Source organism: Pinus tabuliformis, chromosome 4_1 (genome assembly GCF_031772625.1).
Source record: "Pinus tabuliformis cultivar Carrire ecotype Pingquan chromosome 4_1, CPIR1, whole genome shotgun sequence".
NCBI lineage: Eukaryota > Viridiplantae > Streptophyta > Pinopsida > Pinales > Pinaceae > Pinus > Pinus tabuliformis.
The window spans coordinates 877,412,846-877,484,934 of record NC_142303.1 but is presented as its reverse complement, the minus strand read 5'-3'; the positions used below and the strand labels follow the sequence as shown (position 1 = coordinate 877,484,934).

At 37.3% G+C, this 72,089-nt stretch overlaps 1 long non-coding RNA gene and 1 pseudogene across 1 annotated transcript; both read left to right on the top strand.

Moving 5' to 3' along the window:
• Nucleotides 1–24,723: 24,723 nt before the first annotated feature.
• LOC149178990 (uncharacterized) lies at nt 24,724–25,278 on the top strand. Its single transcript, XR_016258888.1, has 2 exons — nt 24,724–24,810; nt 24,981–25,278. It is a non-coding gene; the product is annotated as an uncharacterized LOC149178990 (long non-coding RNA).
• Nucleotides 25,279–48,136: 22,858 nt separating this feature from the next.
• On the top strand, nt 48,137–48,955 carry LOC149178989 (histone-lysine N-methyltransferase, H3 lysine-9 specific SUVH6 pseudogene; annotated as a pseudogene).
• Nucleotides 48,956–72,089: the final 23,134 nt, after the last annotated feature.

Sequence of the window (72,089 nt, the reverse complement as noted above, 5' to 3'; positions counted from 1 at the left end):
TCATGAACAAGTCAAGCAATATGATATCTAGATGGCAAGAAATTAAATTGCAGAAAGGAAACTAATCATACTACTTCAACTCTTCTGATCCTTTACCCTTCAGCTCAATCTACCTTGTGGGAAGCAATCATGAATAAGTTTAAGCAATATGATAACTAAATTGCAAGAAATTAAATTGCAAAAAGGAAACTAATCACACTACTTCAACTCTTCTGATCCTTTACCCTTCAGCTCAATCTACCTTGTGGGAAGCAATCATGAATGAGTTTAAGCAATATGATAACTAAATCACACTACAATAAGTAATATTCTGATGTCTTACTAATAGAGTCACTTGACTATAGAAAGAAACCATAAACTAATGAGTAGTATGATGTCCAAGTAACAGAAAAATAAATAAGCAAATCACAACTTGAAAAAGAACATTGCTGGAATTAAACTTCAGAAAATGAAAGTTAGCAGGAAGGACAAGATGATCTCATATGTCAATAGTTATCAAAAAGATAAAAATTTTCCCAGGCTGCCTAAGAAAACCTGCAGAAAAGCATTGATCAGCTGACAACTATAAAAACGGAAGTGAGCATGTAAATAGTAGTGAATTTAAAAACATCTAAACAGCATGTTATATACAAGCTAATGATTATGAAGACAAAAACATAATGAAATCAAATGAAAACTATACAGAGCTTTAGTGCGCAGGGGCCCTCTGCCACCTCATCCAGTCAACGAACAGTCACAAGAACGAGCTCAACAAAGTAGTCTTCTCATGTATTAAAGCAGCAACAACATATATAAAACAAAGTACAGTGGGGTGCTAATAGAAACAGTTCCAAAAATTACATCGCAAAAGCTTTTTCAGAGCGTTCATCAACGCGTTATTTATAATGAAAAAGTACTGAAACTAACTAACTGAATCCTATGCTATTAACTGTGTTGCCAAGGACACGTAGATCTCCTCAACCGAGATCTAGCGTAACTGTCATCACGTCTATTAAATCTTCGGAGTGGTAGCTGTTGGATTCAGGTTACGGGGATGATCTCCAGTTGTGCCAGTGTCTTCGTGGGCTGAGGACTGTGCCACGTAAACGTTCACGTGCTCAAAACAGAGACGTGCCACTGCTAAATTCCTTGGTTGGCTTTGCCTTTGACCTTTGTTGACCGTGAACTTATATGGATGATTTGGCTGATTTGAAGGGACACGTTCCATGTACCCGTCACCTGTAGCTTGCCCATGTGGCTCATTTCTTCATAGGACATCTGTAGCCTAGCTTTTAACAAAATAGCTGCGGAATCCTGTGCTGGCTGCGGAAACTGACAAGTTTCCGTAGCTGCCTGATCAAAAATCTAAACCAAGCAATAGTCATAAGCATAGTCAGAAAACCATGTAAAAAGCTCTTTTTTGACTATAATGCAATGATTTAACAGCTTGGTGGATGAAGTAAGTGGAAAAAGAAGGCTGAGAGGGTGTATAGGAAGGTGCAGGTTTGAGGCTCGACATACCCCCACTGTGAAGGTGTTGCATGTCCTCATGCAACCAAAATTTAGTTATTTCCCTCTAATTCATATGTTCTGAGGCTTCTGCAAGGACATCTAGCCCTCTTTTCTTCTTCTTTGATGCGAACATCATCCTTGGTTTCCTGACTAGACATTTGAACTTGAAATTAATCAATGCTCTGCTTAAGTTTTTGCACTTTTTCTTCAGCCTCCTGTTTTTCTTTTGCCATAGTCCTAAATGGAGCATAGTGTTATCATGGACAATCTTGTCTACCTTACTCTGCTCTTTGAGTGCTTCATTTTCCTGTTTGATATGCCTATTTAGGACTTCTAATTCAAATACTTCCTGTTTCAAAGACTGAACTTGTGCATCAAGTGGCAAAGTGGTACTCGGTCCTGCAGCTGATTGTTCTAAGGATTCCAGGTAGTTATATACCTCTTGCTGATTAGGATCTACCTCAGGTGTCTTTCTCGGACTAGGCTCAAAATTTGGTGGAGGAGGAAGACTGTTCTCTCTTTCTGGCCGAGAAGGGCTTTCCTAACGTGGAGGACTTGATTCAATGCTTGGCTGAGCTGGAGATTTCTCAAGTGTCTCTTCACCTAAATCAATAAAGTGAGACTGTTTTTCCTGGGTTTTATTCCCTCTCCCTTTTAGCCTAGTGCTCCTCCTTAAGTATGGACTAATACTCTTCTCTTGTGCACTCTGTTTTCCTTTTTTCTTTTTCTTGGCTATAGCATCAGCCTGAAGGTGTACTAATCTTTCTGACAGAGGTTGATAATCCTCTTCTATGGATTGCTCAGGGGATGGATAGACTTCTTCAATGGTTCTTTTGCCTTTTTCTTTCTTTTGTTTATTATTTTTAGCTCTATCTTCTTCTTCTTTTTGTACAGTTTCTTGAATTTCTATTGTAGGGGAGTCTTGGACTGTAATGTTCTTTTCTTTCCTCCTACTTTTCCTTGGAATTTTTGGTGGACTGCGTCCAGAGGCCTCAGACAGCTCTTGGAAGTAGCTCCTTGTCAAGAATTGCTCCCAAGTATCCTTAGTTTTCTTTAACTGGTCCTCAATAAGAATTTTTATGAATCCATGATGGTAAAAATGAGGTTCAATGTTGCCTACGTGTTTCTGAACTGTAAAACTCATCTTTTTCAAACTTAAAAGCAGAAAATGAGGCAATTTAAGAGTGTGACCCTCTATGAAATTCATCATCAGTCACTGTAAACTTTAAGTCTCCAATCTCCGCTGTTTTTCCATCAAAAGACCACGCAAAAGCTATGGTCACCTCCTTGTTATGCCCTTTAAATTTTTGGATAAATCGTAGCCATCTGGCTCGGCTCTCAGTATTTTTCCCATCCGCTGTTTTAAATTCCAACTGAGAGTTCTTCTGCGTGTGAGGGTTCAGAAAAAAAAAAACGGCTCTGTTACAGGGTTTAGGATAGACTGTAGTGACTGCAGTAGGGGTTTTAGGATGTCTGTAGTGACTGCAGTCGGAAATGGAGAACAGGGAATGGAAGTACTCAAATTACCGGAAGAACAGAGGGTGAGCAGCAGTGAACAAGTTTAAAATGTGGATGCATGCGAGGAGTATGGTATTAGTGGAGTGGTAAACGAGTGGAATAACGGGGGGATTCTTTCGAATCGGGTGACTGTGTATGAAATTTTACACATCTCAACAAACGGCTGCAGAAATTACAGCTAAGAAGAGTCGTAACACAATAGGTCACGTCTCAAGAGTACGGGTAATAAATAGAAGTGCAGTCAGTCTTGAGTTTAAACTCGGAATAATCATGAGACCATTGGAAAAATGAATGCAAGGTGTGTGGAGTGATATCGTAGAATAGGAGTGGTAGTGGAGCTATCATATCAAATCATTACACATAGTAGAACTTGTTATGGTTTAATAACTATGCATAATTATGACTTGTATTGTTATTTGATAAAGATTTTTGATCATACCTTTGGAAACTTTGTCATTTCTAGCTCAAGGCTTCTAACCAATTGCTCTTCTTTGATGTCTTGGAGATGCCCCATGTCTTTAGCTCAATTACACCTGCATTTCATGATTATGGCACTAATAGTTGACTGTGAATTTTGAAAACAGAGTGATGCTGACTGCGAAAATTGTTTCTGGCTGCGGAAACTGCTTCTGGCTGCGGAAACGGTTTCTAGCTGCGGAAATTGAGACAACACCCCCTTAACTGCACAAAGATAGTTAGAGAAGAACTAACTGAATGAAAATAGTCCTGGAAGGGACTTTTATTGATGGAGTGAAATGGAATGAGTGGAATGAAATGAAAATGAAGTGGAATGAAGTGAAATGGAAATGAGAATGAGATGGAGGTGAAGTGAAATGGCAAATGAGATGGAGTGAAGATGGCAAGAGAAGGAGAGGAGATTTTTTTGGAAAATATAGAGTGTCAGGTGTCCCTGATTTTCACTCTATATTTTCTGTATAAGACTGCCAATCTATGATTGGTTTTCAGACCTATACGATTTTATTTTATTTTTATCTGAAAGAAACAAAGGCTAGGCTCATGGGGGAGAAGGATTCTTCTCCACCAGCCTTATTGCAGAATTCTCTTGGAACATTTTGACAAATTCCTCTTTTGAGAGTGGCTTATGATAAATTTTCAATCGGTGGCCATTCACAATGAGAGGAGTTTGAAACTCATCAATGGTCTTGATTCTTATCACTCCATTGTTAAAGACTTTGTCAATCTCATATGGCCCAAGCCAATGAGTCTGAAATTTTCCTTTGAAGTATTTAAACTTGGAATCAAACAGTAACGCCCAATCTCCCTCTTGAAACTTTCTTTCTTTGATATATCTGTCATGCCACTTAGCTCTTTGATGTTGAACTAGATCAGTCCTTAAAATTGCATCTTGTTTGATCTCATCTAGCTCATTCAGCTGCTTCATTCTGTGCTTTTGGGCTTTTTATAGATTCATCCCCAACTGAACTGCCATCTTGAAAGTCTTGACTTGAAACTCAATGCGGAGCAGGACTTCTTTCCGATAAACAAGTTCATAGGGAGAATGTCCTGTTGTGTTCCTCCATGTAGTTCTATAGGCCCATAAGGCTTCAGGGAGCCTTTCTTCTCAATCTCTTCTATGTAGGTGAACAGTTTTGGTGATGATATTCTCAAGAACTTTGTTTGTAGATTCCACTTGGCCATTTGCTTGCGGATGGTAAGGAGTAGATTTTCTGTGCTTGATTTTGTATTCTTCCATCAGCTTCTCCATCAAGTTAGATGTAAATTGACTTCCCTGATCTGTCACAATTTCTCTTGGGACACCAAAACGAGTAAAAATATCCTCAAAAAGAAATTGAACAACTGAATTTTCAGTGGCAGAAGGCAATGCTTTAGCTTCTACCCATTTAGTGACATAATCAATGCATACCAATATATACTTATTTTTTTTAGATGGTGGATTAGTGGGTCCAATGAAATCTAAAGCCCATTTTTCAAAGGGTTCGATGAGTACCTGTGGTTGTAATGGCATTTCATTCGAAAGAGTCGGTCTCCCAACTCTTTGGCAGCTGTCACACCTTCTGACATATTGTTTTGCATCTTTGAAAAGGGAAGGCCAATAATATCCTAAAGAAAGGATTTTATAGGCCGTCCTTTTGTCAACAAAGTGTCCACTGCATGGTTCATCATGACATGCCTTGAGGATGTCAGGCATTTCGTCTTCCCGAACACATCTTCTAATCACACAATCTAGCCCTGTTTTAAACAATTCAATAGAAATCCATGAATAACTTGAGCTCTCCTGAATAATTTTTCTTTTTTCACCAGGAAATAGATGTGGAGGTAGCTTCCCTGTAACCAAGTAGTTAGCAATATCTGCATACCAAGGAGTCTTAGAATTTACTGCAAACAAATATTCATCTGGAAACTTATCCTCTACAGGAGAATCTTCGTTAGTATTTTGGATTCTAGATAAGAAATCAGCTACTGTATTTTGTTTCCCTGGCCTATCCAACATAGTAATATTGAATTCTTGTAAAAGTAAAAGCCATCTTGTAACTCTGCCATTAGTAACAGGTTTGTTCATGAGATATCTAATTGCAGAATGATCAGTATGGACAAAAGTTTCATATCCTGTTATATAATGTCTAAACTTATTGATTGCATGAACAAGAGCTAAGAACTCTTTCTCAGTCACAGTATAGTTTAACTCAATGGGAGTCAAATTTTTATTGGTGTAGTAAATGGCATAGGGAACTAAATCCTTTTGTCCCAACACAGCTCCTAGAGCTGTATATGAAGCATCTGTAGAAATATGGAAAGGAAGTTTCCAATTTGGACCTCTCAAAACGGGTGCTTCAGATATTCTTGTTTTCAAAGTTTCAAATGCAGATTGACAATTAGGATCCAATTTGAATTCACAGTCTTTTGTAAGTAATTTGAAGAGTGGAGATGCTATTTTGGTGAAGTTTTCAATAAATCTTCTATAGTATCTAGTAAATCCAAGAAAACTTCTAACATCTTTTTGACAATTTGGAATAGGCAACTTGGAGATGACCTCAACTTTTGATCTATCAACTTTAATCCCATCTCCTGAAATATGATGTCCCAAAACAATCCCTTCAGTAAACATCATAAAGCATTTTTCATGACTTAATGATAGGTTTGTTTCTTTACATATTATAAGGACTTTTTCCAAATTCTCTAATGCCTCTTCAAACGAATTACCATAAACTGTAAAATCATCCATATAAACCTCTACATAATCATGGATTAGATCAGAAAAGATTCCTAGTACTGCCCTTTGAAATGTTGAGGGTGCATTACATAATCCAAAAGGAAGTACTCGGTAAGCAAAAGTTCCCCATGGACAGGTAAATGTGGTCTTGTCCTGATCTTCAGGTGCTACCTGAATCTGATTGTAGCCACTAAAACCATCCAAAAATGAAAAATACTTTTTTCCTGCTAAAGTATCTAATACCTGATCGATAAAGGGTAAAGGAAAGTGATCCTTCAAAGTTTCTTTGTTCAATTCCCTGTAATCAATGCATACTCTCCATTTACCATTCTTTTTAGGTACTATCACCAAAGGAGAAACCCATCGGCTATCTGAAATTGGATAAAGGAGGTTCACATTAAGTAACTTTTGAAGCTCTTCTTTCAGTATCACTACAACAAAACCAGCGATTAGCGTCCCTTTTTACTTCTTTTTTTGCATCTAGAGCCCATTTTTTATGCTATTTGCATCCATTTATCAAATATGGTGCAAAACTTGACACAAAATTTGCATCAAGTTTTGCACCAAATCTTACACCAAGTTTAGCACCAGGTATTGCAATAGGTTTTGCACCACATTTTGCACCAAATTTTATGCCAAGTTTTGTGTCATCCTTTACACCAGGTTTTGTTCCAGGTTTTGCATCAAGTTTGGCACCTAATTTTGTTTGACATACTTTTGCATCCTCATTTGCATCCACTTTTTGCACCTACACTTGCATCAACTTTTGCATCGACTTTTGCATCCTTTTTTGCATCCTTTTTAAATCATTTTTTGCATCCATTTTTTCATCCATTTGTGCATCCCTTTTGCGCCAAGTTTTACATCGTGTTTTGTGTCTAGTTTTGCATAAAATGTTGCATCTACTTTTGTTGCATCCACTTTTCCCTCTTGTTTGGCATCCATATTTACATCCTCTTTTGCATCTATTATTGTACCCACTATTGCATCTAATATTTTTGTGCCACAATTAGCGCCTAGTTTGGCACCTCCTTTTGCACCCACTTTTGATTATAATTTTGCATCCACGTTTGCATCCTCATTTGCGTCTAGGTTTTCATCAACTACTACATCTATTTTTGCATCCCTTTTTGTATCCAATTTTGGACCGGGATTTGCATCGGGTTTTGTGTCTCGTTTTGCATCTACTTTTGCATTGACTTCTATTGCATCCACTTTTGCACACAATTTTGCATCCACTGTTGCACCCATTTTAAATTTCACTTTTTGCATCCCTTTTTACATCTTCATTTGCATCATACTTTGATTCTTTTTTTTCATCTATCATTACATCCACTTTTGTTATGCCACAATTTGCACCATGTTTTGCACTCACTGTTGTATCCACGTTTGCTTCCAATTTTGCATCCATGTTCACATCCTCTTTTGCATCAAATATTGCATCTATTTCTGCATCCACTTTTATGTCAGGTTTATGCATTGGGTTTTGCATTTCGTTTTGTATCTACTTTTGCATCTACTTACATTATATCCATTTTTTGCATCCAATTTTGTTTTGCCTGTTGCATCAATGTTTGCTTCCACTTTTACATCCATTTTTGCATCTTATTTTGCATATTTTTTGTCTATTGTTACATCCACTTTTGTTGCACCATATCTTGCGCCTACCATTGCAACCACATTTGCTTCCACGTTTGCATCCCCTATTGCATCCACTTTTGTTTCATCCATTTTTGCATATACTTTTGTTTCCGTTGTTGCATCCACATTTGTTTCACCACAATTTGTGCCAAGTTTTACACCTACCATTGGACCCATGTTTGCTTCCACTTTTGCCTTCATGTTTGCATCCAAGTTTGCATTGACAACTGCATCTACTTTTGCATCCACTTTTATGTCAGGTTTTTCATGTTGTTGTGCATCTACTTATGTTGTATCCACTTTTCATCCAATTTTACTTCTATTGTTGCCCCCATTTCTATGTTCGCTTTTGCATCCCTTTTCCAACACTCATCATATTTTCTGCATTGATGATATTCCTTATGGCATTGACAATTATGAACAATTGATGACAATGTCAATAATATTGACAATGATGAAAATGAAGATGATGGCGATGACATGAATTGTGATTATGATGATAAAGATGATAGTGGTTACAATGACAATGATGATGATGGCAATGATTATGATGATGACGATGCTAATGACGTTGGCGAATCTTCCCAATTTTAGATGTTGTCATTGTCATAATCATAAGCATTATCTTTGGTGTCATGATCATCATTTTCATCTAGGTCATCATCAAAAACAATAATGGCATGAATGATGATGATGCATGATTACAACAATGTCGATAGAAATTACATTAATGATGATGATGGGGATGATAAAAATGACAATGACGATGATAATGGTGGTGATGATGATCATCATCGATCATCTGTCAAAAATAGAGTTGTTATTTCTCGTACGTATATCAATGTGTCCTAAACAACCCTTTTCTAGCACTGATCACATTTTTTGGGTTGATGATATTTCTTACAACATCTACAATTATGAACAATTGCAAACAATGTCCATAATGATGATGATGATGGCATGAATGGTGATTATGATGATAATGTAATGATGGCAATAACAATGACAAGGATGATGGTGATGATGATGACAATGATTATGATAATGAGAATGACCTTACAATCTTATGGATTCGTGAACAATTACTAGTTTCAATACCATCTTCTGGATACGTATTACTATCATACTTTTTAAATTTTTTGTCTCTCTTGAGGTATCTTACTATAATGGTGTTGTCAACACTAGAAAGATATCTTGTTGTAATGGTGGTTCTAATGTTAGCACTAGCAAAGTTTAGTAGGGAGGATGCTACTACAAGAGGAATTCCTTCTAAGTGACTATGGCATTCAAAATGAGGCTTTATGGGCTGCTTGTTAACACATGTTCTCATGCTCATATAAAATTAATGTGAAAAGTTGCTTTAATTGGTTCCCATGCATAATTGATATTGATAATCGGGTGGTATAAAATTGTAATGGGCATATCCGTTAGTTAGTTATGATGGGTCAACAACATTGAAACCATCCAAGTGACATTTCACCTTGAACAATCGTCGCTCGTGCGAAAACACGAAGTTTATGTAAATGAAAGTTGTGATTGTAGTGGAATTAAAACCATCGAGAAATATCAAAGAAGATGCTGCCTACCAGTTTTGAAAGACAACCAAGGCATTGAACAACTATTTGCGTTAGGATGTAGTGAGGGAATCGAAGGAAATTTGGCAGCCCTAAGTTGCCATTACTATTGCCAATCACACATTCAATAGTAACCATAAAAGGTAGCCACATATAAACAGAACCTCGAGGTGTTGACAGTCAGAATCTATTGTAATAGCTTTGACGTATATATAGTTTTGTGTTTAGATGAGAATGAAGTGGGCTTCATCCAGGGTTCGGCTCAATCCTCGTCCATTCCATGCAGTGGTGTTTAATTCGCCAAGCAAGAGAATATTACGTGAGTGTTCATAGTTAAATCAACAGAAATCAAGGACGTGTGATTGTCAAATTATTGCTCCTCCCCTATGATTGAGCGCTTGATGCGATGGTCATTATCCTTGGGTGATACTTTTATTCCCCATTTTCTATTGAAAAAGTAGCGTTTTTCTGTTCGATTATGATAGGATTGGATGAACGTCGGTTTGGGTGGATGTAGACCCATGTTTTTTTGTGATGATCTTCAAATGTCTTTAGGATAAGAAAAAAATCCTTTACCAAGGTCCATGGTTTTGGGGATGAGTTGGTCTTCTAGTGAAGCCATGGTTTCCCAACATCAATCCTCTCACTATGTTGCCGATGACTACTCTAGTATGGGTAAGATTTCCAGTTTTCCCATTCACTTTACCCATCTAGATCTCTTAGAAAAAGTGGGCAATTTTATTGGAAGATTCGTCAAAGTAGACAGGGAAAGACTTTTGAAAGGCATTTTCACCTATGTTTGCATATGTGTTTAGGTAGATCCCAATGAAGTTTTGCGAGATAAAATTGAGCTCAAGTGGATGGGAATTGTGTATTCCCAACCCCTGGACTATGAAAATACAACTTATCGATACACGTATAGATACACCAATAAATTTCAACCACAAACCTGTAAATTTCATTTTCCTTCACACCATGCATCTAATTTGTATTCTGTATGAGAATTAACAAAGGAATGATGCTCTTTTTCCTATATTTTGACTCCCGGAGAATACTATGATAAACGTGGATAGACATAGGGTCCTGTATGGTCCATTTACATCCCATGGATGGGAAATCAGAAGTAAATAAAATAACATCCATTACATAGGCACTCATGTAAAATGGGGGAACAATGTTTTCTAGAATAAAAAAACTACAGTTCTTCCTATAATCTAGGATTTGGATACTTAAATTATTAGATAGAACAGTCCCCCAGTCCATAACATAGCTGCATCAATCAAGGGTACCCACTGGTCTGAAAACTTTTGGGTATTGACATAACCAAATAATCTACATATCATAGTGGCAACATAACAATATGGACCGACAAGAGAAGTTATAGAATGCATACCCTTATTTTCTTGCTTGTGCTTGCTAGCATCTCTTCTCCATCCTTTGATGACTTTAGATTGATCCTGATTTTCCTTCATGAATTTCTCAATGAAGTCATATCATATTTCTTCTGAGCTGCCGACAACTGGTACATTCGAGTCGAATCTTTGTTGGTGAAAGAGCCGATGATTGTGTTCCTCTTGGTCATAAAGTTTCTGTCAGCGATGTTTAGATGGTCAACAACACATGTGATCATATCCATGTAAGGAAGGATGTTCAGCTGAGCAACAATTCTGTGGAGGAATGAATTGGCCAGATCACTATATGTAGTATCAGAAACCGGGTATGAATCTTCGGCTATGACTATTCTTTCTGTGACTCTCGGCTCTTCATCTTCGAAAAGTTGATATGTGGCTTCCCAGGTAGATGTTCCGGTGTTTGAGGTGCATGTGGTATCGGTAAATAATGCAAGCAATTATGCAAACTCAGGGGGAAGAGCAACTGATTGTTGTTGAACAACAGGTTTCTTCATGGGTTTGGTCGACCAAGACATTTTTGTTGAATTATGCTTGTTGGGACTGACTTGTCAAGAGAAACACAAGGGTGAGAGTAACTAACATTCAGAGCGAATAACTTAGCAAATAACCGATTACATAATAATCCAATACTTTTATGAGCGAAATCTCAAGAAACCGTTAGTAATAATGAATGCGTTTATTCTATCGAAAACCATTAATTCTCCACATTTGGCCATTAATATCGCATCCGCCATATCTCAACTTTTTAAGCCTTGTCACTTTGAAACCTCTGATTGCAATACGTGTTGCAGACTCGACTGCTCCATCATAGCACACCTTAATATAATATCACAGTTGCCATGTCACGCCTTTCATATCACAAGTTTTAAAGACGTGTGTCTGGTCATGGACATTAAAAGTTGCAATGGTTATGGTGTAAATAATTAAATTGAATGGATATGGTGTAAATAAAGTCGCAAGTTAGAGGCTTCGGAAGTTTGGTCATGGACAATAAAACAAAAACGCCACTCGCGAGATCCCAATATGCAACGTGGTAGTTTTATGGGGTCGACCTCTTTATTACTATTTACATATATATGCCGGCTTTTATTATATTTATGCTTTAAACCTTTAAAATTTATTTGGAAAAGGTTTTAATCGCCATTTTTCTTAAAAGACTTTTTAAGATGTTCTAATATAATCCTTTCGCATTGAGGCTTTAGAATTAAACCTAAAATTTATCGCTCTTTTTAATTAATTTTTTTTTATCTTAAAACTAATATTTCCTCTCAATTTTTTTTTATAATTATATCCTAAATTTTAAAATAATAACCCTTCTCTATTAATTCTTTTATTAATTATATAATAAAATTATTAATTCATACAACACATATTTAACATTTTACTAAAATATTACTTTTACTTACTTCCATATCCCACTACTTCTATGACGTTGCACCGGTTTGTGCAAATGCTAGTTCTATATACGATGTAGGGTTTCAGGGTTGGCGACAATGCTCTTTAACTTTTTAAAACATTTATATCTTAAAATGGGTTGGTATATCGGATGTAGGGTTTCAGGTCCGCAGATATATCCTTCTCCGAGGGGTTTCAGGAGGGCCTCTTACGCCGCGCCCCCTTTTCAGGTAGATGCATTTGCAAATATTTGCATTGTGCTATTTTTCTTTCCAGGCGGCGGATTGACTTGATCGGTGCACGGACAAAGGTGCATTTTTGGATAACCGATGCGGCTGGTTCAGATCCTCATATGCAATCGGATAGAGGTGAGTCTAAGCCTTGATTTCTTTTGTCCCTCTCAACCCATATTCTCTTATCACGATGTCTTTTTTGTTTTGTATTTCCGCTTCACATTTTCCAGAAGAGTTGGTGCTTATATTTTCTTTCACAGACTCACAGCAGGCATATTTTTTCAATCTGTGTTTTTTTTTGCGCATTTATTGGCTTACATATCGATTGATATTGATATATTTTCCCTCAATTTTTCTAATCTTTTATTTCATCCGAGTATAAAGAGATACATTCTGTAAATGCTTTAAGCTTCGAGAAATATCAGAACGAAAATATACATTCTTTGCTAAGCCTGAAGAAGGCATTGATATTGATTGAAGGGTCCTGTAACTTCTCTAAAATTCAGAATTCTTCTTTTGAGGCACTTGGATCATCTTCAGAATACTGACTGTCATAAGAATCCCCATTCGAGGATGCAGAAATATGTTCGTGTAAGATATGACAATCCTTGATTTCACTTCATAACCTTGAACCCTCAGCCAACTGTAGTCCTTCCTTCCTCAAGGTGTCTGCTTCACCATTTAATTCTTTGTAGACATGTTCAAAGCACTCTGAAATAAAAACGGATAGAACGTTTGATTTCATCTTCTACTACTGCCATTCATCCAATTAATTACTAACAACTGATGAATTTAGTAACACTTGTTTAACAGATTCTTCTCCTACAGGAAAGTAGCACAGTCTGAATTTAAAGGCTAATCGAAACTGTAATCTGAATGTCGTTTGAGCCTATAAACGGACACAGTTAGAAAACATGCACAGAACATGTAGATCACTGTCGAGAACCCCTGTTAATGCTATTCCATTATCATTGAATAAAAAGCTGCATCACTAACATATCTCAGTGCAAAATGCACTGCCCCCTTCCAAGTATTAGAACTTGTGTTTTGTGGCAACCTGATGAACTTGCCTAGGCTGCACCATGTACTGAAAGTGTTGACTGCAAAACAAATGTTAGGCCTTGTGTTAACTAAGTACATGAGGAAACCTATCAATTCCCTGTATACAGATGTTCATCAAATCTGAATTAGAATCAACAAAGTACAATGGATTTACTACCACAGGGGAGTAGCCATGGGTTTGCAGTACATCATTTGAAATCTCATCAGAATTTCAATTGCATACACTGGAGTAGCCATGGGTTTGCAGTCCATCATTTGAAATCTTCTAAGAATTTCAATTACATACTTTTTCTGTCCAAGGAACACTTCACCTGCACTTTGCTACACCCCTAGAGCCAGCAAGTAGTGCTTCAAGTCATGACAAATTCTCTTGCCAATTTTGCCCTGCACCAGTTTGTGGATTCCTTTTAACTTCCTGTGAGTGTAAGATTGTCTACATATGGGACTAAAACAAGCAGATTAGAATGATCTACCAAATTGTAAAAATTAGAATCTGCATCTGTCTCAGTGAAACCCAAATCTGAAAGTTACTCATCGATCTTGGAGTGCCATGCAAATGGTGCCTGTTTCAACTCATAAAGGGCCTACTTCAACTTGTAAACATGGGTCTCAAGCGTATTCACCTAAAAGCCTCTTGGTTGGTTTATTCATATAACTCCTTAATCAACCTATTAAGAAATGTTGTCTTTACATAAATTTGATATAAAATCCAATGGAAGATTGTTGTGAAAGACATAGTAAATCTGATAGAGGTATATTTAGTAACAAGAGCAAAAGTCTCCTCATAGTCAACTCCTTTTTAATGGGAGAACCGTCCAGCCACAAACCGAGCTTTGCAGTTTTATATGCTGCTATCTGGTGCATGCTTAACCATGCATGATTGTTGTAAGAAAAACTAGAGTCAAATACTGACTTCTCCACTAGTCTAGGCACTATCTCCTACCCATCATTCTTTAGGAGGAGATGTATTCCTCCATCATGGCATTTTGCAGTACTTGCTTCCTTACTGCCGTTACTAGAAGGTTTTGTTTCAATAATGAAAGATATCAGTGCAACATAACTAGGGAACTTTTCAGGAGGGTGGCTTATTTGAAGGGAAGTAGTTGGAGCACCAACTTACTCTGTTGCCTCTTTTAATGTCTAGATTAGCCATCTAGGCTTTCTAGCTGAACTTGAAGGTAAAGAGGCACCCCTTGCACTTCCAAAAGCTTGCTGATCTAAGTGTGTGTTTCATGATCTTTTTTATTTCTGCAGATATGTTTTTGGGATACCAAGCTCTTCTGCCTCCATGGTCACTATTGGAGGTTCTTGAGACTTAGAGGACCATGCATTTTCTTCAAACTTGGTATCTCTGCTCACAACTACTTTATGTTGAGATGGAATGTATATTCTATAAGCTTTTGAGGTTTCACTCTAACCTACAAAAATGCCCTTCAAACTAGAAGGTTCCAACTTGGTCCTTTTCCCATCTGGAATATGAATGTAGATAGGACAACTGAAAAACTCAAAGATGTGTTACTTGAGGCTTCTGAATTCCTCCAGTCTTATCCTTCAAAATTTTGTGAGGATACCTATTCAAAATATAGACAATGATGAGACATGTTTATACACAGAGACACATGAGAAAAACTAGATCATGAATCAAGGCCCCAAACTACTGAGGGTTGTAGGGAACTATCAACATTTTCTTGATTCTTGATTTCATGCAAAAGGTATCAAACTCCTTTGGTTTTTGTGAATTAAGTCTAGGACTTCCTAGAAGAATCATCAATAAAATATTCATAGTAAATGTTACTTGATAAGGAAGTTGAAGAGATGGGCCCACATACATTTGAGTTGATTAGGTCAGAAACCCCTCTTGACCTATGTTTACTGCCAGGAAAACATCCTTTACATGCTGGCCAAGTGCACAACCTTTGCACACTCCTTTCTTCTCAGCCTTGAAGATTGGCAATGCCCACACCATGTTTTTCAAGATTGGCAACATTCACTAGTGCAAGTGACCTAGTCTCTTTTGTCAAAGCTCACACATGTTGTCACTATCATACCCTAAAGTTCTTATAGGATTCCCTTGCAATTTAGGATGAGGACTTGTTGATCTTCAAAGTTAGCCATATATGTAGGATCTATCATCACTGAAATTGGAAAGAGATTTTTAGTTAAGCTAGGTACATACAAAACATCATTAACTTAGTAAGCTTAAGGATATCACTTGATGGATCCCACTCTTGCAACTGGATATGTGGCATCATCACCAAGTTCTACTAAAGGTACTCTTGTTAGAGGTTGTATGTTTGCAGGCTCCACTGTCCACATACCAGTCCACATCAGACATGATGTCAGATGACAGGCATGAGACCATTGAGAAGTGTATCTCGAGATTGGATGAAAGCTCATCCACTTGAGCTGATGCTTTTGTACTCTTTACAAGTTGCTTTCCCTTCCCCTTCTTTTGATGACATTGGAAGCGAAGTGCCCAAACATTTGACACTTGAAGCACTTGATGTGGCTCAAGTCCTTCCTTCCCTGGTTACAAGAACCTGGCTTCTCTTTATTCCCTTTTTAACCCTTCTTAGTTCCTCTTTTCTTGTTGCCCTTCTTCGTCTTAATAATGGGGACAACATTCTGCTCCTTCTAGTTGAAGTCATTCCATAGCCTCTTCAAAATGGGAAGTTTTAACTTTTTTTTGGCCTAGATGTCATAGCCAAAAAGTTTCCAAAAAGAACAGGACCTATTTAATGCAATGAGTACTAGCTTTTCACCCTTCACCTCCTCTCAATTGCTGCAAGCTGATCATGGAGATCAATAATCTTCATTAAGTAGGAAACTACAATATCCTTTTACTCATTTGCAGGGATTAAGCTTATTTCTTAGGAATGTCTTCTGTTTGTTGTTCTCACTCTGATAGAGTGACTAGAGCATCAAACATGTACTTTATTGTGGTCTTTTTGGTGATGTGAGGGATCTAATGATCCTTCATAGATTCAAGTATGACTCACTTGACCTTGGCCATCTTCTTTTTATGATTTACTAATTACACAGGTTTGGGAGGCTCTACAACCAGTTTCTCAATGAAGTTAGACAAATCCTACTCCAACAATATCTTTGTGCCTAGAGGCGCTCACCAGCCTGGTATGGAAGAGATGTTGTAATGTCGTGTCTTGATATGTAAACATTTTGACTCAGTCAAATTGCATAAAATGGAAATGAAATAAAATTAAAAAAAATAAAATAAAAAATAAAATTAATAATTAAAATAAACTTGAGGTAAAATAGTCAATTTATTGTTGGTGGTTTTGACAACCCATGGTTTTGCTAATGGTATTCTTATGTAAGAATAATTTCTCACTCTAGATCCATCTTAACTCCAGATATATCGAGTGTCGAGAGGGATCAAATCTATTGAGGTGCAAACCTCTTTTAGAGTGAAAAGAAATTTGATCCCGCCAAATGCTTGGAAGATCTGTAGTTAAGATGGATGCAGGCTGGTTACCTGAGACTTCCCTGGGATGAAGTTAAGAGGGACCTTCCAATCTGTCCATGTATTTGAGATTGACTGTAGCCATACTACTGCATTGGAATATCGCCTAAACGAAAGTTAAGACAGATCAGCAGCCTAACAAAGGACCCGACAACTTGAAACTTCACTGTGCTTTTCTCAAGCATGGATCACAGCATCCGATCCCTGGAGCCTCCTGACAGCTCCCTTTCATAGGTAGCAGTCCTATCTATTCAAGGATTTTTAGAATGTTTCAACAAACCTTTCTCTGATACCATTATGAATTTTTGTCTAACTCATTGTAAACAGATTCTTCTTCTAGTGGAAACTAACACTGTCTAAATTTAAAGGCTAATCAAAACTGCAATCTGAATCTCACTAAAATCTACAAACGCAGTTGGAATACATACATTGGAACACACAGATCAATGTCAAAAACACCTGTTACTGCTATTCCAATACTGCTGAATAAAAATCTGCTAGAAAGGATTTTGTGTAAGAACTGAAACTAACCCTATTACAGATCCATACTCTCACTCTTTCTTATAAGTGACACCTAGGGTTTATAAAAATAGATATATTACTTAGATCTCTGGATCTGTGCTCTATCTAACTGATAAAAAATGAATTCAGAAAGACTGAAAAATAAAACAGAACTGACTCATCTAACTTTAGCACTTTATCTTTAACCTGAAGTATAATGATAAAATTATCTTATTCTTTTTATGGCTGGTCCATACATGCATGTGTGTGCCCTTATTGCTGGAATAGTAAAATTTGTGATGTGCTCCTACTGTCTATTTATTGCTGCATTCTCACCAACAGATCATTATGCTGTTTGGAATTTAATGCTGCATGGATTTGTGTAATGTTGTTGTAATATAAGGTGCCCAGATCTGCCATGTGTGCTCCAACCTAGTAGAAGATGATCTGGGGTACACTATCTAACAACAATGAGCCAACAAACACTGGTATTTTTTTAAATGCCACTGTGGGCTGCTAGCTTTTAAAGTATTGTTAGGGAAATAAGCTTGGTGTAGTTATTTGATCCTCACCTAAATCTGTGTTAAATCTGATACAGTGAGAGTTATTGAGATAGAGAACACGTATGGCTTCCCTTTTTGGGGGGGTACCTTGACTAGCTCCATCAAAGTAATCCCCATGTTCCAGATTTGTCCATAGGAGCACGAATCAACTTTTTCTTTGTTGGGGTTGATGAAAAAGCTTTGAAGTTTGAGAAGATTGACTGAACTTGGAAGGCACATTGAAAGAGTTATATACCTGTCTTCAAAGATTTCAACATTTCTATCTTTCTAGATTCCCCATGATACTATTAGAGGAAGGCCTTTGAGGACTGAGTTTTGCTACCACTTTTTAGAGCACTCTTCAGCATAACCTCCTTGTCCACAGTCCTTTATCCTTGTCAAACCATCCAGATTTCCTTTATTAAGGACAGAATATCAGTAAGTGGTCTATGTTCTTTTCAACTCTTTTACACATGATACATTTGCTTGGACTTGATCCATTTCTTCTCTTAAGAACTTCCTATGTGGGTGCTCTATTTAAGATTGCCAACTGCATGTAAATAATGAACTTTTGAAAGGTTCTTATCCAGATACGCTTCCACCATGAGAGTGTGCATTCTGGTCTGTCCAGGGTACACGATTCTTATCCTAACTTTGGAGTGTAAATCCCCAAGGCTGGATTTTAGACCAGACATGTTCATCATCAGAGTCTTTTATATAGGCATGGCACACTTTTGATTTGTTTATAAATCCTTTTGATTGAATATTTTCTTGGCCTTTGAGTCGTCTCTCTGTTCAGCGCTATTCCAATCCTGCTGGCAAATGGAGGAGTTTCCTGGTCCAGCTGCCTGGTCTAGATTGAAGAGAGTTTATCACTGCTTCTAGCAGCTTGTACTCAGCTCCACTGCTTATCCATGGGTCTATACTGATCTTCGCCTAAGCCTCATTGCAAACCTTCCATGCCAGCAATCTACCTATTAAAGGGGATGTTATAGTCAGTACTTTCAATAATATGGATGCATTGTTGATTGACTTGTTTGGGTTTCCAATCCAGTCTTTTGCTGAATTGGGCTCAATATATCTCTGAATGTGAATCTGATTCCAGAGGTCCTCTTTTGATATTAGTCTCCACATACACTTGGCTTTTAGGGATTTCCCGAAGGAATGATATTCGATATGTAATGCATGTGGGATTTTTTGTATACCTTTGTTTTCTTAGCAAAATATAGTCTTATATTATAAAAAGCAGATCAAGTACTGTAATTGCTTTCTCTTTGCATCCATGCTAGAAGAGCCAACATATCAGATTGGGCATCATATTTGGAATGTCTCATGTCATTCTAAGGACAAAATCCACAACAGTGATAAGATTCAATGTTTGCTTTTATTTTTATTGTGCTCTTTCCAGCTTTGTGGCTGGAATGTGTTGTAGGTCCAATTGAATCTGTATTGAGTTCAACCTGATTGTACAATGTATTTTTCTAACTTTCTACAAATGTGTTGTTTATATCTAGTATAAGCAGATGGGGGATAAACTCATGGAGTACTAGGCTCGTGTAGTTACATCCTGTAATTAATCTATTAAGATTGGTTCTGGTCACCTTAAGTCCATATCCAGATGGGTTATGAGGGGAATGCAGAAGTTGATTTTGTATTCTTATCGGCACTGGGTCATAGATCCCACGATCCTTCATTTAATGTCTAGTTTTTGTCAATAATTAGGCTCTGTTCTTTAGATACTCCAATCTTTAGTTTTAACTTTTAATGTTTAGTGTTCTTTTATGGTGATTATTTTTTAGTATTTAGATCCTGTAATGATCCTTCTACTATGATTGGTTCTTTTTAAATTCTTTTCTAAATCCTTTTCTAAATCCTTTTCTAAATCCTTGATGTCAAAGGAACACAATTTCGTTATCGAGTCAGGCAAGTCTTTGTTCATTGGAATTAAAAACATTTTACGGAAATGAGAGTGCTACCAGTAAAAATTTAGATAATACAGTTCTGTAATTTGATGCTACAACAAATTTTGTTTGTGCTGTCACTGCCTTGTTTGGTTATTGGTATCAATTCTACTTTGGTACTGCATTTAGATACTTCAAGCTACATCATTTCCACATAAGATTGATAGGAATTTGACTATGTAGCGATTATAAAAAACACTGATGTTTATCTATCCTATTTTAGTACTACCACACGACTTGCAATTGTGCTAAACATAAAATACGTAATAGTTAAAATTTTGATCCATTTTTTGCTTTTGTAAGAAAACAATAGTTTATTTTAACCAGTGTTCCATGAGGATGTGTCCCCTATGGTGGGGTGCACGTATCCACACTTCCCACACACATAGGATGGGAAGATTCTTAGGGACACGTTTCCCCACGCCCCCTTTTAGGGAGACATAGGGAGACGCAGGGGGAAACGTTTCCCTACTGTGGGGATGTGTTTCACCAAAAGGGGTGCTTCTAGGCAGCTCCCCTAAAAAAGGGCTTGGTGCTCCCCGTTAATTTTGCTTGAAACAATAATTTATGAGTGGGAAAGCTCAACATTCAACCCTAGGGCCCTATTAATTGACTTAGGATGTTTGAGAGTGGTTCTGACCTCATTTTATTTCATATGGAGAAAGTAAATTTCAGATTCCAATCAAAATGCATCAGACATAACAATTTTTAGGATTTCAGGAATGAGCGAATTGCGATGTTTCCATTGGGCTCTATTATATATAAGGGTTTGGAACTACCATTTAATCAAGAGCACCAAACCCAAAAGCACCCCTTTTGAGGGGGGCCATGTTCTGCTTTGGGCAATTAAGAGCTATCTTCCTCAGCTCAACCTTCAGTGGAGCTACTGATTGATTGCCTCCTTGCTGCCACTTGTTGCTGAATGAAGGACCACTTCACCCGGTCATAAGTTTTCTCAAAGTCTATTTTGACAAAAAAGCCATTGAGGCTAGTATGATGGGCACATTCTATGCCTTTAAAGACTGCATTGAAATTGTCAAGGATATGTTGCCCACAAATAGACCTTGTTTGTTCTAGGCGAATGCTCTTTGGAAGAATATGCTCGATGCACAAGGCAGATGCCTTGGCCAAGATTTTTTAAAAGGTGTTTAAAAGAGTTATGGGTCTCCAGGTGGTGTTTAGCACTAGGTCTTTTTCCATAGGAATGAGTTTGATAATGCCCCGGTTGATTCCAGCTCACAGGGATTGGCTTCTGAGAGGCTCTTTACAAACTTTTGCACAACTAAACTTAACTTCATAGTTTAAAAAAAATGCTTTTTGCACCATCATCAATATTTTGGTTGCAAAAAATTGGTAATATAATCACAGAAAGTGATAAATATTTTTGTTTCTTACTGTAACAACAATACAAACTAAGCCCCTAGGGTTAGCTCAATTGGTCGAGTCTTGTCAATAAAGCAGCTTTGTTATTGAGAGGGCATGGGCTCGATTATGTCAACACTCTCGAGGCTAGGCTCCGTGGTTGTGAAGGCTGTAAGTGGTCACTTCAGATGGATCTGCCTGGTACATAGAAAAAAAAACAACAATGCAAACTAGTTTTTTTTTTATGTAAAAGTAAAAAAATCTAGAAAATAATGAAATTATTGCATTGGCTAAGTCGACTCAAATTTTTGTATTTTACTTGGTTCATTTTGGATAGATGGTTCAGTCCTCTTTGTTATGTCCTGTAGATTTATGCAAATGTAGAAGACTTCTATTTGGATTGCCCAACAATTTTGCTTATCTAGTTGTAGACAAGTACCATAAAATGCATATATCCTTTGGCTAAATAGCAGTGCTTCATACTCTTCCCAGTCTCCTGAGTCTGGCTGAGTCTCGCCATGTTAGCTCTGGACCGAGTATTCCCCAGCGACTCCCCTGGTAGGCTCCCCTTTGGCTTAGCGGAGTCTTGCTAGACTTGCTAGATTCGGGAGTCTGACCCAGGCTTAGCTGACCCAATGACCCAATGACAGTGACCAAAAATACCCCACACTTGTGATTTTTAGGAGGGAAATGAAGTGTTTGAGAGGGCAGGAAGTCTTTATAAAGACATTTCTCCCCTTATTCTTTATCATTCCATATATTTTTAAGAGCCATTTCTTTCTTAGAAGAGTGCTGTGTGCTGTCACTGTGAGCGGGTTGAGTTCATCATCATTTATGAGGGAAATTGAAGGAGGCTTTAGCATCATCAATGATCACTAGCTACTGAGTAAAGTCGTCTCACCCTCTCAGCATTCAAAGTTCAGGTAAGTGGGCAATTACACATTCAGGTTTTATTGTTTAGTTTATAAACTTGAATTTTTTTTAAAGTTTATACTAGTACACCTGTAGGATGGGATGTCATCGTACAGGCTTGATGAAGAGACTCAGGGTCTCTTTAGCGTTTCATTATCTCTAATGGAAACACCAAATACGTTTGCACCACAATTATTGCTTCAATCTAGAGATTTTGGCTAACTCCTTGAGGGCTTATTCTTGGCATCTTTGTAGTCATGAATGAGGCTTGAGATTGGACTTGGAGACATTGTCTACCTTGATTATCTAATTATGTTATGAAACTATGAGTTATGTAGCTGAATGGAGTACTATTTGTGAATTTGATCATGGAATTTCAGTTCACTATTTTGCATACAAATATCGAGTGTCAAATGTTGTGTCATCGTATTTTATGAGATAATCTTTTGAAATTCTGCATAGATTGTGGTTTTATAACTTATATGTATTGGTTTGTGCTCAAAATTTACCATGTTTTGAGTTTTTTTCTCTTTGCTCGGTCTGTGCTGAGTCGTTGAGTCTTTCCAAGTCCCAGCCCAACCAAGTCTGGCAACTTTGCTACATAGTGATAAGCATTAGATGCTAAACTTGATGATTAGGATTAACACGATAATATTAGATTGAGCAGCAGATTGTTTTGATGGATTAGAATAGTTTTTAAATTCTGCCCCTTCCCATGTTCTGCTTAATTTTTTTTCTAGTAACTGTTGTAATATAGAAATTAAAAAAAAATATAAAACAACCATAAAAAAAATTAAAATTAAAAAGAACAACACATAACAAATATCAAAACCTAAACTAATTTGCAATCTCTAACTCACTCATTCGAGTTACCAAGCTTATGTCTACTCAGCTTGCTGCGCAGAACTATTTGACTTACCAGTTAACTGTTGCACCTCCTCCTCCATGGCACTCCTAAAATGCTCATTGGCCATTTTTAATCGTCAGTTTTAACTTTCGAGTCTTGACTTTAGATATGGATGACCTTAGACTGATTCTTTGACTTTCACCCTTTACTTTTTTTGAGTTTGAGTTATATCAATTTACTATTCCAATCTTCAGGCTTAAGTATCTACTATAGTCTATTTTGGTTAGTACTAATTAGATTCTAGAATCACGAATTTAAATTTTAAATCAATTTAGAATCTAGAATGATGAATTATGAATTTAATTTTTAAATCAATTTAGATTCTAGCATGTTGAATAATGAATGATGAATATGGATCAATCTAGTTCATTATTGAATCTCATGGTGTATGAATGAATGATGTATGTATTAGTATGAATGATGAGTATGGATCAGTGTATTTCATTATTTAATTCAATCATGTACAGATCAATGTATTTATGCTTTCATTATTGAAAAATATATATATATATATATATATATATATTAAAAAAATTATATACCCCCATATCACCCTGCCCCCTAATTTTACCTAAAATTTGAGGGTATTCTCACACGCCCCCCCTGTGCATCACCCCAGAGATGCATCTCCCTATCCCGGAGTCTTGGTGGAACATTAGTTTTAACTTGCCAACATAGAAGGGTTGAAAATATAGTATGACTTCATATTGAAATATGACCATGCCCTTCAAATTTGATGCCAGGTTGAAGAAGTATTTTAGGAAAAGTATTTGGAAGTGTGTTCTAGTGTTTGCCTTTTAGAAAATGTTAATTTTTTTTCAAGCTTTCTTTTCAGTTCTTATAACTGATTTGTTTGTTTTACTTTAGTGGTTTATTTATAATAGTTAAAAAGGCTTACGAGATTTAATGGAAACCTTTTCTACCCACACCAGATATGCCAAAAAGACCTTAGACGTGTGAATGCCAATTTTGATGCACCATTCATATTGTGCAGTTGTGATGTTTTTTGTTAACGATTGTGCTGAATAGCTTTGTGTCGAATGATGCAGGTACCTTCAAGAAAATTTATACCACATACGGGAATCACATGAGATGGATCTAGATTTGAAGATAGAATTCTTAAAACATGTTAACTAATGCATTCAACTGTCCAATGTTCTTAGGTAGCGGTCTTGTAAGATTTCTTCTGACAATATCTGGTAAGAAGAGTATTATTGTAATCATTAAAATGTTATAAATAAGATATATGAAATAAAAATTCAGGTATTGAATTTTTCATTAAACATTATTTAGAATGTATTAATACTTATAAGTATTTGTGTGAAAATAAATTGAATTGGTTTATGTTTAAGGACAAGGCATCCAAGGCGAGGTTAACCAAGAAAAAAGTCACTCATCGTAGTGACCAGAAAGGTTTAAAAGCACTGATAACAACCTTTGTAAGTATATTAGACATGTGATATTTTTTTAATAAATTTTGTACTAGAAGAAAGTCATTGTTATCTAATTTCTCCCTATTTACTGATTGATAGGAACTAAAATATGGAAGACCTCCAAATCATTTGGAAAAGGAGGTGCTGCAGCAAAAGGGATGGGTTGAATTTGTTGTTTGGATGGACTCTATGGTATGTAATCTTAGTTGGATTTCCAATATACTTTTAAACCATATTTTCATTTTATTTTTAGTACTATTAGATATTATATCTTACCTCATTTTATGGTTAACATTGTATAACAAAAACATGTGTTGTGTTGTGTAATTAATACTAACATGTAATATTGATTTTTTTGTCAGAATGCTATAGGTAATGATTGCCAAGACGATGATCCAAATTATGTTCAACATATATTAGGAGATGATGAGGATGAGGATGAGGATGAGGATGATGGTGGTGAAGGAGGAGATGATGATGATAGTTGCGGTGTTGGTGATGATGTGGATCAGAGTAATGAGGATGGTCAAGATGATCATGAGGATGATCTTGGTGGTGGTAGCTAGGCATGCACATGCATTGTTTTTTATGAAGAAATTATTGTGTAGAATGACATTGTTATGTTTAGATGGGTGTTGTGAATTTACCCTATATCAATGAGACATTCTGATTTTGTAATCATACGATGAGTTTGATTTATGTAAGTTGTTAATTTATCGTAGAATAACGATATTCATGAAATATTTTGATTTGTTAATCATATTTGAATTTTACTTGTTTTGATTAAAAATAATACTGATTTTATTAGTATTATGTTGCTATTTTATACATGTTTTGAAAATTGTTAATGACACATTCTTATTTTTTTGGATGGATGTTGTCAATTTCTCTTAAATTTCTTTACAAATGATTTTGAATTGTGATATCTGCTTTAATGATATTTAGAAACTATCATATATTTCACTATGAATCTATAAAGGGGGTCATATATGCAAAGAAAAATATACTCTATATAAGAATTCAAATGCGGATGTAACCATGGATGCAAAATTGAAAGTAAAATTGGATGTTAAACTAGGAATTAATACAAAATGCAAACAATTGACATACAAAGTGTTTTAAATTAGAAGTGAAAAATTGTGCAATAGTTGACACAAAGAAGGGAACAAAACATGGCATACAAAAGGATATCAAATTGGGCAAAAACAAGGACACATAAATGGGCACCAAATTAGATGCAAAAAAAGACAACAACTAGATGTAAAATAAGATGCAAAGTTGAGCGTTAAAAAGAAGCAAAAAACGTTACAAATTAATATGCCAAATGATGATGCAAATAATGGTGTAAATTTGGGATGCAAACTTGGGTGCAAAAAAGGAAAAAAAAAAGATGTAAGAAAAGACATAAAACAAGATGCAAAATGGGGCTGAAAAAAGGTGAAACCAAGGATGCCATATTGGATGTAAAAAATGATTCCTAATCACATGAAAATTTAGGCTCGAACTCAGACACAAAATTATATGCAAATGTGGACACAAAATGAGGCAAAAAAAGATGCAAATTTGGATGGTGAAAACGATGTAAAACTAGACACCAAAAAAATGCAAAATTGGATGAAAAAGTCGGTGTAAATAATGGTGCAACATTGGACACAAGTAGACACAAAAAAATGGTGCAAAAAGGGGCATCAAATAGCTTAAAATTGGATGCAAAACTTGGTGCAAAAACAAATACAAAAGTAGACGTAAAAAATGGCTCTAAATTGAATGTACCATTAGACACAAAATAAGATGCAAAGGTGGACACAACACATGACTCAACATAAGATGCAAATATAAATGCAAATTTGGATGCTCAAAATGATGTAACATTAGATGCAAGAGATGGTGTTAAAAATGATGCAAAATTGGATGAAACAAATGACGCAAAATTGTTAAACACACATGGATAGCAAGACAATATGAAAGATAAATCAGTCAATTCATTTTTTTATTAACATAAGATACACATTTATAGTACAATAGGTGACTCTTGGGATTCAGATCCCAAGGTCTCTTGGACTTCTTAGTCTTTCCGGCTTCCACACTAACCCTTTAGGATTATGTGTCCAACATTCCCCCCCTTAATCCGAAGGGTTATGTATGAGTCCAAGAAGAGAGCTGTAATACAAAATGTGCAAAAATGCATGGCAACACTAGGCTGAATGTGCTCTATGAAATGTTGGTAAAAAGAGGGCGTGGTTTTAGGATGACCACCAACACTGGAACACTTAGTGCAGTTCCCGGAACTCTTCCAAAACTGGCAAGAAACTGAAGTTTTCTGCTAGAGGAAGTGTTCTCAATCTGTGATGGTTTAAGGATAACCAACAACTCTGGAATGCTTAATGCAATTCCTGGAACTCTTCTAAAACTGGCAAGAAGCTGGAGTCTTCTGCTAGAGGAAGTGTTCTTAATCTGTGATGGTTTAAGGATGACCAACAACTCTGCTGGAACTCTTCCAAAACTGGCAAGAAGCTGGAGTCTTCTGCTAGAGGAAGTCCCAGATTGCCAACTGAAGGCATGTTCAGGCATCTTGTCTCTGGCTACAACTCCGAAACTGGTGTGGCAGGTTGTGGCTCAGGCTCGCTTGATGTGACTTTGAAGCTTGTAGATGACCATCATTTCCCCCCTGTCAAATACAAGGTGAGAAGATGGAGAAAACTCAACTGCAAGACTGTTGAATATTCTGGAACAAGTTCTGACATGTGTTTGGAATATCTTCTTGGCTGTTGATGCCCATTGCCAAGAAGCGATCCATCCAAGATGAATCTTTGTTCTTGCAGGATGTTTGTTTCTGAAGCATCTGTGTGAAGAATGACTAGTTTTATGACAGTGCTCACATGGATCAAGATCAAAACAATGATCTTTCAAATGGCCAACTCGATCACAGTGTTGGCATTTAACGATCTGTTGTTGTTGTTGCTGTAGAAGAGGGGCAGAGTCTGGAACAGCTGAAGCTGAACTGTCATAAGGAGCAGGTGAACTGTCATTAATGAAACCAGCACTCTGAAACTGAATGGGCTTGGCATAGTCTGGAATATGAAAGGACAAGTCCTTGTCATATCCAAGACCAGTTCTGTGCTTGTTGTGGACAAGTTGTTCCCAAGGTCTAATGATGGGCTTGGGAAGTGCAGACTGAACCTCTGCATCTACATGTAACTTTGCTGTTTTATCTGAACGAACTGTAACATTATTGACTTGCTGTTTATGGGAGTCTGCTTCATTGTTCTGAATAGAAATAGGTTTAGAATGATGACTCCACTGGTGTAATTCTTCCTGCTGTAGCTTTGTTTCAAGCTGCAAAAACTCAATATTCTCATGTGCAGTTTGCAGAGAGGTTTGGATGTCAAAGAGAGTTTCTTTGTTAACTTTGACCATCTCATCAACAGTGGAATGAATTAGGATATTCAATAACTTTAATGCATCTTCAAGTCTGGCCATTTTTCTTCAATGTCACTTAAAAAAAACACAACTGAGGCAACAGCAACAGAAAAATAATATTGTACTCTTACTACAATATATTGTAAGAGCTTATCAAGTGGCAACATTGTCGCGAAAATGGTTGATGGAGCAGGACCTGAGTAAGCTGGATGTTACCAAGTTAAACTACAATAAAAATTTCTCGTCAAGCTACAATAAACATTGGTACAATTGGGCACATGGTAAATCAACAGTCCACAGTTCGTTTCAAGAATGAACTGGAGCATAACATCACCAATGCAAAAAATATATAAATGTGAAGATGAGCGCTGTCCTCAACTTCAAACTTCAGAGCATCTAGCTGCTATGGAAATCATGCAAAATCTCTACAAGAAACTGCAAAAAAAATGACTTCCAAAAATGTCTTCACTTCACAATGCTGATCACTTCTTCACGAATCACTTCACTCAGAGGTTGTTTCAAATTGTTCCATGGACAACACCAAATCTGCTTCGAGGTGGCTTCAATACTGCTCTTAAAATCTGCTTGAGCATGTGCCAAGTCATAAAAAAATTGACTTACAAATCATCTATCAGCGTTAACTCCAGTTATACTGCATTCACCATTCAACAATACAACTGCAATGAGGCACATCCATTTGTCTATAAGAGAAAGCTTGTGCACAGTATCAAATTAAACATACATGCATGTAGATAGCCAAATTGAATTCTGCGATAGAATTTCATCCAAAAAACTCAAATTCAGAGAAATGACAACGATAATGCTTCCACGGGACCTCCGGACGCTGGTCGTCCCTCCAACTGTTCCAACCAGTTGATCCAATGAACACCAGATCAAAAATCCAGTTAAAGCCAATGGAGTGTTGCCTTATTGGTGGGTCAACAAACTGTTAAGCCATCCAGGGGTTTCTATTCTTACTGTGGTATGTCCCACTGCATATCATGATTTTCAAGGGGGCAAGACCGTGTGTAGCTTCCAAGCTATTTTAAAGGAAAAAGAAACCCTTCCGATCTGGCGCCAAAGTCAAAATAAGTACACTATTTGCAATGCAGGTGCAAGCAGGCTCCAAGCGCGTCTTTGTCAAAACACTTTAAAGAAAATTCTTAAACCCATTTCAATCCAAAGAGGCGCCCAATGATTATCATGCAATCACCTCTAACCAGCAGCAGAGACAGGAAGACGCAATTCATACATCATAGCAAATCTCTGTAATACAAACTCATATAAATCTTTAAATTATTTTTGGCGATTGTGGGTTCGTGTCCCACCGGGCGTGCCAATGTGGAAGCATTCGGATCAAAACCAACTGCATCTGTTATATCAACAAAGCTCAAACCCACCGACAGAACACGGGTCTCCTCAACAAAGGAAATTACAAGAAATGAATGATAAGAATCTTGGTGCTTTCATTCTACCGTGAAGTAGCAGTGATGGACAGGCTCCGGGTGCCCCTTTCTGTTCTCCATGCAAAACCGCTCTCCTTATTGAAGCCCGAGCGCGCCTCAGGTCGATTTCCACCTTCGGAATACCACATCTTTCTTGCTTCTCATTGACAGGGCTTCTGTTATGAGGAACTACAGTAGGCGAACCGACCAAGGATGAACCATGCTAAGGCAATCCATAATTCGGTATTGCATGAGATTGTGATGAAATATACGATAACAGTAGATCCAACAGCGGCCGCAGCTCTAATGAGGGGACCGATCCAGTATATCCACTGTTATACACGCATTAACTCAAATACAAACCGGTGCCATTTCAAATGATTCTTAAAGAGCCTTCACGACCCATGCCACAACAAGCACGCGCAGTAGGTGGATGAAAACGAAGCGTAACCACAGTTCAAAAAACGCAGCGTTTTCACACCACAGTCTTTACAAAAAAACGCAGCGATACAAATATATGCCTTCTCCACAGCACAGAGATACAAATCGCATTATAGCTCAGAGCAGAATGCTGATTTTTTTTTTTTTCTATAGCAAATTTAATCTTGTCAGATATGTAACGTAAAGATGAATTGGGCACAGAAATTTTCTTTGGACAGAACACTGAAATGATGCAGACTCTTAAGAAGGAAGAGGGTAACTGCAATTAAGATTTTACATTTCAGTTCCCCATAGATACAAATTGTAATTGTAACATATGACTCATAAGATTTCAAGGGCATAGTTAACTTGTTCGAAAGTAAAGACACAGTATTCACAGCATATACGGCCTTCAAAAACTTGTCAACAACATTCACGGTGTTTTTAACTCTCATATGTAAAACAATGATGCATCACAACATACGAACAGTTGTGCATTCTCAGATCACAGCATTCCAGGTCGTGGGCCGCAATAGTTTGTAACGCCTAGACCTAGTCTCCACATCGGTTTTCAAACGCGCCAAAACAAAAGAACGCAGAACGGACATTCATACGCGCCAGGGAGCGAGAATCACTCGAAGACTGAGGATGACAGGAATTTGGCAGAAATAAAAAACGCAGTCTTCATTATAATAATGGCAAATGCGTTGGCATATGGACAGATACCAGAGCAGAGAGCGTATGCAGCGCTGGTGCGCCAGGGAGCAGAGGTGTGTCAGGCAGCGTATTCAGGCCAGAGGCAGCGTATTAAATGCAGGTGGAGCAGCGCTTTTAAATGGAGCGTATATGGACAGTGAACGCAGAGCGTATATGGACAGTGGCAGCATGTCAGGAGCGCTGGAAAAGAAGCGTGCGTTTCACTCAGCAGTGTTTCAGGCAGCGTTACTGTTTCAGCTCTGACATCATTTTGTATGCAGCTTCAGAAGAGCAGGGCGCAGGTACAGCGCAGGGATGGCAGAATTAATGGAGCGTTACAGAAGACTAGGCCAGCTCTAGTCAGCACTATTCAAGGCAACTCAGACCAGTTGCTCAGGGAAAACAGGCCACTCATCATGGCTCTGATACCATGTTAAACACACATGGATAGAAAGACAAAATGAAAGATAAATCAGTGAATTCATTTTTTTATTAACATAAGATACACATTTATAGTACAATAGGTGACTCTTGGGATTCAGATCCCAAGGTCTCTTGGACTGCTTAGTCTTTCTGGCTTCCACACTAACCCTTTAGGATTAGGTGTCCAACAAAAATATGGTGCAAAATGAGATGGGAAAAATGGAGACAAATCAAACGTAAATGTGGATGTAAAAAATGGTCCAAAAAAAGATGCAAAAATGGGCACAAAAATGGATGCGAAATTTGGTGCTAAATCAAATTCAACACATGGTGCAAAGATAGGCACCAAAGCTGGTGCAAAAATAGAAGCAAAAACTAGTGTAAGACTAGATACAAAATCTGGCGTAAGACTAGATGCAAAAACTGACACAAAATGGATGCATAAAAAGATGTTAAATTGGATTCAAAATACAGTGTAACCTTGATGCAAATGATGGTGCAAAAATGGAAGCAAAGAATGACACAAAATAGGAAGCAAAAGAGAATTAAAAATAGATGCAAAAAATGACACAAAACTAGAAGCAAAACCTGTCATAAAATAAGATGCAAATCTTGGTTCAAAATTTGACGCAAAAAATGATGCATAGTTTGGTGTAAAAAATGATGCAAAATCTAGCGTGAAAAAGGATGCAAAATCAGGTGAAAAAAAGGACGCTTTAAAAATTGTACAATAGAGCCAGATTTAGCGCCAGGTTGCTCATCACAATTACAAAAAAAATGCACTAAAATCTGGCATTAAATCTAGCGCAAATCGCTGGTTTTGTTGTAGTGTATCTCCCTAAGGTTTGGATTCATCCTTCTCTGAGGTTGTCTGATTGGTCTACTGTTTTCCTCAAGGTAGATGTGGTGAATGCAAGTCTTAGGGTCAATACCTTTCATATCGGTATACTCCAATGCAAATGCAGTAGAATGTTTTTGCAAGATTTTGGTTAGTTCTTTTTGTTGTGATCTTGCCAATTTTTTGTTGATATTCAATGTTTTTCCTGGAAAGATCTCAATGGCGGAACTACCAAATTCATCCATAGAGAAAAGAGACATTTGTCTAGATGATAGATACTCAATGTCGGAATCTAATAGAAATTGTGTGTGGTCATATTCTGAAGATGTTTCAAAATTTTCTAATGTGTTCAGAATTTGACTATCTTCACTAACTTCAGAAATGGTAAAGACAGGTTGTATAGTATCTTCATCATCAACCCACTCATTATCTCATATTTGTGTAATTTCTTTTGCTGGAGGATATATATTGAATTTTTTTGTCGAATTACCATCAGAAATATACATATCCCCAGACCTACAACTGATGAAAACATCGGCTGTGGCTAGCCAAGGTCTTCCTAAGATGAGAGGATGTCCTCCTAAATTACTCTTGGGAGTTAAAATCATGAAATCCACTGGATATTCCCAAGATTCTAAGGAGACTGAAATGTCTTCTAATACACCATCCGGTTTAATAATTGATCGATCTGCATGTTGCAGTAAAGTAGGTGTAAAGAGAAGATTAGGAAGTTTCAGCTGTTCCATAGTCTGTCTACTCATAATGTTGATAGCAGCCCCTAAATCAATCAAAGTATTTGGAATTTGAACCCCATTGATATGTGTTTTGACAATTGGACTACCGGGATCTACATACTTCTGCATAGTAATTTTTCCCATCACGATGTCTGCAATTTTCCCTACCACGTGGATTCTTCTTGTGTCTGTAGGTTTCCTTCCTGGTCTTTTAAGACTCAACTCCTTTATTGTTTTTGCTAGAATAGGAATCTCTTTAATGGCTTGTAACAAGGGAATCTTGATACAGACATTCTTCAATTCATCTAGAAAATCATAGTCAGGCAACAAGATTTTTTTTTCCACCCCTTTGTCAATTTGTAATCTTTCAGGAAAAGGAGGTGTGGATGAAGATGCAGGTTGCTCAACTATAGGAGTTGTGGGGGTTAGCTCTTTTTCTTTTTCTTTCTTAGTGTTTGGGTTTTGAAGAGATGCTTCAGAACCGTTATTGGCTTCAAGAGACTCTTCCTCAGAAATGCTTTGATTTTGGGCATCTATAGAAGGATTATCTAGAACTCTACCAGATCTGAGTTGTACATCATTGAGAGGAACAATCATATAGGCAGGAAATTGTTGACCTTCTATCATGTAAGCATTTTGAGGGTTTTGTATTATTGGGGTTTGGCAATGGCTGAGAAGGAAGTTGATTTGACTTCCGTTGGAATGGAAGCAAGAGTTGAGAATTTGGGTTTTGTTGAGAAGGTTGTTGTTGTTGAAATGGCAATGATAGTTGTGGGTTTTGATTTGGAAGTTGTGGAGCTTGTTGGTTTTGAAAAGATGGAGGATATTGATAAAATTGAGCAAATCTCCCATAAGGATTTTGCATACCTTGTATCCATGATTGAAAAGGATTCTGAGGTTGGGACCAAGGTTGTTGCCAAGGATTCCAATTTGGTGGGGATTGAAAGTTCACAGAGTTGTTAAACCCTTGATTTTGTTGCCCCTACCAAGGTCTCCTTACAAAAAAACAGAGAGACTCAATTGTATTTGGATCTTCTTGAAAGACAGCTTTGAGCCCAGGAATTGAAGGACAATCCTTGGTCTCATGATTCTTTGAACAGATCACACATGTTTCTACAACTTTCGCATCCAAGGGACATTTCCTGAGAGCATGTTTTTTTCTACATTTTGGACATTCCCTGATCTAATGGTGTCATAAATAAATTATGGACATATATAGTTAGATATCAAAGACATAATTGCAACCTTGAAGGGCGGTTAATATCCTCATCACATGACCATTAATCCATGTGTGCTAACACCAGAGGGCTTTCTCAAGTCCATATGGGAATTTCTTCCATCTGTATTCATGAAGCAAATCCTATGTGGCTTAAGGATTTTAGGTATCTCCAAGTACACTTTATTCCTTATATGCATCATGGAAAAAGCCAACTTCATATACATCCAATTAGTGCATTTGGAAATAGGAGCGATAGTCATCTTGCTCTAAGTGCATATTCCTTATGAAATTGATTTCGGGAAAGAATTTGACACTATAAAATTGTTTCATTTGGAATGGTCCTTGCATGAAGGATGTTTCACTCTTATAATATCCTTAGCCCATAATATATCATTTTACTGTTGCATTCAATTTGTCAGTATACTCCCTCTAAACAGGAGGCTTCTTTAATCATTGACTAGGGATCATTCCTTGAAGATGAGACTTATTGCTATCTTTTAAAGGACATGTCGATCCTACATCAAAAGAAATAGAAATAATGTAATAGTAAATAATCATAATCAAAGTGTACGTAGTGATGAGGCAAGGCTATCTCTTTTTTCTAGAAAGTCATCAAGGTAGAGTATTGAGCATTTATATATACATGCCATTGTAGTCTCAATTGAGCCACATAGATAAATGTATATGGTGAGCTAAACCGAGTGCATGAAAGAACATTATATTGTATGCCATAGAAAGTATGTGAGTTATATCACAATGAAATATGAGCCTTCATTAGGTAAAAATTTGACCCATAGGTTTATTTCCATTAATATATGAAGTGAGCCACACACAAAGATTAACGAGCCACAATAATGCGTCACAATAGAGTCAATGTAAAAACCCAACACAAAGCCATCTTCCTAAAATGATACAATGAATCAACTGAGCCATAGAGACCTTATATTTATACAAATCTATGGAGGGCGTTTGTGTTTGGTCAATTTAGTGTGTTCTAAATTGCTATTTAAAATGTCAATCTGGGGTTCGTAAACTAACGAAGTGAAGTGTACTATATGTACTAGATAACCATTTCCTTAGTCTTTTGTCGTTTTTGAGTTTTTTAGTTTGTTTTTGGATTTATCTTTCCCTAATGTGTGATGGTGAAAATGAAAGTTAAGTATGGATGGTGATGGTGATTTCTACAGTGATTTCCCAAAACTTAAAAGTGCTCAAAAAGAAAGCTTTAAAACAACTGTAATGAAATCAATTCCTCGGGGGAAGTAAATGTATTAAACAGTGAACTAATGACAATGGCCCAGTATCCTTGCTGCTGAATGAAAAAGAAAGTAAAAATTGAACTTAAAGCAACTCAAACTTAAATCAAAGCAACTAGTTGACACTACTTCAACTCTTCAGATCCTTTACCCTTCAGCTCAATCTACCTTGTGGGAAGCAATCATGAACAAGTCAAGCAATATGATATCTAGATGGCAAGAAATTAAATTGCAGAAAGGAAACTAATCATACTACTTCAACTCTTCTGATCCTTTACCCTTCAGCTCAATCTACCTTGTGGGAAGCAATCATGAATGAGTTTAAGAAATATGATAACTAAATTGCAGAAAGGAAACTAATCACACTACTTCAACTCTTCTGATCCTTTACCCTTCAGCTCAATCTACCTTGTGGGAAGCAATCATGAATGAGTTTAAGAAATATGATAACTAAATCACACTACAGTAAGTAATATTTTGATGTCTTACTAATAGAGTCACTTGACTATAGAAAGAAACCATAAACTGATGAGTAGTATGATGTCCAAGTAACAGAAAAATAAATAAGAAAATCAGAACTTGAAAAAGAACATTGCTGGAATTAAACTTCAGAAAATGAAAGTTAGCAGGAAGGACAAGATGATATCATATGTCAATAGTTATCAAAAAGATGAAAATTTGCCCGGGCTGCCTAAGAAAACCTGCAGAAAAGCATTGATCAGCTGACAACTATAAAAACGGAAGTGAGCATGTAAACCATAGTGAATTTAGAAACATCTAAACAGCATGTTATATACAAGCTAATGATTATGAAGACAAAAACATAATGAAATCAAATGACAAATATACAGGGCTTTAGTTCGCAGGGGCCCTCTACCACCTCAGCCAGTCAACGAACAGTCACAAGAACGAGCTCAGAAAAGTAGTCTTCTCATGTATTAAAGCAACAACAACATATATAAAACAAAGTACAGTGGGGTGTTAATAGAAATAGTTCCAAAAATTACATCGCAAAATCTTTTTCATAGCGTTCATCAACGCGTTATTTACAATGAAAAAGTACTAAAACTAACTAACTAAATCCTATGCTATTAACTGTGTTGCCAAGGACACGTAGATCTCCTCTGCTGAGATCTAGTGTAAGTGTCATCACGTCTATTAAAGCTTCGGAATGGTAGCTGTTGGATTCGGGTTACGGGGATGATCTCCAGTTGTGTCGGTGTCTTCGTGGGCTGAGGACTGTGCCACGTAAACGTTCACATGCTCAAAACAGAGACGTGCCACCACTAAATTCCTTGGTTCGCTTTTCCTTTGACCTTTGTTGACCGTGACCTTCTATGGATGATTTGGATGATTTGAAGGGACACGTTCCATGTACCCATCACCTGTAGCTTGCCCATGTGGCTCATTTCTTCATAGGACATCTGTAGCGTAGCTTTTAACAAAATAGTTGCGGAATCCTGTGCTGGCTGCGGAAACTTGTGCTGGTTGCGGAAACTGACAAGTTTCCGCAGCTGCCTGATCAAAAATCTAAACCAAACAACAGTCATAAGCATAGTCAGAAACCATGTAAAAAGCTCTTTTTAGACTATAATCCAATGATTTAACAGATTGGTGGATGAAGTAAGTGGAAAAAGAAGGCTGAGAGGGTGTATATGAAGGTGCAGTTTTGAGGCTCAACACTTTGATCATAAGGCCAAATTTAGTACAGAGGGACAATTCAAATTCAAATTCAAATTCAATTTGTAAATGGCTTGCTGAGACAATTTCCTTTTTCCATATAAAACAATAATAATATTTTTTTGCTCATTTGTATTCTTCTCTCACCATTATAACTTCCTTTTATGGCTCATTAGTGGGGGTTTTGGGTTTTCCCTTAATGAAAAGTTTGTCCAAATAGTTTCTAAGAATTTTATTCATTATTCACATAAAAAATGTTGGTAAATTTGTCCATCCAAATGGCATCCCTACAAAATCATAACGTCCATTCCTAGTACTGAAGGCTATATTACTTATTCCACTCTATTTGATTATTACTAGATAGTACACATGGTAGGGTTGTGGTAAGAAAAGCCTTTAATGTTTTCCTACCAATTTCTCCCGACAAGAATATCATAGGAACCCAATGGAATGCTATTTAAATATGCAATTGTGTCCACCCCATTCACATTTATAGGATAGATCTTGAAAATTTAGCTAATCTTTCTCTTGGTTCCAATGCGTTGTTTAACTACCAAGATATTTCAATATGGCTCTTTCTCAAATGAAGTATACCCACTAACTTAGAATCAATGTAACTATGGTTTTCTCCTAAATCAACTAAAATTAGATTAGCCTTATCTTCCACCTCCATCGTGTGTAACTCATGTTCAACTTTTAGATCTTCAAAGGATGCATATATCTTTAGAATGTTCTGCATTATTATATCCTTATCAAAAATCTATCATTGCACTTTCAATTTTAGACTCTTCATGGTCGTTATTATCTTCATTAGATATGCTCTACTCCCATGCCCACTAGACTTTATGTCTTCATTACCCATACTAACGTTCATGCATTTTACCTCTTCTTAATGGCTCAGAGCTATCTAGGGATCTTTTGTGCTTCTAGCACTCATGATTTTGCAATGTGCAGAAAATAAAAACTATTATATATAGGTAATGTTATAATTATGGGAATTACATGTACATTTTTACTCCTTAAGACCATCAATTTGTTTCTTTTGAAACCACCTAGGAAACCCTTCATAGTTTCTACTAACAAACTTCCAAATTTTCATCTGCTAAGACACCATCCACTAGCATCAATTTAACCTTAACACATCAATAAAATACAAACATAGTCGTACCTAGCTTTTGCATCACCCTGGTGGAGTCTACTATATGCTCAACCCTCACTCGTGTTACCTGCACTCGAGCGTTCGTGCACTCTTGCAATCCTACACTCACATGTTCCTGCTCTTTCACATTCCTGCACTCATGTGTTCCTGCACTTGTGTGTTCCTGCATGTGCATTCCTACACTCGCGCCTTCATGCACTCCCATGTTCCTTAACTCACACTTTCTTGCATTCAGATTCATGCACTCACATTCATGTACTCACGCATTCATGCACTTGTACTTTCGTGCACTCACGCTACCTGTAGTTGCACTATCTTTCTTGATGTCTAGACTATGAAAGATGCTTCTTGGATGTGTCTAAATGCCTCAAACTTGACCTATATTTATAGCCATGAAATGGCTCCACATAACTTGTCTTTGGGAACTACATTAACCTCAATATCACCTTCCCAACTAGACTAATTTACCCATCTCAACTTCAAATATTTATTTCTCTTCAACCACAACTCAAATTGAGGGATTTGTCTCTCCGAGTACTATCATCTTCATCCATCACATGTCGAAATATCTCCATGGTTTTGTCCCCAACATGGATATGTGCGAAACCCGAAGCTTGGGTTTCAAGTGGAGAAGGCCATTAGTCGAGCTCCTTCCTACAAACACTCGATCCTCAAGGCTTGGAGTACCTCCCAAGCTACAAAAATCAACATGCTTCATCCTTCTTTAGGCCCAGTAAAATATATTAACCTTTTATAGCTACAATAGTCTTCTAGTAACCTATGTTTCTATCATAGGGAACATTATGCATATCCCGTAATATTAGATATTTCTACTTTTATGAATTTGTCACATATAAATTTATCCCTATATGTGAGGGTTCTATGATCTTTTAACTCATAACCATTATATTTATTTTTTGACTTGTAAAAAGTGCCAATCTAAATTTGCAATATCATAAATTTTAAATTTAAATATGTATTATACACACTTATGGATGTAGCATACATCTCATGTACCCTTTTGTCGAGTGTATCAACCAGCTTGTCTTCTTTTCCCTTAATGTGTTTGGTATTATAGTGATATTCAAAAGGAGAATTCAAGCCAGTTATCTAACTTTGCATTCATTGTTAACTATTCAAATGAATATTTCAAAACACTATGGTATATCTTCAACTCAAACTGTTGTCCCATAAGATGAGGTCTCCAAATTTTCAAAGAATACATTATGGCAGTAAACTGTAACTCATGAGGCATAATTCTTTTTATGTTCATTTAATTTACATTGCTCACTACATAACTGTTTTGAAAAAATACTCCACCAATCCCTTTTTCTCCATTCATTAGTATACAAAATATATTGTTCAAATTCAATTTCCATTTCAATTTTTAAATGGATTGCCCAAACAATTTGTTTTTTCCATATAAAACAATAATAATATTTCTTTATACTCCTTCGAATTCTTCTCTGACCATTATAAATTCCCTTTATGGCTCATTAGCGAGGGTTTGGGGTTTTCCCTTAATGAAAAAATTGTCCAAATAGTTTCTAATGATTTTATTCATTATTCACATAAAAAATGTTGGTAAATTTGTCAATCCAAATGGCATCCCTACCAAATCATAGTCTCCATGCCTTCCTTAGGCCATCCACATCAATAAAAAATCATCCAGGGCTTCCAGATGCCATCCATATCAATCCATAAAATAGTGATTCCACCTCACAATGAGACATCACCAAAACCACCATAAAATTATTATTTATCCCAATCATTCATAGCTCCAAAGTGTTTGTCTAACGAAGGATCTAGAACTAGTAACTCAACCCACAACTTTATGATGCTCTAGAGCGTTTTTCCAACCAAGGCTATGGGACTAGTAACTCAAACTACCAAGGGGTCTAGAGCTTTTGTCTAATTAAGGCTACGGGACTAAGAAATCAACCCAAGTTATTTTAGGGCTCCAAAGCATTTGTACAACCAAGGCTACGAGACTAATAACTCAACCCAAGCTAAGGAAACATGAGAACCAACAAAAACAAAACAATGAAAAATAATCCCAAAATCACCATGGCTATCCGAAATGGAAAGGTTAGGAAATCCACTGTAAGAAATGCCATCCTCCATGCTAATGACATATCAAAACAAACAAACCACATGCATATGTCATGCATGCCAAAACTAGTGAAGGAAACATACATCCAACTCGATAGCTACAATAACATATGATGAGTTGTTGACTTTGATGCCCTCCTATGCTTTTCTACTCTTCTTTTTCCTTCTTGCTCCAAGAATATAAGTATGCCACACCCTCCAAGAGTGCTCCAAGAAAAATCCAAGTCTCCAAGTCTATGAGAGATAGAGAATAATGAGAGAGTGCTCCAACATTGAACTGACAAAAGGTTACCAATTGATCTTTAGAATCCTTTTCATGAATGAGGCCTCTATTTTCCTCATTTTCCATTATTTTCCTTCATTTTCCTCACATGAAACATGTGACCTTTCACCTCCTTTTTATCCTAATTTCCATCGCTTTTAGAAATAATTATGCCAAAAATTCCATTTTCCATTCCAAATCTTTGGCCATTGCCTTTTCCAATTTACATAGCCATAACTAATCACATGTGATGCCCATCACTAAGATTTTTCCCAACATTAAGCTTGGAAAAAGTGTCCCATCATCTGTGATTATTATTTTTCCTTTATTTCCTTTTATTCGATGGAATTTTGTTAAAATTGGCAACTAGGGCCAAACTCCATGTGGGTCATCTTATTTATGGTAGCTGATATTTTTCATGGATCCCTCCCATCGAGAGGTGTAGGATTGATCTAAATATCATCCGATTTCAATAAGTATTCATGGAGTTATGACTTTATTTGTGTTATAAGACAATTCGTCAAAGTCGGCCAACAACCAAATAAACCCCATATGTGCTCAATGTTTTGGTATAAAAGGAGATTACTTGAGAGTCATTTCTAACACACACTTCTATCTTGACTTCTCTCCACTTGTCTTGGGGTTTAGTGGAAGAGAAATCTGGGAGTGGAAGCCCTAGACATTGGAGGAAAAGAGGTTTCCCTAGCTGTAGCAAAGAAGGAAGCCCTAAACGTTGTTCTAAGGCAGCGCTAAACACCGTCCTAAAGGCATCCCTAATGTTGTTCTAAGGAAGCCCTAAACGTTTTCCTAAAGGTAGCCCTAACGCATTCCAAGAAGGCAGCCCTAACCTACGCTATCGCAAGGGTATCCTAGCCACTATTAATATGAAGATAGAAATTGTCCTAAATATACCAATGGTGCCCTAGCCATAGGCCTAATGCGGCTGAAAGGAAGGACTGTTTTAAGGCCTAAAACAAGGCGCCGAGCCGCTAGAAGGAGACAGAGGGTAGGCCGAGTTGAATAAGGGTTGTTTGGGGTAGCAAAATCTGGGTTGTATGTGATAGCATGGGATTGTGATAGGTCATAGTCCTAACCACCCGAAAACAGGGACAACATGGAGAGTTTGAGGGCTCAAACATGCCCAGGAAGGTAGTGCTACTAAATGGTACAGTTGGGCTACATGGGGCTGCTAAGACACATGGGATAGCATCAAGGTATGGAAAGGCTAAGGGGACAATAGAAAGGGGACAAAAACAAGGTATAACATGACTACTAGGGATAGCAACTACAACTGCATAGTAAATGGGACAAAAAAGGAATGCTAAGGAAAACATAGGATAATAGAAAGCATGGAAAACATGACAAGATGGTGCTGCAAGCACATGAGGCATGATGTATGTCAACACGGTTTGGCATACCACATGGGACAGTAGTGTGGCAGCATGATGCAACTATGGCACATGAGACAACTGTGGTAGCATGGTACAACAATGGCACATGGGACAACTGTGGCAGCATGGTGCAACAATGTCACATGGGACATTGGTGGAGCATAAGGTGCAACAGTATGATTTGTACAACATGGTCATCAGGTCTAGCATTGTGATGATGGGTGCAACATGGTGCAACGTGGTGAGGTGCATCACGATGACGAGATGAAACACAATGATAGTTGAAGGAGTCACCTTGGAGAATCATTTGAAGCAACATGTCTTCAACTTATCTCATGTATCATCTTCTTAGAGATGATCTATGCTCTTATCTAGATAAGTCAAAGTGTTGACTTCTATTGTAAATTTACTATCTCTCTCTCTCTCTCTCTCTCTCTCTCTCTCTCTCTCTCGCTCTCTCTCTGTTGAGCTATTGAAGAAAATGTAAGAAGAATTGATCAAGATTTTCCCCACATTCTAGTTTGTCCCTGGCTAGCACCACATCTTGTGTCCTCTTATCTTGGCTTGTATTATGTGATTTATGTTTATGTTCTATCTTCAATTTACTTTAATGCTGATGTGATTGCTAATAAGAAATGATATTGAGGTAATTGTGAAAATTGAAATAAATTGCTCTAATCATAGAACATACCTAAGATTAAAAAATTTCCAAAAGGGCTCTTACAAAACCCTCCACCTTCAGGGAACATCATCCTCGGTGTTTAAAAACACCTATAACAACAAAACTACTACAAGAAAAATATACTGCCTATGGAGATTTATAACTTAACTCGATGTAGTATTTACAATGATCATCTTGTTGAGGAGAAACCAACATGAAAACATAACAACATAACATCCTGATGAGATGACACCCATACCGCATATTAGAGATTTATAACATAGCTCATAGTGATATTTACATCCATATACATATGTACATAAACCAAAATCATCAAAGCATACAACAAAACATATATTGCAACATATACCAAAATCACACCAAAACACCATACCAAAATGACTTTGCCTCAACCAACAAGCAGGGAAGGATACATAGGTCACATCTAACCCGCCATCTCCCATGTAGCTTCATCAGCCCAAAGTGCTTACATTTCAATTTAACTTGCTCGATTGCTCAGTACCAGAGCATGAGCACTTTGTCTAAAATATATACTTAGGCTCTGACTGGAATTCTCCATTTGGTTCGACCTACAATACAGACCAGTCAATCACATGTTCAACGTCCTTAACATACTTCTTAAGAAACGATACATGGAAAACATCATGGACTTTGACTGTTGGAAGCAATTCAAGTCGATAGGCTACTCACCCAATCCTCAATGATACAGAAGGGTCCACAAAACCATGTTTCCACCTTGGCACGTGATCCAATCCACAAGGAGATGTTCTTCAGTTTCATTCACAAGTACACTTGTTCCCCAACCTATAACTCCTTGAAAATCCTATTCCTCTCTGCATAGATTTTTTTTCTTATCCCATGCTTCCTCTAGATTCTTTTTTATCACCTACATTTCTTGTTCCATGTCTTCCAACATATTTGGTCAAATGAACACCATGCTAATGATATCACTCCAACCGATGGGAGTGTTACAACTCCGCCCATACAATGCCTCAATGTGAACTCTACCAAAGGGACATACTCTTCACACTTCCGTTGTTGATGCATCACATACATCCTCAACATGTGCTAAAATATCTTGTTGAGCCTCTTTGTCTGCCCATCTGTCTATGAATGATAAGTTGTGTTGAAGGAAAACTTTGTGCCCAAACCTGCAAATAACTCCTTCCAAAACTTGGAAGCGAACTTTTCATCCATGTATAACACAATATTCTTTGGAACACCATGTAGTCTACCTACATCTCTAATTAATATCTGTGCCACATCGCTAACTAAGAATGTATACTTTATTGGAATGAAATATGCAACCTTTTTTGACATGTCTATGATAACCGTAATGGAATCATGTTGTCTCACTATCTTTGGCAACCTTGTGATGAATTCCATCGAAATGGCTTCCCATTATCATTCCTGAATCGTGATCGGCTGTAGCAGTCCACCTCAATGTTTACACTTTTATTTCACTAGCTAACACTCAAAACATCTCACCACAAACTCTACTATATCGCTCTTCAAATTCTGCCAATAATATAATCTCTTCACTATTGTTAGTTTCTTTTGATAACTTGGGTGACCTGAATATGGTTTTGCATTAAACTCTCTCAAAATCACCTTCTTGAGCTCACTACTATTGGGTACTATTGATGCCTCTAAAATTCTAGCACCAACATTTGGGATAACCACTAGATCTGGACCTTTGTACAGCTCCTTCTCTGTTTGGTATGGTGGCTCCGACTGGATATTATGGGACTAGTTTCCCATATAATGAATGGTTTGAATGATGGTTGTTTTATAATGTATAATAAATATGATAAGTGCTTTAATCTATAACTCAAAAATATACAAATATACTTATCTAACCCAGGTAATGTATTAACAATGCGATTTCTAATTATTTCTAATAGATAAATAATCATATAGATGAATTACTAATTAATAGAAAGATGAAATTATAGATAATGATTACTTTGTTTAAGAAATTAAACAAAGTAATTATAAATAAAACATATCGCGTTCATAACAATGTATATCGCTAACATATGTCTTTAAAGTATAACATTTCTAAATCTTCAGAAATGACATGATAAAGAATTATTTGAGGAGCATACATACATCAACAATAGAAACTTTTTAGAAGGAATGATTCATCACATAAGGAAATAAGACAAAAGAACAGTGATAGAAATACCGCATGCATTTGAGTCTTTCCAATGTAAATAAGACTTCGATTCCATTTTCTTATTTGAGAAAACATCCAAGAGATACAAAAGTGTGGGTCTTGAAAACGTTTCTTCACAAAAATGTAGAATTTTCGTCGACAACTGATAAAAATATATTCAGAAGTACAAATGTATAACTTCTCAAATTAAGTTTTTATGTAAATTGAGGACCCTTTCTTCAAAGACATGAAAGGGTTTAAATAATAAAAATAAAAACTAACTGTCAATAAAAATCACTTTGAGTTGTCAAAACTACAAACATGAAAATATGGGATTTTATTTATGAAAATAACAATTTGATAGGCTTTGAACTAATTCATTTTATCTACATCTCCTCTTGCACTCGTAACTGGCAAATTGAGAGCATTTCTCACATTTCTGGAGGATGACTCAGCCTTGAATGTAGTTGACCTGTGTCTATGGCATCAGAAAGCTCGGGAACCATGTGATTGACAACATCGGCAAGGAATTTGGTGGCCATTTTCTCGCTGTGCGGCTTGACTAAGAATAACCAAAATGCATCCCAAGTCAAGTTTTTCACTTTGCCGATTTGTTCTTCTCTCTTTGCTAGATCGTGTCTCCATTCATTTTCTAGCACTTTTGCCTTCGAGAGCTTTCATTGGGAGCAATCAGTGATCAAGTTAGCTCCATGTAAGCTGTCATTTACCAACTCGATCACACTGTTCATTGTAGCCCTCTCGCTGGAAGTAGCTCTTTCAACCTTTATTAATTGTGATTCCCACTCTGAAAACAAGACTTCTTTGTGCAATTCTTGGATTTTTGGTAGATTAGTAGCCATGCCTTCTTCTGAAATTTTCCAAGAGAGAAATTTTGTGACCTTATCGTCTGTGTTTTCGAATTCTAGCCTGGTGTCAACTGCCTTTTAAATGAGTGATGTAGTGATGATGCATAATGGGTCAACCGATGATATTTTATGGAAAAGAATATTCAATTGTGGTGATAAGGCTTTACTCACTTCCAGGGTTTCTTTCTTGAATTCATTAATCCTCGGATAACCTTTGAATTTCTCTACCTGTAATTGCAGCTATGTGATTTGTTCTTCTTTGACCTTCCTTTCCTACTGAGGTGCAACTTGAAGCATCCTGAGTTCTTGAGACAACTTTTGTTGTTTCTGGAGAGCCTGCTGATCGGTCTTTTGTTTCTCCAAATTTAATGACTTTCCCATCACTGCTTTCATCCAACTTGTGTGGGTAATTTAGTCAGATTTCTATCAAAACCCCCAAAAGATTTCTATTAATAACCCCAAATCTTTTAATAATTACACAAGGAAAATTCTAAGATCCATAATCATGATTTTTGTTTCCATTTGAAAAAGGAAAATGTTTGGCTTGAACCATTCATAATTATTCACAGTGTTATGGCCTATGTGTACTGTAGTGGTTAGATCAATTTGCAACACCCCCTTATGCCTTTGGAGATGCCATAAACATATGAACTTGCTAGGGCTGAATTAGATTTTCTTGTTTAGGAGGTGAAGCTTGATATTAGGGCTAAGGGGTTATTTTGAACCATTGGTTTCCCTGGAAACCACCTCTGAAAAACTACCATTAGGGCTCTTAGACTTCCCTATCCATGTGAGATCTAACATGGTGGGTTGGTTGGAACTACCATCAACTTGTACCCCTTAGCTTCCAAACCAACACACTAACTAGTTTTTGGTTCATGCTACTAGATTTTGAAAATTATGATTTTAAGTTGTTGCTTTGTAGCACAAGGCGAGGAGACACTTAAGAGATGTGATGTCTAAAGATCTATAATAAGGAAATGGCAACAATTGTGCATAGAGTTAATCATGTAGTGATCATACTAATAAAGTCCTATGTAACTATCACTTTGAACTCTCAAACTATTTGATTAGGGTTGGAACTAGGATCAACTTGTACCCTTTGGCCACCAAAATAATACAATGAGTGATTTCTGCCTCTGATTTGCCAATTTTTTAAAATTGTAATTGTGCTTTGTTGCTGACCAAGAAAACAATAAGCAAATCTATTGTTTCAATATTTCTGATAAGGATAGGGCAACAATTGTGCATAAATTAATAATGTAGTGATCATACTAATAAATTCCTTTGTAACTATCACTATGAACTATAAGACTAGTGCCATGACCATAATAATGTACTTATGGCTCTCAACTATGAAATGAGAATCGTGGATCCATTAAAGGTCTATGAAAATTCCAATGAAATACTTAAGTTGAAGCCTTGAGTCTTTTAAAAATCATAATTGTCATTGGCGTAAATATTTCTTTTATATTCATGAAAAAATAGTAAGTTCTGTCACCGCAATCGAGAAACAATTAAAATGCATTACCTGATTAGATCATAACTGGCATTTGCATAGCCCGTATTCCTAAATCTTTTACCGATCTCCATGCTCCACTTCTTCATTGAATTGACGTTTTCTGCACGACCTCAACCGTTGATTTCATTCCTTGAATGTGTTATCATCACCCAGGTGGATGATATTCATAGATATGTGATGACCGGATTATTTGGAGAATGATACAGGTGAGCATGATAATTTAAAAGAAACGATAGGATCCAATTTACGGTGTCCGTCTGAATTGTCTGTCTTTTATTCAAGAAACCCTAGGATCGATAATACTCACTACTGCTTCCTAGGTCAAATGCCTTGCTTCGACCATTCTGAAATATTCTCTTGGCCTGTACTGGAGATGCCATAAACATCATAGATATGATGTTTTATGCAATTATTTATTATTTGTTGTGAAATGTAGTTGATCTTTTCTTAATTGCATTATCAAATTCTCTTTTATTTTAATTATTTTCCTTGCTTGAATCTTGAAAATTATTCCTATTATGGTGATCCTATTGCAAGCTTTTATGGTGTTAGTGATTTCTGCACCTGTCTTTTTTGAAACATTTGTCAATCTGTTGATCATTCTCTTATATGGACACGAGGAACTGTTCGAAATAATATATAATATATTCTGGTAGGGGATCCCTGAAGTGGGAATGGGAAACCAAACAGAACATAACATTCTCAGATATTCTGGTGAGCCTGATTACTCTCAATATGATGCTACTGGTAAGAGCATTTTGGGTAAACGCCCAAGTGAAGAAGACGATGCTTTGAAAAATCTACATTTACATAAGCTCAAGTATGGCAAGAGTGTCAATGCTAATTATAGTCAACCTCTGAATAAAATTGGAGGGAAAGGGAAAATAATAATTGACAAGGACGACAACAACAACGGTTCAGAGGAAAGTAACCTTATTCTTAAGCTTCAGAAGCCAATCAAACCATCTGCAGTCGGGGATTTTCCTCCCGGCTGTGGGAGATATGCATCTCATGTTCCACCTATGAAACCATCTGCAGTCAGGGATTTTCCTCCTGGCTGTGGGAGGTATGCATCTCCTGTTCCACCTATGAAACCATCTGCAGTCAGGGATTTTCCTCCTCGCTGTGGGAGATATGCAACTCCTGTTCCACCTATGAGTGTCAAGGTACGACCTAAAATAGAGAAAGCTAATCAGGTGGCCCATATGATCAAGAAATGACATTCTTATAAAGGTATGTCAACCCCTAAGCAGCTCTCTTCAAAGAATATCAGAACCGCAGATCCACTCTATCCTTCTAGGCTTGTGACAAATGCCCCAAAGCTTCCCCCATCTAATGCAGTTCCTAAATTTGGAAAAGCCCATACCCGGTCAAAAGTTAAAGAAACTTTGAGATTATTTCAAGTGACTTGCCGGAAATTGTTGCAGAATCATGAAACCCAAGTTCAAGAACGTGCACTAGCTGGTAAATGTTTGCGTGTCGATCTAAAAGCATCCAAAATGTTAAGAGATAATAATCGGTATGTCAATACGGGTAAACAAATTGTGGGAACTGTTCCTGGAGTAGAAGTTGGAGACCAATTTCATTATAGAATTGAGCTCTGCATTGTGGGTCTTCATCGGCAGACACAGGCTGGGATTGATTTCTTGAAACAAGGAAATGTGACACTGGCTACCGGCATCGTGGTATCAGGTGGTTATGAAGATGATATAGACCGTGGGGATGTGTTGATATACGCTGGCCATGGTGGAAATAACTATAGTGGGGACAAAAGGCAGAACAAACACCAGAAACTTGAAAGCGGAAACTTGGCTCTTAAGAACAGCATAGATAGGAAGACACCGGTGAGAGTTATCCGTGGACACAAGCAAAAGAATACTGGAATTCATGAAAACAGAAAAGCCACCGTCAATGTAGTATATACATATGATGGCCTTTATGATGTGCAGAAATACTGGCTTGATAAAGGGGCATCTGGATACTCAGTATTCAAATTCCAGTTAAAAAGACAGCCTGGTCAACCAGAGCTGGGCTTGAAGGCAGTGCAATTTTGAGGCTGGTGCAACCTCTGACTTCGTGGAAGATGGGGGATTCACTATTGATTTGGCGAAAAAAATTCATCGTCGGCCGGCGCAATTTAAGGGTTAAGGAAACCACCATTCACATTGTTGACGCCACTGTTTTAAAACAGTCGCGCCGATGCTGTGAGAAAAGACAAAACATGTTTTTTTATACATTCGACTGCTTGAATCCAAATTTTCTTGTCAAAACATGATCATTGACTTCATTAAATGGTTTTTGCAGGAAGAAAATTGTTGAAAGTGGTGGATATCGATACTTAAGAAATAGCTAATCCAAATTGCTTGTAGGCTTTGAGGAACCGTGGTCTCCTCAAGTTCTTTCTCACACCAGTGACGAGGGCTCAACCTGAGCTCCTACAGTACCTAATTAGTCTTTCAGACATAAATCAAGAAAATTTCATCATCGATTACCAAGAGGTGGAGTTGGAGACTTCACACATTTATTTCATCACAGGACTGCCCCAGAGAGGGGAACCAGTCAACCTATATGGGTCAAGGCTGAATGGGGGAAGTGTGTCCATGTTACCTGCCGAACATTACCCAAAAGCTCTCAAATTCAAAACTGGCAAGATCAAGATTGCAACTATTCAAGATCTTATGTTGAGAGTGTTATTGTTTACCATCAACAGAGTGGTTCGGTCCCAAGCGCCACATGAGACTAACAAATCAAAGTTTATGTACACTATCGATTGCATAATTCCCACTATTTTTAATTAGGCAGAATCTATGAAAATCAACATGAAGTGCTAGCTATCAAAAGTTGTGCCGAGAAACCTGAAGTATTTTTTCTTTGGGTTTGTGCTAGTGACCTTATTCCTGGAGCGAGTTATGTTGTTCTAATACCACCTGACTAAGGTGCATCCACCGATTCCACGAGACCCACGGATGGTCTTTTGGAGAAAGTTGATGTCCAAGGTTACGAGGGACCAACAGATGTCCTATAAGCCCACTTCCTTCTCATGGCTATGATGACAACTCATCGTGTGGAGGATTGGCCTTACAGTGGTACCAATTCCCGTGGAGATCCAGATATGCCACTCCCATATTGGGAGGGCTTTGACGATGAAGGTAAAAAAACATTTTTTTTTAATATTTTGATGTTTTTTGTTGTTTTTTAAATATATGTATTAGCAACATTTCAATTTTATGGATGCAGATGTTGGACGAGAATGCCCTCTTGGGATGTCCCCAACTTTGAGGCATGTTGCTCATCATTTCGATGTCACTCCTTATGAGGAAGGAAACAATAATGAGGAAGAGATCGTGCAGAACCTCAAGAGATTGATGCATAATATCCGAGAGTATGCCTAGGTGTCTGATATCCCATGTCAATACCAAAGGCATAGGGTGCGAGTATCAGACCATATCCGTCGACTGCTAACTCATGTAGTCAGAGAAGTTACATGCTACCATGAGAATCATGTTTATTAGTGCATAGGCCTAGCATTCCACATTTTTTGAGGACTGTGATCCACAAATATATAAGGCCTGTGAGCCATGGATGTGTTTGAATAAACATATTATTTTTTGGGGTCCTGATGTATGAAAAAAATTATTGACACACACACACAAATATATATATATATATATATATATATATATATATATATATATATATATATATATATATATATATATGCTATATTTTCTTTCTTACTATGACACAAATAATTTTATTTTTTTACATGTTTCGCAAATGTATATCTAACATATAATTAGCTAATGCATTTCTCAATATTTTCATATGTTTAGGAATATGATGATATGTAATGTAATCAAAATTTCTCTCAAATAGATGAATACGTAGATACATTCTCAATATATGAGGGTTTCTAATGGAATATTGCCCGTTGAGTTGAATAACGACAAGTTGTGAATCAAGGTTGACAACCAAATCTCGAATGCCAATTTGATAGTTGCACTATATTCAACGATGTTATTAGTTGTTTGACCTAGTCAAATACCTTTAATATCAATCAACTCACCATGGGGGTCATAAATGGCCCATGCTGGAGATGATAGATTCTGGGTACTTCGGTAAGCACCATTAGCAAAACCGATGTGAGGAGACTTCAACATCTCGAAAGTAGGCAAAAACATAATAAGCATGAAAGCTACTTGCAAAATAACACACCAAACCACACTTCACAAAAATGAATTACACACTTATTATACAAAAGTAACCATGCAAGATGACCTAAGCATAGTACATTTTGAGATAAATCCAATTATGGGGCTTGTCTAAGGGATTTTCCTCGTAGTTAATATGCTCATAGGTTCTTTTCTGTAACACACATTGAACAATGTAGGGCCCATGCCACATGGGTTTGAACTTTCCTACTCTCACCTTATCATTAGCCTCATCATATAGAAGGACGATATCGCCTTCGGAAAAAGCATGAGGAGAAACGAACTCATCAAAATGGGATTTGACTCATTTTTCTGTGCTTCGATGACCAAAGCAGTAAGACGACGAGTCTCATCCAGTCCTTATAAATACAAGAGATAGTCTTCCTGAGGTGAGGTCTTGGGGAGACGTTTTATAGCCAACTTAAAGGATGGAATTTCACATTCAATCGGTCAAGTTGCTTCCACACAGTAGACTAGCGGGAATGATGTAAATCCACTTGCATCCTTGGTCGAGGTTTGGTAAACCCATAGAGATGAAAAGAACATGAGATGCAAATTTGACTTGTGCATCCCAATGGTGGGCTGAAGCATTGTAACCAAGACTTTGTTCACAACTTCAACTTGGCCATTGGCTTGAGGGTAATACGCAATTGATCCACCATGGCGTAAACCCAATGTAGAAGTCAGTTCAACCTTCATGTAATCTCAGAAGTGTTAGCCATGGTCAGTGACAATGGCTTGACGCACTCCAAACCTGGAAATAACATTGTTGAATAGAAACTGAGTAGTCATTTTATGTTATGAAACCAGCTCACAAAAAGATAGAAAAGAGAGATCCACGCCTTAGAATTCAGCCTCTTCGAGGGGGCAACCTCCTTTACATTACATAAATGAACAATTCTTGGATGATACAAATGAAAATACCTCCTTTCTATATATAGGAGTCTAAGTGGTCCCAATACAATCAAAGCCTACATAACAATAATATTGTAGGGCACAACAGTAACAATGGTGGGCTTCTATGTGGCATAATAGTAACAATATGGGCACTACATGGGTACATCAATATAATAAGTGGGTTATACTAATAACAATAAGGGGTTACACTAGTAGTATAGGGGCCTAACATGCCCCTCTCCTTCAAAAAGCGTTGTCCTCAACGCTTGAGTAGTTCTTGATGCTTCTATATAAAATTCTTGTCCTCCCATGTGGAATATTCAGCGGGTAAGTTCTTCCACTTGATGAGATACTCTGAAATTGATCGATTCCGTAGCTGTCGGGTTCTTGTTTCTGTGACTGCTCCAGGTTCCAATATGATTTTTCCTTCCTCTTCAATTTCTGGCAATATTGCTTGAATTGGGATCTTTTGCAACTTTTGAATAAGTGGCCATACTTCTTCGTTCTTCTTCCATTCATCCGTTGCTTCGTTTATCCAATTTGGTTGGATAATATAAATAGCACAAAACAATGCTTCCACATCCTCATCCTTGAAGCATCTTCCCATTCGGTAAGGTCGCCATTTTTTAAGTGCATGTAGTATTGCCAACATTTCCTTCTCATAAATAGCTTGCTTGAGAAGTAGCAGTAAAAATATCCAATCACTCACATCAAAAAAATTTTCACTACGATGTTGATCTACCTGTTGTTTCATTTGATTTTGCACCGAAGTGGCGTTATCCTTTAAAAGTTGGAGAACTTGCTGTTGATGCTCGATATGATCTTTCTCTACTTGAACCTTTTTCTTCTTGATATGTCCTTCTATCTTTTGAGGAGCGGTAATTTCTTCCAGTCCTTTACAAGATATGGTCGGATTCATTTCTTGATGCTCGATGTGATCTTTCACTTCTTGAACATTTTTCTTCTTGATGTGTCCTTCTATCTTGATAGTTTGAGGAGTGGTAATTTCATCCATTGAATTACAAGATATGGTTGGATTCATTTCTTCTTTCTCGATGTGATCTTTCACTTCTTGCACCTTTTTCTTTTTGATATGTCCTTCTATCTTGAGAGTTTGAGGAGTGGTAATTCTTGCCAATGCTTTACAACATATGGTCTGATTCATTTCTTCTTTCTCTGGGGTGGTGTCCTGACGTATATCCTCTTCTTTTGATGTTTCTTGATCCTTTTCTTCCTCCTCTTCATATTCTATGTAAAATAATTTCTTCTCATCACACCTATGACCTTTAGTGCATTTGCTATCACAATTGTAATAAAGCCCTTTTTCTCTTTTTTCTTCCAATTGTTGTGGTGTAACCCTTGTAGGTTGTGGAAGGCTGGGAGAAACAACACTTCCATCTTTATAGTTGTGAGGGGTATGCTTCCTGGTTTCCATAATTTTGCTTTCCATTATGTCACAAAGCCCTTTTACTTTTTCCAATTGTTGTGGTGTTGCTCTAAAGAAGGTGTTGCTCTTTATATCCTCATAATGTGCTATCATTTCCTCCGTGAAAATTGACCACATAACAAGTTTTTTACGAGAACAAAGCCCTTTGTACCATAAAAATTGATCTGGTTCTAAATATGAAGATGCAATACATACCTTTTGTAACAGTTGTACACCATGTATATCAAAATATTGCTCCATCTGAAGTATCCAATTTACCGGATCCTTGCCATCAAACTTCCTCATCTTGCTTTTTCTTGATTTTAGGAGCTCTACCTTGAAATGACTGTAACTCTGTACTTTCCAATGCCACAAGTATGATCCAAATTGGATTCTCCAAGAAAAAGTTATGCACAATCTCCCGCAGTGACCTGATTATAGACTAGTTCCGTAGAGCGAACTTGTATGAAGTGCCACGTGTCACTGTTTCAACCTTTGACTCTGAAAAATATATAAACAGAAACTACAGTCTGTCCTCTTTCTGTACCTTCTTACGAAATTTCAATCCGATGCTCAGAAAGAAAGTTATGATGATTTTCCCCAGGTCACCTGTTTTGAGTGTAATTCAGGAGTCTGCAAAAAGACCAACTTCCGCAGATAATATCTCCAAAAATGTCACACGAAAAGATCTGAAATTCGGACCCAAGGTTTAGCGCCAATTCTTCGCAAATGGGTTTTTTTTGCGACTTCTGAAACGTCACAGAAAAAAAGTTATAGCGAAAATTCCACGATGACCTGTTTGGAGCAGCGCAACCCTAGAATCCAAAGCTCTGATACCAAATGTTATGAAACCAGCTCACAAAAAGATAGAAAAGAGAGATCCACGCCTTAGAATTCAGCCTCTTCGAGGGGGAAACCTCCTTTACATTACATAAATGAACAATTCTTGGATGATACAAATTAAAATACCTCCTTTCTATATATAGGAGTCTAAGTGGTCCCAATACAATCAAAGCCTACATAACAATAATATTGTAGGGCACAACAGTAACAATGGTGGGCTTCTATGTGGCATAATAGTAACAATATGGGCACTACATGGGTACATCAATATAATAAGTGGGTTATACTAATAACAATAAGGGGTTACACTAGTAGTATAGGGGCCTAACATTTTACCATCGATAGAGTATGTAGGCATCGCTCCAGCCCATTTGGTAAAATAATCCACAGCAATGATAATATAGCTATGCTCCCAGGACGAACGAGGGTTACATGACATATAGTCGATGCCCCATTTGGAAAAAGGACCAACGATAATAACGGGGTGTAGTTGAGCAGCTGGGGCTCACATTTTTCACTCGAAAATTTGGCACTCATGGCATTTGCATACAATAAGGATGCAATCCTTGAAGATGGAGGGCCAAAAGCAACCAGCGTGAAGTATTTTTTTAGCAGTATCATATCTAGACATATGACCGCCACATTCCCTGGAATGGAAGTCATTTAAAACTCTCTCAGCCTCCTCGAGAGTAATACATCGACGAAGAACTGAATCGACATCGACGCAGTATAAAGTATCTTCAATAATAAGATAGGGTTGGGGGTGATGACGAATGCGTCGATGATCATCCTTATTCAACACATATCAGAAGGTGGATGTCTATAGATACACGATGATATCATAGTACCATGGGTCAACAATGCTAATCAGGAAAAGAGTGCTAATTCGGCAAAAACCAGTGATTTCTTAGATTTGGCAGTCATGAACACAAAATCAAACTCTTATAGGATGAAAATCCATTTAGAATACTTTCCCGTTAGCAAATGACGAGTTAGGATGTAGGTAATGGGGTTGCATTCAAAAATCACAGTGGTAGTGCATATGAGAATGTAGTGTCAAAAGCACTGAACAACCTAGACAGCAGCGAGATCCAACTTCTTTTCATGAGCATAATGCATCTCGGTGTCGAGGATATTGCGACTGAGGTAGTAAATAACATGTTCATTGCCTTCGTCATTGTATTGTACCAACACCATAGCGATGCTGCTACAAGCTGCAACGAGATAAAGGAAGTAATCTCAATGATAATTTGGGGGATGCAGCAAAGGAGATTTTATGAGAACAACCTTGAGGTCATCAGAAGGCTTTTGGGAAATTCCATCTTAAAAAGAGAGTGTTCCTTGCTTGAGAAACTGGGTGAACCCTGAAGCCAACTGAGCATAATTGGGTACAAAATGACAGAGGAAATTTGCGTTTCCCTGCAGACTCTGCAGTTGGTGCAATGGAGATGGACGGTTCAAATTAGGTATGGCCTCAACTTCAAGAGGATCAAGGAAAATGCCTTCCTTTGAGACAATAAAGCTAAGGAGTCGTCTGGATTCGACCGAGAAGACACATTTATGTGGATTGAGCCAAATGTTGTAGTGTCGACAATGAAGAAAAAATTGTGAGAGATGATGAGGGTGATCATGGCGCTTATGAGAATGAGCGAGAAGGTCATCCAATTAAGGTTGAACAATGTTTCGGATGTCCTGAAATGCATAAGACATCGCTCTATGAAATGTAGCCCCAACATTTTTAAGACGATATGAGAGCTTTTTATACATGAAACTACCCCACGAATAGATGAAGATTGTCTTATCTTGATCAGTTGGTGCAATGTTCATCTGGTTGTAGCGAGAAAAACTGTCCATGAAAGAAAAGAATTCAGTTCGAGCACATTCATCAACGATTTGATCAATGAAGGGAGTGGGTAGTTATCCTTTGGACAAGCATGATTGAGATCATGGTAATCAATGCGAACATATATCATGCCTTGCTTATTTTTCACTTGTATAATATTTGACACCCAATCTCTAAGAGGTATTGGATAAAGGAATCCAGCTTTGAGAAGTTTTTCAACTTCACCCTTGATGGCGGCTGCTTTTCTATGGTGCACTGGGTCGAGCCATTAGTGAATGGGATTTGCATGAGGATAAGTCGATATTTCGTGCATGACTATACTTGCGTCAATGCCGAGCATTTATTCATATGACCATGTAAAAACATCCCGAAACTCTTGGAACAGACAAGTATAGAGCTTGATGTGTTCTAGAGAATGAGTTAACCTGATATGGATATTTTCAACGAAATGAGGCTTGATAGAAATATCAATTGGCATTGTTTGGGTAATGTTGCCAATGTTCCCTTCTGACCAAAATTCAAGAGTCATGATCAGTTTCTGAAGTGGTAGGGAAGGGAACTAAGAAGTGAAATCCTCAAGACAAGTAGAGAGGACCGTTGGGCTAGGCAAGATCAAGGAACGATGATGAGTATCTTTCCAAGGTACTTATTCTAGAGAGATTATTTCCATGATACTCTCGTCAGAAAGAAATGTCTCTGCTAAGGGATCAGAAGAATTCAAAGCACCAAGCCACGGGGATTGAGAATATGCATCAAGAGAGTTTTTCAAAACAAGATAATCATAGGTCACCAAAGGTGAAGCCGAAACAATTTCCACGTAATTAATTTTAGTGGGACTTAACGAAATTACGTTGCCCCATTTTTCAACAAGATCTAGAGAGGGAATGACCCAACGATTAAACTTGTCGGAAATCACGTTAACAGAGGCAACATGAGGAGGTGGGATTGGAAATATACCCATCACAACAGGATCTTTAAGGAGTCCTACCGACACACTCTCGTAGGAAGCATCAGTGTGCTTGACATATAGAACATTTCCATCCAAGGAGAAAAAGGCAAAGAAGGACAGTTCGTCAACTATGACTATCTTCCCTTGACGAGGAAAATGAATCACGCAGAACAAGGAGGAGGCTATAGCACACATGACATAGGTCCAAATCCATCTGAGTAGAATATTATAATTGAGATTATTTTGAACAATCTCTACTTTGATGTGCACTATCTTTCCCTCCAAAGTAATGGCAAGGTTGGGTAAGACACCAAATGGTCACGAATTGCTCCCATCAAAAGCTTCTAAAGTGTTAGGGGATTGGTTTAGAGTAGGAGGACCAATTTTTTTTCAACAAGAAATAGACATGATGCAGGTGGAAGCACCTTCATCGATGATGGTCCTGTGAATGGTTTCTCATTGATCATGACCTGAATGAGAAAGGAAATCTGATGAGGGAAACATGGAACATGGTTTTCCAAGTCAAAACAAATATGATTAGAATTAGTAGGATGAATACCCATAATAGCCGATAGTAATGATTTCCACTGAGAAGGAAAGCTCTCAAAGACAACTTTGAAGGACCTCGAGAGAAGACATAGCCGATGGCGCTTGAGCCAAAACCTCAACAATGTTATAGTGCTGAGCAGCTTGAGCATTTGGATTGTACGAGGACTTTCGTATCACACCCCGAGAAGGTGGTTGAACAGTGAAATTAGGATTAGGTCACTCTATATAGAGAGGACTAGAACTTGACAGGGTAGAAGAAGAACGGGCACCTTCTTTTTCTTTCCCTCCTGTCTTAGTAGGAGTTTGATCATATTTTGTTCTGGTAGCCATGTTAATCGGTGTACTCATCATGAAAACTTGTGAACCTGAGGAAGCAGATGACTGAGGCTGGTCTACCATTTGGGTCTGTTGGGATGGAATGGGCTCTTTCAAGATAGTTGGGGTCCCTTTGAGCAACCGACTAACTTCGGATTGTCTGGGACAATCCTTACTATATTGATCTTCCTCAAAAATGAGGCATGGATAATTAGGCTTCCATTGGGAAGCATAACTAGCAGATGACTTAGGACGACCCTAATTTGGGGCATCAACTTTACCTTTTCCTTTCCCTTTCTTCTTATATTTCGAGGATTTGTCTGCTGCGGTAGAATGAAAGTGTGGACCTCTAAGGTCTTACCAGGGTGAGGTGGATTCTAAGAGGGACTATTGGAAGTAGTTTTTGAGGCCGACTTCTAATTGGAAGAAGATTTTGCAGGCGCCTGGGACACTGAACCAATTACTCCATCAACAAGAGGTGTAGCGTGTTACTTTGATGCCTTTGGATCAGATGATGGCCTCAAAGCATTAGGTAATGACTCATTTCCTTGTGAAATGATGAAATGTTTATTAACTATGATGTCTTAGGTCCCTATTCCAAGTGGAATCACTCAAAAAGACCTCTATTAACCCATGCAAAAAAGAAACATTACTAGTCGAAAATCTGGAAATTCAAGAACTAGTGAGCTAGTAAATATAAAAAATTCCTAACCAAATGAAGTGCAAATGCAATGGGGTAACTTTTTCATGAACTAGAATATTTTTTTGATCTAATGCAAGTGGAACCAACTTGATTGACTCATGATAACATGCTCTAAAAAATAGCAGAAATTTATTGTTCTTCGCTAAAAAAGAGGTCCAACAATCTACATTTGGGAATAAGAAGACTAATCCAGGTAGTTAAATGATTACTATGAACTTCCAAATATTTTAAAGGGATGAAATAGTGCTTGTGATCCTGTAAAAGAACTTACATCAACCATTTAACTCAATCCTACAACAAGAAATCATTAATACTAAATGCAGAAATAGAAAGAAATAAAACCTAGAGATGCATGTGAATAAGAAGTGAAGAGAATGAAAGAAGATGATACAAAAGGGCTCGGAAGCTCTTGGGATGGCCAAGCCCAAGGAAACTCAGAGACCTATGGAGGAGAACATGATTTAGAAGCTGGACATGGCACCAATTTTCATTATTTCATTAATACAATTACATCCTTGTAAGAAAATACAATGGACCTGCAGAAATAAAAGTTCTCTCCACAACAACACTAATGAAAATCTCTCTAGAGGAAAATTAGACATGGTACTTATACAAAAAGATTAGTAATCACTCCCCATGAATGGAGGAAGCTTTCCCCACCAAATCCATTTATTAGTGGATCTGGTCCCATGATTAGTGGAACAGATTCTTAGATTTTCTCAATCATTGGATTCCCACAATTTGTTCCATAATTCCATAGCATATTGTTGATTTATTATTTATTATTGATCCTCCTGTAGTAGGGAACATGTCCCTAAATTATCTCCTCCAAATCTTCATAATCTTCCCAATATTCTCATAATATTCCACAAAAATATAAATATTAGGCACAAATATCCAATTCTTCATAAACCTTCCTAATGAATATATTAAAGTTAAAAAAAATTATCTAATGCAGAAAGAGAGGTTTAATGTGCTGAAGGATGGTCATAGACCTTAAATTATTGTTTAGCTTAGAGGTATGAGCCTTAATTTATGTCTAATTTATATTCCCATCAATATCATCAATGAACACAATAAAAAACTTATAGAAATATGGACGCCATACACTATTCATCAAGAACATAAATGTAGCTCAAGAATTAGATAAGAAAAATGAAACAACAATAAACTCACAATGCCCATACCTTGTCCAGAAAGTGGTATTGTAAATGTCTTCCTCCCTAATGCCTACCTAATGGTATCCCTATCTCAAGTCCATCTTTGGGAACACTTCTCCTCCCTTTAGCTGATCGAAGAACTCATCAATCCTCAGCAATGGATGCCTATTCTTGATAGTCACTTTGTTCAACTCCCTATAGTCAATGCATAATCTAAGAGCACCATATTTCTTGTTCACAAACAATACGAGTGTGTTCTATGGTGATACACTTGGCCTAATGTACCCCTTCTCCAACATTTCCTTTATTTTCAACTTTAACTCGACCAACTCAGGTGTGCTCATCATGTAAGGTTCATGGAAAAGTCTACCTCCATGTAAGGTGGCAAATTTGTAATGTAGTGAGGAAATACATCCCTGGACTGTTGTAAAACTCGATACGTGATCAACACATCTACATCTTCAACTTCCTTACCTTTATCACAATAAATGTGCACTGCAAATAACTTACACCCTTTCCTTCGACTACATTTTGCTTGCATAGTTGTCACCATCTTAACTGATGTAAATTTTTCCTTACTCTGTAAAACTCTTGGTTCTCCATTGTCATCAACACACTCAATGGCTTTGTCATAACAATCTACCTTCATTCTATGAAGATACAACCAGTCCATGCCCAGCAAAAAGATGTATGAACCCAATGGTAATACATTCAAGCGTGTTGCAGTAGGCATACCATTGAAGTCAAATGCACAAGATCTTACCCAATGATGACCTCTCTTCTTCATATATGTATCTAACTTCACTAACCAAGACTCTGCATGCAATTCCTTACTCAAACCACACTTATCTAGCAAGTAGATCTAGGGTCAATCAAAATAGAAATAACATTATGACAAAGCTTATCATCTGATCGTAGTTGACTCAACTCCTAGATTTAACCATGATATTTTACTCTTGTGATGTGGTTAGAATTGCATTTCAATAGAGCATAAACTAACATATATGCATGCTTAAGCAAATGGAAACATAATGATAATCATCAAATCATAGACATGAGACGTTGATAATGGAGTTTGTCCAGTGCCGACTATGTCTCTGGTCCAGATGTCAAGATGGTGTGGCCACTTCACTTAGTGATGGAAATGGTGAATATGTACATGTATTATGTTTTCTATCATACAAGGACATGTGCCCTCTACATGAGTGGGAAAGTCTCATCACAAGAAGTTCCGCTACAAGAACTATCACTCACAATAGACCTCCTATCACCATGACATAATCTTACACATGGTGACAATGAGTATCACACCAGCATGGCATCAAAGGGATCTCAATCAAAACATACATAAAAATCCATGATGAATACATCTCACATGAAATAGACACAAATATTCTGCATCATACGTCAAGCGGGAATCAAAACAATATAGCAAATCTCACAGCAAATGATAAAATAAGTACATGATAACAACACTTCGTATACCTCATCTCTAATGCTGGTTGAACAATATAATAATCAATTGATGGATCTGAATGCACCATTGAAATCGTGGCATCGAATGGCATAAAATCGACTGTCCATGCTTTGAAATATTACACCATCACTCCAATTTGGAAAATCGCCTTAAAATAGAAGGCTCAGACGAAAAAACTCACTAACCACTGAATTTGTGTCATCTAGAGGTGTAAAATCAACTATCCATTTTCTGAATTTCGACACCAACAAAATCTTGACCTGTAGCAATATTTTAGATCCCCAAACGATTCTCCAAAGATTCTCAACTCTATGTTGACTAGAGATTTGCAACTTAATTTGGAAAACTAATCTCACCATTTAGATCCTTGTGAAATTCTTAGGATAATGAGTATAAAGTTGGCTGCATTCTGGATCTCAGAAATTTCAACCCTCAAGGAATTTGGGATATTCCCTCAAGATTCTCAAAGATTCTCCTTTACTAGGGATCTGCAAATCCGTTACTCAAAATTCGAATCCAACCTCACCATTGTGCTCCCTACACAAATCTAAGAAAGATGATTGTAACCTTGATTACGTTCTAATGCTAAGAAAAATTATCTACCAAGGAACCTTTGGCATCAAAAGAATATTCCCTATCTCGAAAATCATGTCAAGGTTCTGCTAACTGGAACTGTGTCATGGTTCCGCCTGCCTAGAACTTTGTCACAACTCCGTTGTGCTTGGCACTCTAATCTACCTCTTTTCTGCTCACAGCTCTATCAACCTCCCTTGGGTGCACTGTGGAAGAAGGTTCAAATAGTGGATGTGGGTGGAGCTTCCCAAGAGGCTCAAGTGGCCCATTGGCAACAGCCTCCACTCACGTGACAGAGGACAGGGTTTGAATCCCCTTAATGGCATGTGATAGTTTTATTTTAGAGCAGATAAAACTCAACGATTACATTTAAAGTTACGTGTTAAGTTTGAACAAGAGGTGGTTACAGTTTTGGTACATGGTTTGTTGTAATCATTGTGTGTTTTAAGTGGGGGCACATGGGAGGCGGGTTCACCAACTAGTCGGGCGGGTTCTTTATCTGATATTCCCAACTGCACCCTCAAGAGTCAATGGTATAATACTTTCATCCATTCTCTTTGGAAGGATAATGCTTACGATAATTGTAAGGATAGTAGCTATCCTAAGTCTCCTCAACCATTGGATGGATGGGTGGAAAACACATCAAGCCCAAGTTGTGGGTAGGATGCTGACTGGGGTATACTCTCCGAAGTCCTAGAGGTTACAATAGGTAAGATACTACTTACGATGTGGTAAAGATCATAGTTATCCTATTTTCAAACAATAGGCAGGATACTACTTACCATGAGGTAAAGATCACAACTATCCTATTATCGAGAGTTACTCCAAACCTATGATCTCTCTCACTCAATTCCTCTCCATGGGAGCTCAGATAGTGGGGAAATGCATAGCTCAGTTTACTCAAGTAGTCGAGACCCTTTCATCTCATTAGTACCTTCACTAGGCTTGCGATTATTAGTATTGTCCATAAGGCATGACCCCTAGAGAATATTGGGTCAACCACAAGCTTACATGTTGGAACTCAAGAATCCAATTATCTACCTATTCATCAATCAAAATATTTTGGAGTTTTATAGCTCCTCTCTGCATGAGGAGCTAGTGATATTTGATCTCAATGTTCTTGAGCCTCTCATGGAACACAATATTCTCTACATGTAAGATCTCATAATATGTCACAATATAGTATATTCTTTCCCAACACATGCTCAAACAAATCTATGGATATATTTATCAGCCATATTATCAACCATGCTAGCAACAATTGACATTGCCTCTAAACAAAACAAATTTCTATGCTAGGAAATCACATAGGAAGATACAGTAGACCTAAGACAACATTCATATGTGCTCTTCCATTCAATAACATTATGAACATCAATCAACATCAATGTATAAATCAAGTTTTCGGTAGCTTGTCTTAGTCGATGATTAATAGTTACCAACAACCCAATATACATATCCACCCTCTATCTTGCCCATGCTACAAAGTAAGAATTTATCTAATTGTCCTCTCATCCTCACATGCGTAAGAATCTCGATGTCAAGCTCAGTCTCTCTCAACTGATTTAGTTTAATTCATCATGCTAAGGTGTTGAAAACTTACTTCTCTTAACAAAGGAAGTCCTCATCACCTCTTCTGATCTCAAGCTATTGATCATCTAGACTCAGAAGCGAGCTCCATTTAGGAGTGAACACAAATATGATCTAATGGTGTCATAAATAAATTATGAACATATATAGTTAGATATCAAAGACATACTTGCAACCTTGAAGCGCAGTTAATGTCCTCATCACATGACCATTAATCCATGTGTGCTAAAACCAGCGGGCTTTCTCGATTCCATATGGGAATTTCTTCCATATGTATTCATGAATCAAATCCTATGTGGCTTAAGGATTTGAGGTATCTCCAAGTACACTTTATTCCTTATATGCATCATGGAAAAAGCCAACTGCATATACATCCAATTAGTGCATTTGGAAATAGGAGCGATAGTCATCTTGCTCTAAGTGCATATTCCTTATGAAATTGATTTCGGGAAAGAATTTGAAACTATAAAATAGTTTCATTTGGAATGGTCCTTGCATGAAGGATGTTCCACTCTTATAATATCCTTAGCCCATAATATATCATTTTACTGTTGCATTCAATTTGCCAATATACTGCCTCTAAACAGGAGGCTTCTTTGATCATTGACTAGGGATCATTCCTTGAAGATGAGACTTATTTCTATCTTTTAAAGGACATGTCGATCCTACATCAAAAGAAATAGAAATAATGTAAAAGTAAATAATCATAATCAAAGTGTACTTAGTGATGAGACAAGGCTATCTCTTTTTTCTAGAATGTCATCAAGGTAGAGTATTGAGCATTTATATATACATGCCATTGTAGTCTCAATTGAGCCACATAGATAAATGTATATGGTGAGCTAAACCGAGTGTATGAAAGAACATTATATTGTATGCCATAGAAAGTATGTGAGTTATATCACAACGAAATATGAGCCTTCACTAGGTAAAAATTTGACCCATGGGTTTATTTCCATTAATATATGAAGTGAGCCACACACAAAGATTAATGAGCCACAATAATGTGCCACAATAGAGTCAATGTAAAAACCCAACACAAAGCCATCTTCCCCAAATGATACAATGAATCAAATGAGCCATAGAGACCTTATATTTATACAAATCTATGGAGGGCCTTTGTGTTTGGTCAATTTAGTGTGTTCTAAATTGCTATTTAAAATGTCAATCTGGGGTTCGTAAACTGACGAAGTGAAGTGTACTATATGTACTAGATAACCATTTCTTTAGTCTTTTGTTGTTTTTGAGTTTTTTAGTTTGTTTTTGGATTTATCTTTCCCTAATGTGTGATGGTGAAAATGAAAGTTAAGTATGGATGGTGATGGTGATTTCTATAGTGATTTCCCAAAACTTAAAAGTGCTCAAAAAGAAAGCTTTAAAACAACTGTAATGAAATCAATTCCTAAGGGGAAGTAAATGTATTAAACAGTGAACTAATGAAAATGGCCCAGTATCCTTGCTGCTGAATGAAAAAGAAAGTAAAAACTGAACTTAAAGCAACTCAAACTAAAAGCAAAGCAACTATTTCACACTACTTCAACTCTTCAAATCCTTTACCCTTCAGCTCAATCTACCTTGTGGGAAGCAATCATGAACAAGTCAAGAAAAATGATATCTAGATGGCAAGAAATTAAATTGCAGAAAGGAAACTAATCATACTACTTCAACTCTTCTGATCCTTTACCCTTCAGCTCAATCTACCTCGTGGGAAGCAATCATGAATGAGTTTAAGCAATATGATAACTAAATTGCAAGAAATTAAATTGCAGAAAGGAAACTAATCACACTACTTCAACTCTTTTGATCCTTTACCCTTCAGCTCAATCTACCTTGTGGGAAGCAATCATGAATGAGTTTAAGCAATATGATAACTAAATCACACTACAGTAAGTAATATTCTGATGTCTTACTAATAGAGTCACTTGACTATAGAAAGAAACCATAAACTGATGAGTAGTATGATGTCCAAGTAACGAAAAATAAATAAGCAAATCACAACTGGAAAAAGAACATTGCTGGAATTAAACTTCAGAAAATGAAAGTTAGCAGGAAGGACAAAATGATCTCATATGTCAATAGTTATCAAAAAGATAAAAATTTGCCCGGGCTGCCTAAGAAAACCTGCAGAAAAGCATTGATCAGCTGACAACTATAAAAACGGAAGTGAGCATGTAAAGAGTAGTGAATTTAAAAACATCTAAACAACATGTTATATACAAGCTAATGATTATGAAGACAAAAATATAATGAAATCAAATGAAAACTATACAGAGCTTTAGTGCGCAGGGGCCCTCTGCCACCTCATCCAGTCAACGAACAGTCACAAGAACGAGCTCAAGAAAGTAGTCTTCTCATGTATTAAAGCAGCAACAACATATATAAAACAAAGTACAGTGGGGTGCTAACAGAAACAGTTCCAAAAATTACATCGCAAAAACTTTTTCATAGCGTTCATCAACGCGTTATTTATAATGAAAAAGTACTGAAACTAACTAACTGAATCATATGCTATTAACTGTGTTGCCAAGGACACGTAGATCTCCTGAACCGAGATCTAGCGTAACTTTCATCACGTCTATTAAATCTTCGGAGTGGTAGCTGTTGGATTCATGTTACGCGGATGATCTCCAGTTGTGCCAGTGTCTTCGTGGGCTGAGGACTGTGCCACGTAAACGTTCACGTGCTCAAAACAGAGACGTGCCACTACTAAATTCCTTGGTTGGCTTTGCCTTTGACCTTTGTTGACCGTGACCTTCTATGGATGATTTGGCTGATTTGAAGGGACACGTTCCATGTACCCGTCACCTGTAGCTTGCCCATGTGGCTCATTTCTTCATAGGACATCTGTAGCCTAGCTTTTAACAAAATAGTTGCGGAATCATGTGCTGGCTGCAGAAACTGACAAGTTTCTGCAGCTGCCTGATCAAAAATCTGAACCAAACAATAGTCATAAGCATAGTCAGAAAACCATGTAAAAAGCTCTTTTTAGACTATAATGCAATGATTTAACAGCTTGGTGGATGAAGTAAGTGGAAAAAGAAGGCTGAGAGGGTGTATAGGAAGGTGCAGGTTTGAGGCTTGACATACCCCCACTGTGAAGGTGTTGCATGTCCTCATGCAACCAAAATTTAGTTATTTCCCTCTAATTCACATGTTCTGAGGCTTCTGCAAGGACATCTAGCCCTCGTTTCTTCTTCTTTGATGCTAACATCATCCTTGGTTTCCTGACTAGACATTTGAACCTTAAATTAATCAATGCTCTGCTTAAGTTTTTGCACTTTTTCTTCAGCCTCCTATTTTTCTCTTGCCACAGTCCTAAATGGAGCATAGTGTTATCGTGGACAATCTTGTCTACCTTACTCTGCTCTTTGAGTGCTTCATTTTCCTGTTTGATATGCCTATTTAGGACTTCTAATTCAAATACGTCATGTTTCAAAGATTGAACTTGTGCATCAAGTGGCAAAGTGGTACTCGGTCCTGCAGCTGATTGTTCTAAGGATTCCAGGTAGTTATATACCTCTTGCTTATTAGGATCTACCTCAGGTGTCTTTCTCGGACTAGGCTCAAAATTTGGTGGAGGAGGAAGACTGCTCTCTCTTTCTGGCCGAAAAGGGCTTTCCTAACGTGGAGGACTTAATTCAATGCTTGGCTGAGCTGGAGATTTCTCAAGTGTCTCTTCACCTAAATCAATAAAGTGAGACTGTTTTTCCTGGGTTTTATTCCCTCTCCCTTTTAGCCTAGTGCTCCTCCTTAAGTATGGACTAATACTCTTCCCTTGTGCACTCTGTTTTCCTTTTTTCTTTTTCTTGGCTATAGCAGCAACCTGAAGGTGTACTAATATTTCTGACAGAGGTTGATAATCCTCTTCTATGGATTGCTCAGGGGATGGATAGACTTATTGAATGGTTCTTTTGCCTTTTTCTTTCTTTTGTTTCTTTTTTTTAGCTCTATCTTCTTCTTCTTTTTGTACAGTTTCTTGAATTTCTATTGTAGGGGAGTCTTCGACTGTAATGTTCTTTTCTTTCCTCCTACTTTTCCTTGGAATTTTTGGTGGACTGCTTCCAGAGGCCTCAGTCAGCTCTTGGAAGTAGCTCCTTGTCAAGAATTGCTCCCAAGTATCCTTTTTTTTCTTTCACTGGTCCTCAATAAGAATTTTTATGAATCCGTGATGGTAAAGATGAGGTTCAATTTTGCCTACGTGTTTTTGAACTGTAAAACTCATCTTTTTCAAACTTAATAGTAGAAAATGAGGCAAATTAAGAGTGTGACCCTCTATGAAATTCATCATCAGTCTGGCATGATACATATACATAGAACCAAAACAACCTTCACACGTGATAAATTTCTGGATGACTAACAGTAGACTAGAGCATTCCTCTTTTAGTGCATGAACAGGGATGCCTCTTGTAAATACGGTGGTATCCATACCTTGGTTTTGTAGCATGATTCTCCATATTTGATCGTCCACACTTCTATTTTTAAACCACCTTTCACCTTCTTGAGGTAGGCCTGTGGCAGCTGCTACTGTGGCCTCAGTCACTGTAAACTTTAAGTCTCCAATCTCCACTGTTTGTCCATCAAAAGACCATGCAAAAGCTATGGTCACCTCCTAGTTATGCCCTTTAAATTTTTGGATAAATCGTAGCCATCTGGCTTTCTTTAGCAATTCCTTAGTTTGAGGATAACCCTCCAAGTATTTCGGTCCTTCTGGCTCGGCTCTCAGTAATTTTCCCATCTGCTGTTTTAAATTCCAACTGAGAGTTCTTCTGCGTGTGAGGGTTCAGAAAAAAAAAAAAAAAACGGCTCTGTTACAGGGTTTAGGATAGACTGTAGTGAATGCAGTAGGGGTTTTAGGATGTCTGTAGTGACTGCAGTCGGAAATGGAGAACAGGGAATGGAAGTACTCAAATTACCGGAAGAACAGAGGGTGAGCAGCAGTGAACGAGTTTAAAATGTGGATGCATGCGAGGAGTATGGTATTAGTGGAGTGGTAAGCGAGTGGAATAACGTGGGGATTCTTTCGAATCGGGTGACTGTGTATGAAAGTTTACACGTCTCAACAAACGGCTGCAGAAATTACGGCTAAGAAGAGTCGTAACACAATAGGTCACATCTCAAGAGTACGGGTAATAAATAGAAGTGTAGTCAGTCTTGAGTTTAAACTCTGAATAATCATGAGACCATTGGAAAAATGAATGCAAGGTGTGTGGAGTGATATCGTAGAATAGGAGTGGTAGTGGAGCTATCATATCAAATCATTACACATAGTAGAACTTGTTATGGTTTAATAACTTTGCATAATTACGACTTGTATTGTTATTTGATAAAGATTTTTGATCATACCTTTGGAAACTTTTTCATTTCTAGCTCAAGGCTTCTAACCAATTGCTCTTCTTTGATTTCTTGGAGATGCCCCATGTCTTTAGCTCAATTACACCTGCATTTCATGATTATGGCACTAATAGTTGACTGTGAATTTTGAAAACAGAGTGATGCTGACTGCAGAAATTATTTCTGGCTGCGGAAACTGCTTCTGGCTGCGGAAACGGTTTCTAGCTGCAGAAACTCAGACAACACCCCCTTAACTGCACAAAGATAGTTAGAGAAGAACTAACTGAATGAAAATAGTCCTGGAAGGGACTTTTATTGATGGAGTGAAATGGAATGAGTGGAATGAAATGAAAATGAAGTGGAATGAAGTGAAATGGAAATGAGAATGAGATGGAGGTGAAGTGAAATGGCAAATGAGATGGAGTGAAGATGGCAAGAGAAGGAGGGAGATTTTTTTTGGAAAATATAGAGTGTCAGGTGTCCCTAATTTTCACTCTATATTTTCTGTATAAGACTACCAATCTATGATTGGTTTTCAGACCTATACGATTTTATTTTATTTTTATCTGAAAGAATCAAAGGCTAGGCTCATGGGGGAGAAGGATTCTTCTCCACCAGCCTTATTGCAGAATTCTCTTGGAACATTTTGGCAAATTCCTCTTTTGAGAGTGGCTTATGATAAATTTTTAATCGGTGGCCATTCACAATGAGAGGAGTTTGAAACTCATCAATGGTCTTGATTCTTACCGCTCCATTGTTAAAGACTTTGTCAATCTCATATGGCCCAAGCCAATGAGTCTGAAATTTTCCTTTGAAGTCTTTAAACTTGGAATCAAACAGTAACACCCAATCTCCCTCTTGAAACTTTCTTTCTTTGATATATCTGTCATGCCACTTAGCTCTTTGATGTTGAACTAGATCAGTCCTTAAAATTGCATCTTGTCCGATCTCATCTAGCTCATTCAGCTGCTTCATTCTGTGCTTTTGGGCTTCTGATAGATTCATCCCCAACTGAACTGCCATCTTGAAAGTCTTGACTTGAAACTCAATGGGGAGCAGGACTTCTTTCCCATAAACAAGTTCATAGGGAGAATGTCCTGTTGTGTTCCTCCATGTAGTTCTATAGGCCCATAAGGCTTCAGGGAGCCTTTCTTCTCAATCTCTTCTATGTAGGTGAACAGTTTTGGTGATGATATTCTCAAGAACTTTGTTTGTAGATTCCACTTGTCCATTTGCTTGCGGATGGTAAGGAGTAGATTTTCTGTGCTTGATTTTGTATTCCTCCATCAGCTTCTCCATCAAGTTAGATGTAAATTGACTTCCCTGATCTGTCACAATTTCTCTTGGGACACCAAAACGAGTAAAAATATCCTCAAAAAGAAATTGAACAACTGAATTTTCAGTGGCAGAAGGCAATGCTTTAGCTTCTACCCATTTAGTGACATAATCAGTGCATACCAATATATACTTATTTTGTTTAGATGGTGGATTAATGGGTCCAATGAAATCTAAAGCCCATTTTTCAAAGGGTTCGATGAGTACCTGTGGTTGTAATGGCATTTCATTCGAAAGAGTCGGTCTCCCAACTCTTTGGCAGCTGTCACACCTTCTGACATATTGTTTTGCATCTTTGAAAAGGGAAGGCCAATAATATCCTAAAGAAAGGATTTTATAGGCCATCCTTTTGTCAGCAAAGTGTCCACTGCATGGTTCATCATGACATGCCTTGAGGATGTCAGGCATTTCGTCTTCCCGAACACATCTTCTAATCACACAATCTAGCCCTGTTTTAAACAATTCAATAGAAATCCATGAATAACTTGAGCTCTCCTGAATAATTTTTCTTTTTTCACCAGGAAATAGATGTGGAGGTAGCTTCCATGTAACCATGTAGTTAGCAATATCTGCATACCAAAGAGTCTTAGTAGTTACTGAAAACAAATATTCATCTGGAAACTTATCCTCTACAGGAGAATCTTTGTTAGTAGTTTGGATTCTAGACAAGAAATCAGCTACTGTATTTTGTTTCCCTGGCCTATCCAACATAGTAATGTTGAATTCTTGTAAAAGTAAAAGCCATCTTGTAACTCTGCCATTAGTAACAGGTTTTTTCATGAGATATCTAATTGCAGAATGATCAGTATGGACAAAAGTTTCATATCCTGTTATATAATGTCTAAACTTATTGATTGCATGAACAAGAGCTAAGAACTCTTTCTCAGTCACAGTATAGTTTAACTCAATGGGAGTCAAATTTTTACTAGTGTAGTAAATGGCATAGGGAACTAAATCCTTTTGTCCCAACATAGCTCTTAGAGCTGTATCTGAAGCATCTGTAGAAATATGGAAAGGAAGTTTCCAATTTGGACCTCTCAAAACGGGTGCTTCAGATATTCTTGTTTTCAAAGTTTCAAATGCAGATTGACAATTAGGATCCAATTTGAATTCATAGTCTTTTGTAAGTAATTTGAAGAGTGGAGATGCTATTTTGGTGAAGTTTTCAATAAATCTTCTATAGTATCCAGTAAATCCAAGAAAACTTCTAACATCTTTTTGACAATTTGGAATAGGCAACTTGGAGATGACCTCAACTTTTGATCTATCAACTTTAATCCCATCTCCTGAAATATGATGTCCCAAAACAATCCCTTCAGTAAACATCATAAAGCATTTTTCATGACTTAATGATAGGTTTGTTTCTTTACATATTATAAGGACTTTTTCCAAATTCTCTAATGCCTCTTCAAACGAATTACCATAAACTGTAAAATCATCCATATAAACCTCTACATAATCATGGATTAGATCAGAAAAGATTCCTAGTACTGCCCTTTGAAATGTTGCGGGTGCATTACATAATCCAAAAGGAAGTACTCGGTAAGCAAAAGTTCCCCATGGACAGGTAAATGTGGTCTTGTCCTGATCTTCAGGTGCTACCTAAATCTGATTGTAGCCACTAAAACCATCCAAAAATGAAAAATACTTTTTCCTGCTAAAGTATCTAATACATGATCGATAAAGGGTAAAGGAAAGTGATCCTTCAAAGTTTCTTTGTTCAATTCCCTGTAATCAATGCATACTCTCCATTTACCATTCTTTTTAGGTACTATCACCAAAGGAGAAACCCATCGGCTATCTGAAATTGGATAAATGAGGTTCACATTAAGTAACTTTTGGAGCTCTTCTTTCACTATCTCCCTAAGGTTTGGATTCATCCTTCTCTGAGGTTGTCTGATTGGTCTACTGTTTTCCTCAATGTAGATGTCGTGAATGCAAGTCTTAGGGTCAATACCTTTCATATCGGTATACTCCCATGCAAAT